Below are 72089 nucleotides of genomic sequence, written 5' to 3'. Positions count from 1 at the left end.
GGGATGCCACACAGTTAGGCAGATCATATCCCATTGACCTCCTATTTCATCTTACATTATTTGCTGACACTTCAAGTGCTTCATCCGTATTGGCAACTTTTTCCTCTTACATGACAGCCTCACGTCAACAGGTCTTTTAGGGGTGAGGAGATTTCAGTTTATAGTAAGTGTAAAGACAGTGGAGGAGGGGGCAGGGACTAACCAGTTACTACCTGAGGAGGATACATCCTAATGCAGGAGATTCCACTATGAGATCTTAATTTCAGCACACTATCCTATTCTGGTATAGTACTAAGCTCAGCGCTCGATCTCCATCCCCAGCACACTTCATAAACGCTATAATCAAGTAGAAGACCACTACTTCCTGACAGTGCCAAGCTCATTGATTAGCTCTGCCATGCCTTTAATGGTGAAATGGGAGCTCAGGAGATGGATCATGTCATGGAGAGACAAAGACCACTACCTATATAAGCACTGATGGTGATGAATCCCCCTTTTCAAGGCAGCTATGTGCCAGACCCAACTGCTTAGCAGGCAATTACAGGAACTTGGTATACAACTATAAGACCTGGGTCTGGAGCCAATAGCAACAGCACCCCCTACACCTACTATGGCTACGTCCAAAATTAAAATAGGGGAGCCACACCAACTGCCAGTGAGTCCTGGCTTGTGATGTTTGGTAGCGTATGGGGTGAGTTGGTGTGGCTCCCCTATTTGAATTTTGGACTGCACTGCAGCCCCAACCAAGGAGCCGCCACTGGCCATTAGGCCCCACCACTTTGCGTTATATTTCCATGATTCGAGAGTGATGTTAGGGAGCGTAGCCACAACGACACCAGCTTATTACGGCATTACATGATGAGGGGGCAGGGCATTGATTATGTTGAGTCAGGGAGGGGTTCTATGTACTTAGAACCCCCACCTTCCCTTCCTGGATGCGTCACTGTACCCCCATGGGCGGCCCAGGTAAATAGTCTATGACCTGGTGGGGGAGGGGGGTTGCCCATGACCCGGCTGGGGAGGCCATTGCGTAACCCTCCTTTGCCAGCTCCCATGCACATCTATGGGTACAAGCAAAAGGATAACAGGTTGTAAGCTACCAATGTTCAAAGAAAAGATCTGTATAACTGCTGCTATCTGGCAAGCTAAGGACCTCATTCAGAGCCGGACGCAATTAGCGCTTGCTGGTCCAGAAAATAGGGGTGGCTATTCAAATCAACCGTTCGCTCTTTGCGGTCTGTTCACGCCTCTAGGTCTGATCGAGCGAACAAAACTTGCGGTTGTTTTTTGAAAAAATACGCCCCCTGGCCGCTCGCATCCTACGTCATGTCCGCTATTTATTAGATTAATCGAGTACATCGACCAGGGTATGAACTGCTCGCTATTCTTGTGGTTGGTTTTTGCTAACACAATTTTGCGAGCAGTTCTGGCTATAAAATAACCCAGTGACGTGGTCAATGACGCTGCTGTTTTAATTATGCACACCCATAAAACGCCCGCTTTGACCTTTAAGCACGCCTGCATTCGGATCTCCACTCCCCATTTTGAAGCACCTTCCCCCGTTACCACCCACATACGCCTACTCCTGTCACTCATATTATCAGGCATTCGCTATTTTGCGAGCACATGAATTTCGACCGCAATGACTGGTTCGCGCATGCGTATAACGATCCGTACGCATGCGCAGTTGGGCAAACATCGCTCGGAGCGAACGAGCGGCCGCTTACGAGCGGCTCTGAATCAGGCCCTACGTGATCTAAGTATTGCAACAAAGTCTGCTTCATCTGTAAATCCAGTTGTTACTAAGTAATACACCATGGAACAACTACTGCATTTTAGGTACAACCTCCAAGCAGACCTTTGGGAAAGGAGAGAGCTGCCTCAAACCGTAACGCCAACAACACTGAATTCAAGTGATTAATAAGAAAGTAATGGGGACACTATTGACTCTTGACTGTTCTTATATTTGACATATATATTCATATTGGAACTACAGTATATGGAACTCAGAGGGTCATTCAGACCCGTTCGCAAGCAAAGGATGCTCGCAAACGGGTTGATGTTGCCCCACTGCGCATGCGCACGACGGAGGGAGCTCCGTCGTGCGCATGCGCGAGACCCGGACTGCGACAGCCAAGCTGTCGCTCCGGGTCTCGCACCAAAGGGGGCATGCTGTCAATGTTGATTGACAGCACGCCCCCTTTGGTGGGCGTGCCGGGGGCGTGCCTGCCAGACGGAGGCGTTCCCATGGGATCGTCTACCGTCTGAAGCCGGCCCCACTGACATCACTAGTGATGTCAGTGGGAGTGATTTGGGCTCTAATAGAGCCAAAATCACTTCAGGGCTTGCGGCAGCGAGACCCTACCGCAGGGTCTCCGTCGCAAGCCCGATGGTCACGATGGTCAAGACCATCGCGACCATTATCATGGACGCTTGCTATAGCTGTGGGTGGTAACCCACAGCTATGCGAGCGTCCATGAGGACGCTCCAAAAAAAGATAGGAGGGCCCTGATTCAGAGTGAGCGCTCTGGTCAGAGCGTTCAGCTCTGAATCAGGCCCTCAGACTCTGTATAAATAATCTATGTACAGTAACTATGTATCTATCCATATACCTGGGCCGGGCTTCCATTGTCCATAGAAGCAGTCATAAAGTACATTTCCCCTAAGACATCATTAAAGAGAATAGTCATGGTCATAAATATTGTGGAGCAGGACACAGCTGCTGGCTCATTAAGGCGTCCTGCCTTTGCACGCCTTCTCAGAGTAGCTGGTTAGTGTAAGTACGGCTAATGTACTAAGGGCACGCACTTTCACCCTGGGCCAAAGGTTCCCAGTTCTTATATCGCAGACTTTTATAAATTTCATTCATTAGAGTATAGGTATTATAGGGGAAGTTTACCATTATCATAAGAATGAACACTTATGATTTAATGCGTAAGGGTTAGGTGAAAGTTGACGGACTGTTCCTGTATATTCTGATAAGAATGAGTGGAGACATCTGCTAAGAGAAGTTATATAGGATTATAGAAGGAGTGGTTGCCACTAAATCAGCAGCTGATTTACTGTGTTATTATTTTTTATTACCAGTTGTTTACAGTATATAACGCCGCCGCACACATATTCCGCAGTCCCTGGCACAGTGGAGCTTGCAGTCTATATTCCCCCCCACATGGGCACAAATACATACTAGGGTTGTTTCTTATTTTTAATTTGTCAGAATTCAATAAAGCTACCAGCATGTTTTTGGATTGTGGGAGGAAACACACAGAAACATGATAACATACAAACTCTACACAGATAACACCTTGGTGGAAATCGAAGCCTAGACCTCTGTGAGGTAGTAATGCTAACCTCTATGCCAACCATGCTGATATGCCTTTTTGTGTCGACCTTAGGAAAGCTTTGGAAAGAAAGTGAGATTCTGACATTGAAAAAAACACTTCATCCTATTGGACCCGGGTTTCCCATACAATGTATATGGATGGGAATATAATGTACATTGTTATTGTCATCATTCATTTCTAAAGCAGCAACAAGTTGTGCAATGCTGCGCAGAGCGAAGGGTACATACGGGGCATTTAACAGTTAACCAACAGGAGCCAGTAGGAAGGAGAACTCTGATAAACTAGCTTACAATCTAAAGCAACAGAGATGGAACGAGAACAAGGGGGAGTCTGTAAATTAAAGCAGACATGGCATTTACAGAATAAGTAAACGTGGTACATTTATTTATTTTTTTACAGCCTGATAGCGTCTTATTTATGTACATGTTTGTCTGAAGTTTGGTGTTCTGGGCAGGTGTAATATATATATGAAAATTTAAATGTATAATAATATAAAAAATTGGGTTCTTTCGGGCCACTAGACAGCACACACGAATAGTCAATTTGCACTGAAGATAAGAAAAAATAGGAATGTAACACAAGACAGAGAGGAGAGGTAAAGTAAACTTTGGTTACACTTGCGCTACCTATATAGAGCATTTATATATTTCCAGTTTTTCTATTGCCTAATTTAAATTATTTAATAATAATATATTTTACCAAGTTTGCAATTATGAAACTATGGCCCTCATTCAGAGCCGTACGCTCTGAGCGGAGCGCACGCTCTGAATGAGGGCCGCCCTCCATGAAAATGGAGCGTCCTCCTGGAAACTCGTATAGCTGTGGGTCGCCACCCACAGGCTATACGAGCGTGCAGTTTGATGGCCGCGATGGTCGTGACCATCGCGACCATCGAAACTGCGAGCCGGAGCCTGCGGTTGAGGTTTTCAACCTCAAGCTCCGGAGTGATTTTGGCTCTATCAGAGCCAAAATCACTCCCACTGACATCACTAGTGATGTCAGTGGGCCGGCTTCTGACGGGAGGCATTCCCGTGGGAACGCCCCCGTCAGGGAGGCACGCCCCCGGCACGCCTACCAAAGGGGGCGTGCTGTCAATCAACATCGACAGCATGCCCCCTTTGATCAGACACAACGAGCGAAGGACTTTCCTTCGCTCGTCGCGTCTGGCGCATGCGCACGACGGAGCTCCCTCCGTCGTGCGCATGCTCAGTGCACACCATCGACCCACTTGCGAGTGGACAGCCGCTTGCGAGTGGGTCTGAATCAGGCCCTATGTTTTGACTTCTAAAAAAAAATATTATTGAATGCAAAACATTTGTATGATCAGATGGCAAAAAATCTCATTATCCTCACTTTTTGAGCTAGTTTTGTACTGTTCCATGTTGGCAGCTGCAGTCAGAAATTATAAGAAGAAGAATACCCCTTTCATACATAGACTACATACCTGGGTTATTGTCAGTACATGCGCACCGACCTGGGTCTAGACTATGTGTGAAAGGGGCCGTCCCGGGCTGGAGTCCTGGGTCCGCGACGATGATTGGTAGCAGGGTTATTCCCGGGTCACCAGTAGTGTGAATGGCATAACCCGGGTCGCAATGACCTGTTGTCATGCCTAAAAGGCTCTGATTGACTGGCTCAGTGGCGCTTGGAGATGACATCATCTCCAATAGTCCACTGCCAGACGGAAGACCCGGGTCACTGGAAGATCTGGGTCTGGTGTGAAGGGTGACGACACGGGAATATCCCGGGCTGACACCCATGTGTGAACGGGAGTAAGTACAGAAAATCCCGGCTTCAAGTCGGGCTCAGTGTCCTGGATCCGAGTCACATTAAATCCGGGGTTTATGTGTGAAAGCGGTATAAGGAGAGGTAGAAATGCATTGCACCCACAGTGAATACTGAGCAATAAGCTTGTATTTTGACATTTTAAGTAAACTCAGGGGCAAGCTTTGTATTTATCAGGTTTTAGGGCCTATAATTGTCATTTCTTATTATTGCCTATTGTGGCAATAAAAAATTAGGTGTCGTCACAATGTTTTTAAAGCTACATATGCAAAGACATGGGCTCCCTCTAATATGTAAAAGTAAAGTGATCGATAATGCCTGCCCTGGGGAGCCGGCCGTGTTACTTGTGCATACAAAGGGTGGGATGTACTGTACTAAAGGAAAAATGCAGTAAAAACCTGCATTTCTATATGTTCTAAGCCCTGGCCACCTTTTTTTCTGCATGGAGGGTAACACCAGAAAAACCTGGCGTTACCCTATAGAAGCCTATGGGCTTCTTACTGCACCCCGCTCCCGACGGTTCGTCGCCGCCTCACCACCCCAACGTCGCCCAGCACTGGCCCCCACTCACCTGCACTCCAATGTCACCGGCCCACGCTCCTCCTGGGTTATCCGCCTCCTCCTCTTAATCTTCTTGGTGCAGGGAGGAGGAGGAGGAGCCCGGGGCTTCCTGCACAGGTGACCAGCAGGAAGTTCCCGGGGCTTGGAGGGGACGGGGTCCCACGGAGACCCTGTCACCCGGCATCGTCTATTTCGCAAAGGCAGCTCTTATCGCAAAAGCTGCCCTTTGCGATACTAATCGCATATGTTAGTACATACATATGCGACTAGTAAGGTTGCGGTGACTGGCGGAATGGTCACCGCAACCTTAGTACATCCCGGCCAAAGTCAGTAGCACAGCAGCCGAGAGCTGAACGGGGCCCAGGTACCTGGAGAGGGCGTGACCAATTCCGGAAGGTGTGGCCACACACCCTTCAGAAAACAAATGAGAAATTGGAATGCGTGGCGCTGTGTGCTGCAAAGGGGGTGTCGCATGTGTGAGTGTCTATTGCCGTAGAGGGATCCTAAAAATCCCTCTACCAGTAAACTGTGCGGTAAATTGCCCATAGGCTACAGTGGCTATTGCTTTGCATGGTACATCTCACATATAGCATACATATATATGTTTGGGTGATATTCAGGGGATACTTGAAATTTGTGGATATCTCTTCTTCGGAGATATCCTGCAAATTTCATTAAATAAATATGCCCCTTTCTAAATTTTCAATATTTGTGAGTCAGACCTTTAAAGTTAAACCCAATTTTAGGAAATAAAGATGTAAACTCCACTGGATCAGGGACTAATGTGACCGGCCAAAATATTCTCTGTAAAGCGCAGTGGAATATTTATTGTAATATAAATATCTGTTAATAAATTATGAATGTATTATATATTTAAATGATATGGAATGAATAACTGAACTGCAGTTGCATCCTGTCAGTGCTGAGAATAAAGGAATAGTAAATAGCAGTCTCAGGCAGCAGATTTTGCATATTACATGTTAAAGGGAGCACTAAATCCAGGAATCAGGTCTGTATTTGGACTATTTCTAAGGGTTTTTCAAAAAGAATCTGCTTTGCCCAGATTTCTCAGATTAAGCAAACCGAATTGTAATTTGGGCATCTCTTCCGGTAGTGGGCACAGTGTGGGCACTGCTGCCAACAACACAAATGAACTAAAACATTTTATCACTTTTACATACCGGTTCGTCCTTTTGATAGTGCACATGAGGTCATGAATTCAGTTTCGGTTTTGTATTCGCCGTTCGGTAATCTGCAATTCTGTGTATTTAATTCATTTTTAACAGTTGGAAGGAACACAAATATACCACAATATTATGTGGCCTATCACAATATAAAATAACTACACTCTTCACTTTTTAAGCAATAACATTTAATAAAGTGCAACATTTATATACTACTGCATAACTGTTGAAATAGAAAACAAGCAGTTCTACAGGGAGTATGAGCCATATCTTAAAATAAACTCATTAGCCATATTTGAAAATAACTGTTTCCTGTTGTTAGTTTAGTTATTACTTGACTCATGAAGCAGGTGTTGTGTTTTTCACAACAGGATACACTGTGTGACAATCATTCATGGCGCACAGATGCCGATCCTGCGCCCGTAACATCTGTGTCAAACACACTGTTCAGGAATTCTGTGCAGGGTCTTAAATTGTAATGAGATATTTCAGCTTAATGCCAGAATTTGTGAAATGCAATTAAAATCCTTCTTTTCCTCTATTTCCTTAAAGCTGTCTTGAGCAAGAACAATATACCCTCTGAGTTTCAAAGGCAAACACGCACAGACAAACACAATCTGTATCGCAACATGGCAGGGAAAATATAACAGTAACTGTCAACTACAGTACACAAACTATGTGTTAAACAGAAATCTGAACAGACAAAACATAATTGCACATATGTTACATATGCTGTGGCTCAGCTGTGTAGTTCTTCTAAAGCCACATGTCCAAATAAAGTTATCCATCTTCTGGGTAAGTATAAGTACTCATGACAGCATGAACTATGTATATTCAGGAGCACGCTCTATGGGACATCCTATAACTGGGCAAAGTCTGGCAGATTTCCCGATTGGCTCTGAATAATCACATGAAGTTAGCATCATTAGGCGGCAGGACAGCCCACACCAACAGGTGGAGGAGTGGTCTTCTACTTAGCTTCTATGAAAGACCTAGTTAATATCTGCATATAAAGCAATTCCAGCATACCTCACCAGCTGGTTAGCTTTATAGAACCCTGCTCCGGTCCATTATCAGTGTACATGTAACAGTGAGTACAGCTTTACCTGCAATCACTCAATGAACCAGCAGCACTGGTTATCTCCTTCTGAAGTCATTACTGAACTCGTATATACTGTACTGAGGTATCTAACAATTAGGGGGAGATGCATCAATCCTCAGAGAGAGACAAAGTGGAGAACCAATCAGCTTCTGAGATTTGTTTTATCTGTGCCAGATAAATTACAGTTAGAAGCTGATTGACTGCTATGGGCAACATCTCCACAACGTCTTTATCGATGGTTTGATACATCTCCTCCTGGGACTCTAGAGGGTCTGATTATATATCAGCTGTGCGCACACACCTCTCTGCCTTAATATACCATACTGAGGAGCTTGGTGAATTTGTAGACTCCTCCAAGACATTTATGTAGCAGTTTCAAAAAGAAATTGAGCCTGTTTCTAAGTGAAATGCTGCTCCGAATGTGGCTATATCAAACGGATTGTAGCAAATGTCGCAAGCACTGTAGCAAACATACGTATCTTTGCATATGCTGTATGCAGACATTTCTGACATAGGGATCTATGTCCTAAGCCTTAGAGAGAAATAAGTGGAGAGAGATAATGTACCAACCAATCATCTCCTGTCATTTTCCAAACACAGCCTGTAAAGTGACAGTTAGGAGCTGATTGGTACTTTTTCTCCATCCACTTTATCTCTCCCCAAGGCTTAAAACATAGGGGTCCATTTATCAATGAGTTTCATCATACTCAATGAAACTAATCCGAACTTGCGGTAAAGGCAGTCTCAGATGTGTATAAAAATAAAAATAAAACATCAACACTCCATGTGTATGCCAACGTTTCAGAGGATTTTAACCTCTTTTATCAAGACATCATCACCAATAAATACAAAGACAGACAAATATATAGAGTAACTAACCCGTGCAGCTCCTCCACGCTCCCTCCGTCCGGCATCCACAACGTCATCGCCTGCGTCGCGATGCCAGCCGGGGGGGGTGGACCAGAAACGTGACCCGTCACCATAGCAACCTATCTACACAAGACAGGTCAACGTAAAACCTGTGTGTAAATGAACATAAAAACACTTATGTAGAAATATGAAAAGTAGCAGGAGCATAAGAACATACAATATACAAAATCATAAAAAGCTAGAACTGAACAGAAAAAGGCACATATAATGCAGCAGAAAAGCCAACATCATACAGAGTTGGACATGAAAATACAGATAAGCATGATATATAATCTTTTGCACATAGCAAAATGGTGGGAAGGGAAACTAAACTAATTTATAAAAAACATGTAAAAGACATGGTTTCATTAAACCCATATGGATACAAGGTATTTAGCCTATGTGTGATGTACTGACTGGTTTGTACAGTGCTGCACCACTAGCACCAGGTTCAGGTGTGTTCGGATTGCTTCGGTGGCCAATTTCCCCTTGTTAAGATAGGACACACCGTGACAAGCCTGAATTCCCCTTTTGCAGACACAATGACCAGTCAGGAGGGAAGGTGCAACGCAATTTTATTATTTGTTAATAATTAACAACAAATGACAGTAGATATGGAATTAAATTAATTACACTATTCAATGACAAGGTATTTATTTATTACCTCCACGTCATCTACCGGTGACCCCAGCTGGCAAGCATGTGAAACCAACAAGAACCACAATTCCTTCAGAATTTTACTTTACCAAAAAAACAAATGAGAGACCTAAATATGAAACCTGCTGGTCTAGCTTGAATCAATGGTGCTCCGGCAGTCTATAGCTGTGAAATACAGTCTGGGTTAATGCTCCCTTTTTGCTGAGAAAAACGTGGGAAAACACATGCAGGTTGGATAGGTTCTTGTAGTGCGCCAGCTGTAACAACAAATAGTCTTTGCAAAATAATTAGCCGCAAGCAGGGTTATGCACCTGCAGGATGGAGAAGTTCTTGTAGTGCCTCAGCTGTAACAACAAATAGTCTATGCAAAATAATTAGCTGCAAGCAGGATTATGCACATGTAGGTTGGATAGATTCTTGTAGTGCACCAGCTGTAACAACAAATAGTCTATGTAAAATAATTAGCTGCAAGCAGGATTATGCACATGTAGGTTGGATAGGTTCTTGTAGTGCACCAGCTGTAACAACAAATAGTCTATGCCAAATAATTAGCTCCAAGCAGGATTATGCACAAGTAATCATCTCCTGTACTGGTGCACTATAAGAACCTATCCAACCTATCCAAGTAGGTTGGATAGGTTCTTATAGTGCACCAGCTGTAACAACAAATAGTCTATGAAAAATAATTAGCTGCAAGCAGGGTTATGCACCTGCAAGTTGGAAAGGTTCTTGTAGTGCACGAGCTGTACCAACAAGTAGTCTATGCCACAAATTACTATCACCAGAATTGCCAGCTGCGGTTACACAGGGCTAAATAAACAAGTAATATACATTACATCAGCATGAATGGTCTTTAAAATGGTTACCGGGCCAAATAGTATATAAGAAACAATTTACATCAACACCAATATGGGTAAATACTCAAACATTTCATGCAAGCAAAATTTTAAGCAGCATTGTCAATAATAACAGCAAGCAGTGAACAGCTTTACAGAGTATTATAACAGATAAAGGGCCACGGAGGGCCACTATCAACCCTTTACCTAACACACGAATCAAACAGTAAACAGAGCCAAATACATATCACATGGCATTACATTTACTTTAAAGCTAGACATAAAATTCTTTGTACATCACCCACAGTGGCATTGGACATGAGCCAACACACATAAGTCACGTCCCCTCCTGGACATGAGCCAGAGGTTCACAGGAATGAAAATGACCACCAATACAATATTTGGGGAAAAGAAGGGGTGACCTATCTTCTACTTCCCCCTATTTCAACATTCCACACACACTTTACCTAATTTAAGACACTATGACCTCTTTCTACACCCAGTTGTGTAGGATTCTAATTCCCGGTCGTAGCTTTTACACAAAACCTAGTCTCCCAGCCTAATCATGGTTAGCCACAAGGTAATGTCGAAATTAGATTATTGGCTGAGACAAGATCAGTTTAAAATTGAATCGCAGCGACACCATCTTGCGACTGGACTGGACGCAAGACGCCATTTTGCGAGATAATGTAAAGTCTAAATTCCCCTTCAAGACTGCTTTTATAAGACTGGTGCATCCCCACACCTTTCACATGATCTTCCAAGATCCGCAGTGTGCGTATAATAGTAGTTTTATGTCCCCACTCAGAGACACATTATTGATGGATTAAGAACCACCTTGTGCCATCCCATAATAACACTAAATAATATTTAAAAGTAAGCCTAAATTAAATTTTAAGATCAGATTGTGATAGCATGTTGTTCGCTATCAAAGGGTGGACTGTCGAATCTAGATTATTGGCTGAGACAAGATCAGTTTAAAATTGAATCGCAGCGACACCATCTTGCGACTGGCTGCAAAACTCGATTTTGCGAGATGGCAGCCTAAGCGCCATTTTAGATAAACTCACACTTTAGTACATGTGGCGATAATACTATTAGCAAGTTACGGCGATTCACCAGAAGCCTATTTCATGACTTTACGTATTATAAAGGATATATATTTTAGAGATGATTTTATAGTATGTTAAAATTGCATTAGAGCAAGTGGCCAGGTGACAACTGGCTTGTGTAGATAAGCTTCCTGGATAGTGTTTGCCCTCACTACAGGTGGTCTAGCTTAAATACACACACCTTACATTAGCAAGCTTCCTGCAATGAAGATTAGAGTGTCATCTTAGGTCTGTCTCTTGTACCTGGGTTATTTGCATTTCACACAAGAGTTTCTTTTGAAGCCTGGGACAGGTGGGGGGGGACTGCTCACAGAGTGGGCTTGTGGAACTACCTGGCTCAGCATGTCACACTGCTAAAATGTTCACTCAGTGAGAGTTAACTGCACCCCTTCCTCATACACACATTAATACGTCTTTATATCAAATCCTGGACACCCACACATTACATATCTACACATAAGGTTCTATAAGCTCTAAAGTGTATGATTTAAGTTGGTTCAGTTAGTTTAAATGCTGAGAAATAAAGATATTTGATAACTAAGGTATTATACATGCTAAACCAGTCGTGTTTGGAATTGTACTGATGCATACTTTTCACAATATTCTGGTGTTATCGGTGGGGAGATCGCATCGTGCATTCCCGAGTTATGGATCGCAGAACTTACAAGCAACAAAATGTATATTTTAGAAACAACTGTTTGGATGCTACGAGAGGCGTGAAAAGGAAGACCCCCAGCTGTTAGAGGCAGGGAGAGTCTGTTTGAACCAGCCTGTTAAATGTGCTGTAACAGATGCTTCACCCCTGAGAACCAATGATATCAGCAACAGACTTTCCTATTGTCCTGTTTATTCTGGGGGGGTATAAATATGAGTGCACGAATGCTGGTTCTGGGTCTTCGTGCCGAATGCTGAATGACTAGGGGTCTCTTGTTGATGCCTATCTCTGGGTCCGGAAGCGCCTGCGTATGTATACTGTACTTGGGTCTGTATAATTTCCTTTTGCGCCTAAATTGTGTCTTGATCAATTGCGTGTAACTGTCTGAACTTTTACCTGAATATCACTTGTGCTTTGGAACCACAGATTCCACGTCTAAGTCTTTATTTATGGTGTGACTGCGTACGCAAATTAGCATCATCCTTAAAAGGTATAGGCAGGACATTAGAAGGTATAGGAAGGTGTGTATAGAGGTTCATTCTAATATTAACGGATGGGGGCTCATCGAGTGAAGTCACTTACCTACTCACATGGCACATACGGCTATCGATGTCTCAGCAAAGGGTGGAGTGGCCACATGCAGGGTTTTCCTGCAACCTCTTTGTGCTGAAAAATCGCTATCCATTTTCGTGAGAGCAAAGGAAGCTGACTAGAATCCACGGACAAGAAAGGAAAAAGTTTGTTTTCCTTTGTTGATAGAACCTAACATTTAAAAGGGGTGCCGCAGTATTGAATACGTGGCTGAGTCGCAGCACAGCAAAGACGCACTTTTGCGTATACAGTTAAAAAGTCATTATACAGTTGTGTGGTAGTCGCATTATTGTGTATGCGGCTGGTCGCACAATAGTGTATACGTACTTCCGGTTCTGCTGCCATGTGTTTTGAACAAAGCCGCTGAGATTTTGTTTTGTTATTGATAGCTAGCATTGTTGTAAGTATCTCGATTGGTGTTGCCATAGTCTGGGAGAACGTTTATTTTTCTGCGCAGGAAAAGTGTGTAATAGTGAGTATTTGTTGTTTTAGGGTGTAACACGGTTCCTAAGGTTAAGGTTATTGTATGACCCTTAAGTACTAGGCGCAGGGGTCGGCCTAGTAGCTCGGTAAGCAGCTTACCGTTCTATACACATCAGCAGGTGTACATGTCATCTTTGTTGTAGGGACCGGCTCTCAGTGTGATTGCAGTGTTCAATAATTAGGTTGGGTTATTTGAGCATTGTAGTTGAGCTGCACTAGGAAACTTGTGATTGTGAACTGAGAGATAATAGGTGAGTGAAAGCATCTAGAAATAACTTTCATAGGTGAGTGAAAGCATCTAAAAATAACTTTCATAGGTGAGTGAAAGCATCTAGAAATAACTTTCATAGGTGAATGGAGACATCTAGAAATTTCTTCCATAGGTTTGCTGCTGTTGAAAGCGCCGCTCTGGTCGGCACGACATATTATGCATACTAAGTACGGTGCCAATGCAACCAGGTATTGTGATTTATGGTTTAATATAACGAGAAAGAGTGTTAGGCCGTTTCCTAGAATTGGTAGCTTTGATAAGGAGATACTGAGCAATGTCCGAGAGTACATCTGATTGATGCATTCTCGAGTGAATAAGGTAAAATATTGTGAATGTTTAAAATTGTGGCAGCATGAAGGGGATGCGTGGCTTAAAAATGTGCAAGCGATGCAAACTAGCGTTGTGAGCGCATTGCCAGAAAATACATCCGCGACGTTAAATTGCAATACGGGCGAGGCGCAAATTGGCTCGCACTTGCGGCAAGGTAGCATTGTGGAGAGTATTTCCAGCAGTTCACGCTCACCTCCCCCACTTTATGTGAATGGAGGTGCAAGTACAGTTACCAAAAACACTCATAAAAATGTAACAAGCAATTTGTACCCTCTCTTAAGCAACCATAAAGAAAATGTTTATGATATGGATGATGAGCCTATTGTAATGTCTGCCATTTCCCATGCTGTGCAAATGATAGATGCTGCATCACCACAATCACGGGTGGTGTCGCCATCTCCATCGGTAACAGCAAGGGAAGTCTTAACACACTCTGCACCAGTAGAGGAAGTTGTTAATACCATACGTAGCAGTAGCAGATTAAACCCCCAGCCAGGTAACCAGGTCAAAGGTAGCAGCGCTACCGGTCTGCATCCCATTCGGACGATAACTGTTCCGAGCGGAAATGCAGATGCGAATGTGGTAGTGCCCACGAGGGAAGTAGTAATGCATTGTCCTTGGACAAGAGCAGAACTAAATTCCATCATAAATGATTTCCCCGATCCCAAAAAGGAACTAGCCAAATGTCAAAGATTTTTGAAAAATTTGGGTAGTTCTCATGAGCCAACTAATAAAGATTGGCGTGTGGTGTTAAGGGCCTGTCTACCACGCAATACCGACGTGACAAAATTTATCACGGATTGTGTATTGGATGGTGACGTTCCCTTAACAGACCGAGTAAACCAAGGTAACATTTCCCACATTGTAACTCAATTGGGTATATATTTTCCAGTAGTAGTTAACTGGAACAAAATTTTCACCATTAAACAGAAAGAGAGTGAGACCGCAGAAGATTATTGCGATCGGGCTCTGCAGGCTATCACCCAGTACACTGGGATAGAAGATTTTAAAGATAGCACTCACCACAGGGGAATGATAGTCACGGTACTCATGGAAGGTCTGAGAGACGACATAAAGACTCGGGCTCAGACCTCACAGCCTGGCTGGAGGGGAATCACAATAGATAACCTCATAGAGTCTGCCATAGAACATGATAAAAATATCACTAAGAAGAGAGAGACCCTGGGCGAAAAACTAATGGCTGTCAGTATCCAAGCTCTGGAAGGAATGACAATAACATCACAGCCAACAGACACACCTGCACCCACACACACACCTGCACCTGAACAATTACACGTCCTCACCAATCCCACACCACAGCAAACACATCCTTACCCCACATATCATACACAACCACAGGTCCCATACTCATATCCCCCACAATATCCTTACCCTCCCTATCCTTACCCATACCCACCACCTTTCCCTCTTGCTCAAATACCACAACAATCTTTTCATCCACCCCGTTCAAAATTATGGGCCTGATTCAGAGCCGTTCGCTATTTGTGGTCGTTCGTTCAAAAACAAGGGGTGGCTATTCAAATGATCCGTTCGCAAATTGCAGTCTGTTCCCACCTCTAAGTCTGAACGAGCGAGCAAAACATACGCTCGTTTATTTGATAAAAACGCCCCCTGGCCGCTCTCACCATACGTCATGTCCGCTATTTATTAGATTAATCGAGTACATCGTACAGTGTATGAACTGCTCGCTATTCTTGTGGTTGGTGTTTTCAACCGCTATTTTGCGAGCAGTTCTGAGTTAAAAAAAAACAAGTGACGTGGTCAATGACGCTGCTGTATTAATTATGCACTCCCTTAAAACGCCCGTTTTGACCTTTAAGCACGCCTGCGTTCGGATCTCCACTCCCCGTTTTCAAGCACCTTCCCCTGTTACCACCCACATACGCCTCATTCTGTCACTCAAAATAGCAGGCCCTCGCTATATTGCGTACCAACGATTTTCGGCCGCACTGACTGGTTCGCGCATGCGTACTAAAAACCGTACGCATGCGCAGATGTGCGAACATCGCTCGGAACGAGCGTACTGCCGCTAGCGAGTGGCTCTGAATGAGGGCCTATGTTTTAACTGTCACCAAGTGGGACACGTAAGTAAGTACTGCAAAGTGAAGAACACCACACAGGAACACGAGTTTCCCATGGGTTCATAGGTAAACCCAGTATCTTCTCCCAGGCCTTATATGACTGTTTACAATCTTTTCAACCTGCCAATGTATCTGTTCTAATGTAAAATGTGGATGATTTATTGTTGTATTTTAGGTCATGTTTAAATGATATTAAACTGTTGTGCTTTATCTCCCACTCATAGGACACAAGGGTGCTAAGGATAAACAGCAGCTATGCCAGGCTGAGGTCGACTACTCGGAATATTATCCAACCCAGTGGCACAGGCATTATTTAGAGCAGTAGCTATTAATAACAAAATTTAATTGCAGGAACCTGTATGCAGATACTATATCCCTAGAATTATTAAAAATGATAGGGGGACTTATTTTACAGGTGACGTTTCCAAGAACATGTGTAAGATGATGGGTAACAACACTAAGATTATCCCAGACTGTCTTTTCCTTTATTTGCCCCCCCTTTGAATTACTGTTCAAATAGGCAGCCTCATGTGAAAATATGATAATGAGGTTACTGTGCAGGGTCTCACGAAGATGAATGAGAATAACCGAAATTGAAAGTGTTATTAACTAACATGTCTAATGCAACCTGTCATAATGTCAAATCTGGAAGATTTTGTTATGATCCAAATTTTTTTTTAGCTCAGGTTGTTTGACTGATCGGTGGAAAGGTCCGTATCTGACGATACAGCATCCTCAAAGGGTGGCCGAGGAAGGTACGTGGGTCCATTCCACTCACTATAGGGAGGTCAATCAACCAGTGGAGAAACATGTCGGAGACAAAGCTGATAGCGCGGATCTGTCGCTCGCGAGCTTGTTCCGGGAGGATTGAAAAGGTCGTAGTAAGATACCTGAACTGAGAGAAATTTGCAGGTCTTGTGACAATGGACGGGCCTGCTGTGTTCATTTTCATATTCTCTTTTAGAGTGTTCACCATCCTGGTTAGTCCGGGGATATCCAGTGTCTGTGATGGGGGACCGATTGAGGAAATGGGAGCTGATGGCAGTGCTGATGGAGTGGAATCAGGAGGAGTGCAATGCCAATCAGGGGAGTGCCTTTCCAATCTTAGTACTGTTATTGTTAAAAGAGCTGTCATTCCGGATACTCGGGGAAGGTGTGGAGGGTTATCGCCTGAAGATTCCTGTATTTGTGAGCTTTGTGGATCCCTAGTTGATGAGAACTGTATCCAACGGTGCCAACCTAAATATAATCCGTACTGGGGAGGGTATCCTCTAGAGGATTATCATAGCATGGTAGGCAAAGTGTTAAATCAAACTGATTGCTGGGTGTGTTCTCATGAGCCCCAGGGACAACATAACGTAGGGTTGGTGCCATTTCCACTGAATATCACGGAAATTTTAGAATTACAAAAAGGGAAAACATTGGATAGAAAATTCCTCTCATTCAGACCACCTCATTTCAAACTCTATCAATTCCAAGTAGATAGATCACTTTTGTGTTTAAACATAACCAACCCCAATAAACCTGGGAGTTGGGAAGTGATGGGGAATAATCAGATGATGACCTTCTCACAAAGAGCTGATAATAAGTCCATAAACTATGATCATTTGCGCTCCATAAGTCTGGTGGGAAACATTTTAGGTATCGGTATACGTTGAGTTCCACCAAAGAAATTATTGGTAAGTTGCCAAATGGTTATTGTGCTAAAATAATACAGCCAGAAACTTGCATGTACCAGATGGAAGAACCAGAAATAGGATTGTTTACAAGGGAAATGTGCTTAATGATAATGATGCATACCATTCCTTATGTTCTCCCTGATAATGTATATTTCATCTGTGGAAGAAAAGCATATAAATGGCTCTCCCCGAGTTCCGAAGGTTTGTGTTACCTGGGAAGAGTAGTCCCAGAAGTTATGACCCTCACACATGTTGAAATGCTGGGTATACATAAAAACACACCGTCACCATATCTTCACACACAATATGAACACAGAGGCAAAAGAAATATGGTACCTGGTGATATACATAAAGCCATTCAGTTAAACAGTGAGACGGCTGGCTTTCAAGTTCTGGTCGCATTGGACCCCACCAGGATCGCACGGGGTACATTAAATTTTAGATATATCCAGGAACTTGCTAAATTAATAGATAATATCACCGAGATGTATGATGACACATTCATGTATACAGGGAGAGAATTGCAAGCGTACAAGAAAGAACTGGTGCAACAAAGGCTAGTGTTGAATTATTTAACTGCTGTTACTGGAGAGTATTGCGTAACATTGGCCACCCAATTTGGAGTAAAATGTTGCACCTATGTCACCGATGATACCAGCGACCCTAAGGAGGTGATAGACCGGATGATGGATGAAATTCTGCAGCTAAAATGGGAATTTCGTAAGAACCATAATGCTTCAGTGGCTGAAGTAGGGGAAAAGATAGTAGGATGGGTTTCATGGCTGAACCCAGTGAAATGGTTCTCAGGTCTAGGGGAATGGGTCCAGGAAGCGATCGCCAGCATAGGCAAATTCTTAATCCTTATACTGATTGTCATCATAATAATTGGCATATGCGTCTGATGTGTTCCTATTGTGTTGAAGTGTGGAAAATGTAAAAACAGAGTGAAACGAAAGAATTAAACTATGATGGTGGTCAGTAATGACAATATGTATACCGAGGTAAATACAGAACTGCATTACAACCCTGAGCTAGAAAATACCATCATTTAAAGTATTATATTTAGCCATGCATAGAATGTATTATTGAAATGTTATTTTTAAAACACCTCAGATAATGTAAAGTCTAAATTCCCCTTCAAGACTGCTTTTATAAGACTGGTGCATCCCCACACCTTTCACATGATCTTCCAAGATCCGCAGTGTGCGTATAATAGTAGTTTTATGTCCCCACTCAGAGACACATTATTGATGGATTAAGAACCACCTTGTGCCATCCCATAATAACACTAAATAATATTTAAATGTAAGCCTAAATTAAATTTTAAGATCAGATTGTGATAGCATGTTGTTCGCTATCAAAGGGTGGACTGTCGAATCTAGATTATTGGCTGAGACAAGATCAGTTTAAAATTGAATCGCAGCGACACCATCTTGCGACTGGCTGCAAAACTCGATTTTGCGAGATGGCAGCCTAAGCGCCATTTTAGATAAATTCACACTTTAGTACATGTGGCGATACTATTAGCAAGTTACGGCAATTCACCAGAAGCCTATTTCATGACTTTACGTATTATAAAGGATATATATTTTAGAGATGATTTTCTAGTATGTTAAAATTGCATTAGAGCAAGTGTCCAGGTGACAACTGGCTTGTGTAGATAAGCTTCCTGGATAGTGTTTGCCCTCACTACAGGTGGTCTGGCTTGAATACACACACCTTACATTAGCCAGCTTCCTGCAATGAAGATTAGAGTGTCATCTTAGGTCTGTCTCTTGTAGCTAGGTTATTTGCATTTCACACAAGAGTTTCTTTTGAAGCCTGGGACAGGTGGGGGGGGGACTGCTCACAGAGTGGGCTTGTGGAACTACCTGGCTCAGCATGTCACACTGCTAAAATGTTCACTCAGTGAGAGTTAACTGCACCTCTTCCTCATACACACATTAATACCTTTTTATATCAAACCCTGGATACCCACACATTACATATCTACACATAAGGTTCTATAAGCTCTAAAGTGTATGATTTAAGTTGGTTCAGTTAGTTTAAATGCTGAGAAATAAAGATATTTGATAACTAAGGTATTATACATGCTAAACCAGTCGTGTTTGGAATTGTACTGATGCGTACTCTTTTCACAGTATTCCGGTGTTATCGGTGGGGAGATCGCATCGTGCATTCCCGAGTTATGGATCGCAGAACTTACAAGCAACAAAATGTATATTTTAGAAACAACTGTTAGGATGCTACGAGAGGCGTGAAGAGGAAGACCCCCAGCTGTTAGAGGCAGGGAGAGTCTGTTTGAACCAGCCTGTTAAATGTGCTGTAACAGATGCTTCATCCCTGAGAACCAATGATATCAGCAACAGACTTTCCTATTGTCCTGTTTATTCTGGGGGGGTATAAATATGAGTGCATGAACGCTGGTTCTGGGTCTTTGTGCCGATTGCTGAATGACTAGGGGTCTCTTGTTGATGCCTATCTCTGGGTCCAGAAGCGCCTGCGTATGTATACTGTACTTGGGTCTGTATAATTTCCTGTTGTGCCTAAATTGTGTCTTGATCAATTGCGTGTAACTGTCTGAACTTTTACCTGAATATCACTTGTGCTTTGGAACCACAGATTCCACGTCTAAGTCTTTATTTATGGTGTGACTGCGTACGCAAATTAGCGTCATCCTTAGAAGGTATAGGCATGACATTAGAAGGTATAGGAAGGTGTATTAGAAGGTATAGAGGTTCATTCTAATATTAACAGTAAAGGATAATGCAATAGACCCAGGGGACCAAGATAGGATAGGTGTACATAGGATTAGGGCCTTAATGGAGGGAAGATAGGAGCTGTGGAGGGACTGAGTATAGGGAGGTTCTGGTATGATCTCACCCCTGGCAGTGGCTGTTCAGCCTCCCACAAAGTCCAGGGAAACTCCCGGATGCTAGGCACCGCACCAGAGTTCCCAGCTGCAGACCTCCAGCAGGTATTTTACAAGGAGCAACAGGTGCAAAATTCCTTTCCACAGGGGCTCTGTCCAGCAAACAAACAGCAGCAGGAGGGGTCCTGAAGCACTCTTTCTCTGGGGCTGTCTTTTCTTCTGCCCATGTGGGTGACAGCAGGGTTTTCGTCACTGGCGGAACCTTTTCCTCAGCTGGGGCTTCATCTGCGACTATGGAGTGATGAGACCTCCTTCCCAGGCAGTTCCTCTTCTCTCCCAGCATGCAACAACTACCAAATGTGGCTCCTCCTGATAACAGGCACTTAGGAAGGCAGTCCTTTATTCAGAGGTGGCTTCTTCCAAAGCAGGGTGCTCTATGCACATCCCCAGGCAAGCTTCCTCCAGGGACTCACATCCAGCATCAGAGCAACACTCCTGGCAGATTGGATAGGTAGCTTTCCAGGCTAATGTGAAGTCTGGTAATTGTAATCCAGGGCAAACATAAAAGTTATAGCATCCTTATTTTTACAGCTCCAAGGGCACTCCACAGCAACTCATTACAGACAGCACCAGGTGCAGTATTTGTAATCCAGGGTAAATGAGAGGGGTTACTGCTCCCCTATTTGTACAGATCCAGGGACACTCCACAGAAGCACCTCACAGACAATCCTTTTTTCAAAAATTCCTCCCACACTCTTTCTACAGAAATTTCTCCCAGACTCAGAACTGACAGCCCTGAGGAAGGTATTTTATTAGCTCTCCCTCACTCTCCTCCCTGTCGGTCCGGCATCTATGAGTGGACAGAGGGGACCCAGCAACAGGCCGCCTACAGGGATTTCTGCCTGGACACCTAGGCTACCAATCAATGGGGCAGGATTTTCCCTCCAAAAATGGGTTGCTGACCAAGGGGCACTTTCTACCTCCCTGTTTGCACATGCTCCGTGGGGTTCAGGGAGAGCAAGGTCACTCAAAGTTCACTATACCTGTCTATTATATGGAGTGGGGCTGCAGTCTATCTATGTGTACATACATAAAAAAAAATATTGGGGGACCCCTATTTGGGAACAAACTTGGGGGTACCACATATGTATCCACTTGCATTCCTTTTGCAGCAATAGATGTCCCCTATCTCCACCTCTAGCATGGGGGGAACACAATTGATCATCTTGTATCAAAATGTGCTGAGATCATGTTTATGGTCCCTGAAATGCCTGGCAACCGGCTGTTCGGACATTTTACCCTCAATGGCTGCTCTGATGTGAGATCTGCGCAGAGCAATGCATTCTTTAAATTGCCTCATAGTTTTCCCAATAGAAAGTAGGCCACAAGGGCACATGATGTAATATACTACAAACCTACTGGAGCAGGTTAAGGGAAATTTAATAAGAATTTTGTTGCCCAAATGGGGATGCACAAATTAATCCCCTATTTCTAAGAAGCTGCAGGTTGTACACCCAATGCAGCAGTAATTTCCTGCTTTATGGGACAAAAAATGACTTTTCTTGGGGTCTGTAAATGATATAACATCATTGTGGACCACAAGATCTTTAATGTTTTTACCCCGTCTAAATGATGGCAAAATGGCTGTATTTTTCAGAGCAGGCAATGATGTATCATCTGAAATTATGGGCCATAGTCCTCTTGCTACTTTTACTAGCTGATGACTAATAGGAGAAAAATCTTGATTCCACACTATCTTGTTTTTATCCTTCTGTTTTGGTGTGGTAATTTTCAATACATCAGTTCTGGAAAGAAGCAATGCTTTGGTTTTTGCAGCCTTTAATGCTTTAGGATGATAGCCTCTTGCCAAAAATGTATCCATCATAGCGTCCACTTGTAGAATGGCATCTTGTCTATCACTGCAAATTCTTAAAATTCTTAAAAATTGCGAATAAGGCAGGCCTTTAGTGGTTGTTGGAGGATGACAGCTATCAGCACACAGGAACGTATTGCGATCTGTTTTTTTAGTGTAAACAGTTGTTTCCATCTCCAAATTTTCATTGATTTTGACTGCCACATCTAAGTAGAGAAAAACTACATTCAAAAGTGAATTTGACAGCAGAATCTTTGGTATTGATCTGTTCCATGCATGTTTTAAAGGTCTGTTCTTCACCAGACCAAAATAAAAACACATCGTCAATGTAGCGACAGTAAAAAACAATATACTGTGCCATTTCTGGATCTGTAAAGAATAAATCTCTTTCCACCTGTACCATGAATAGGTTAGGAAATGATGGTGCTACGCAGGATCCCATCGCGCAAACTGAGCATTGATTGTAGAAGGCTCCATCAAACAGGAAAAAATTACGAGATAAAGTCAACCCCAATAAAGTAAGGAAAAATTCAATATCAGGAGCTGTATAAGATAAATTGTTGGTCAAAATTCTTCTGATAGATTCCAAACCTCTATCATGCGGGATGCAGGTGTATAGGCTCACAAAGTTGACCGTATACATTAAATATTTTTTAGGCAAACACGTTGGCATACACTTGGAGTGTTGATGTTTTATTTTGTACACGTCTGAGAGTGCCTTTCTTACCTCTGCCACGGATATTGTTACAGTCTCAGGACTGTTGGAAGGAGCACCCAGCATCTATCTATAAAATAGGAGTGCCGGGCAAAAGACTGTACATATATATATATACACCAAAATAAATGGCACTCAGAGACAACGTATAACAACAAGCCAATATAATGGTCAACGGTCAAACGTTTTCAGGGTAAAGACCCCGTCATCAGGACCACACACAAAATTACATACAGTGCTACAAGTGAACAATTCCCCTATAAATTAGGGATGTGCACCGGCCACTTTTCGTGTTTTGGTTTTGGATCTGGATCTTACTTTGTGTTTTGGATCTGGATTGGTTTTGCCAAAACCACCCTTCCGTGTTTTGGGTTCTGGGTTTTGTGTTTTGGATCTTTATTTTTTTGGGAAAAAAGCATAAAGACAGCTAAAATCACAGAATTTGTGGGTTTTTCTGCTAGTATGCTATTATTAACCTCAATAACATTAATTTCCACTCATTTCCAGTCAGTTCTGAACACCTCACAATATTGTTTTTAGGCCAAAAGGTTGCACCGAGGTAGCTGGATGACTATGCTAAGCGACACAAGTGGGCGGCACAAACACGTGGCCCATCCAGGAGTGACACTGCAGTGGCAGACAGGATGGCAGTCTGAAAAACTAGGCCACAAAGAGTACATAATGCAAAGAAAAAAAAGAGGTGCAAGATGGAATTGTCCTTGGGCCCTCCGACCCACCCTTATGTTGTATAAACAGGACATGCACACTTTAACAAACCAATCATTTCAGTACCAGGGTCTGCCACACAACTGTGGCTGAAATGATTGGTTCGTTTTGGCCCCCAACAAAACAAGCTGGCAATTAATATGTCCCTGCACAAACTGGCTCTACGGAGGCAAGATGTCATTCCTATTCCTCCTCATCCACCAATACCTCACCCTCTTCAGTGTTGTGTACATCCTCGTCCTCACAGAGTATTAATTCGTCCCCGCTGGAATCCACCACCGCAGGTCCCTCTGTTCGTTCTGGAGGCTGGTCTCCCTGGAAGAATTGATAATTCAGTTTGATGAACATCATCTTCTCCACATTTTGTGGAAGCAACCTCCTACGCCTTTCGCAGACAAGGTTCCCGGCTGCACTAAACACTCTTTCGGAGTACACTCTGGAGAGGGGGCAACGAAGGTAAAATAGAGCCAGTTTGTACAGGGGCCTCCAAATTGCCTCTTTTTCCTGCCAGTACAGGTACAGACTGTCTGACATGCCTACTGGGATGCTGTCACCGATGTAATCCTTCACCATTCTGTCAATGGTAACAGTATCATATGCAGTGACAGTAGACATGTCAGAAATTGTTGCCAGGTCATTCAGTCCGGACCAGATGTCCAAACATGGTCCTGCCTGCACTGCATCACCGCCAGCGGGTTGCTTAGGATACCTGAATTGTTTCCTGGCAGCCCTAGTTGCGGGAGAAAATGAAGAAGGAGCTGTTGACGTGTCATGCCCCGCTTCAGCTGACAGTGTTTTCACCAGCAGGTCTTTGCACCTCTGCAGGCTTGTGTCGGCCGGAAAGAGAGACACCACATAGGCTTTAAACCTAGGTTCGAGCACCAAAATGTAGTGGTCTGATTTCAACAAACTGACCACCCTGGAATCCTGGCAAAGTGAATGAAGGACTTCATCCACAAGTCCCACATGCCGAGCAGAAATGCTCCATCTTAGCTCCTCCTTCACTTTCTCCAGCTGCTTCTGCAAAAGCCTGATGAGGGGAATGACCGACTCAAGCTGGCAGTGTCTGAACTGACTTCACGTGTGGCAAGTTCGAAGGGCTGGAGAACCTTGCACAACACAGAAATCATTCTCCACTGTGCTTGAGTCAGGTGCATACTCCCTCCTTTGCCTATGTCATAGGTGGATGTATAGGCTTGAATGGCCTTTTGCTGCTCCTCCATCCTCTGAAGCATATAGAGGGTTGAGTTCCACTGCATCACAACCTCTTGCTTTAGGTGATGGTGGGGCAGGTTCAAGAGTGTTTGCTGGTGCTCCAGTCTTCGGCACGCAGTCGCTGAATGGAGAAAGTGGCCAGAAATTGTTCGGACCACCCAAAGCGTCTCCTGCACGGCACTGTAGTTTTTCAGAAAATTGTGCACTACCAAATTTATTGTGTGAGCAAATCATGGGACATGCTGGAATTTGCCCAGATGTAATGCCCGCACAATATTGGTGGCGTTGTCAGATATCACAAATCCCCAGGAGAGTCTAAGTGGGGTAAACCACTGGGCGATGATTTCCCTCAGTTTCTCTAAGAGGTTCTCGGCGGTGTGCCTCTTACTGAAACTGGTGATACACAGCGTAGCCTGCCTTGGAACAAGCTGGCGTTTCTGAGCTGCTGCTACTGGTGACGCTGCTGTTGTTGCTGTGTAAGGTGATACATCTACCCAGTGGGCTGTCACAGTCATATAGCCCTTAGTCTACCCTGTTCCACTTGTCCACATGTCCGTGGTTAATTGGACATTGGGTACAACCACATTTTTTAGGACACTGAGAACACTTTTTCTGACGTCTCTGTACAGCCTCGGTATCGCCTGCCTAGTGGAGTGGAATCTAGAAGAGATTTGGTCCTGGGGATACACTACCTCCATTAATTGTCTAAATCCCACTGCACTAATGGCGGATACCGGACGCACTTCTAATACCAACATAGCAGTCAAGGACTCAGTTATCCATTTTGCTTCAGGATGACTGCTGTCGTACTTCATCCTCCTCGCTAAGGACTGTTGGAGGGTCAATTGTTTAGTAAAAGTAGTGGTGTTCCTACTTCCTCTCTGAGCTGATGATTGACTCCCAGCAGCAACAGCAGCAGTGGCAGCAGTAGGCATAGCAATGCAGGATCCTCCGGAGGAATCCCGGATAGGAGAGTCAGTCATGCCAGTGACATGGCCTGCAGGACTACTTCCGATCCTGACTAAGGAGGAAATTGATGAGGAGGGAGTTGATGGTGTGGTTTGCAGGCACTTGGATACAACAGGACAAAGAGATTTTGGTGTCCCTGGACTGCTTACGGTCTTAGCCATAGTTTCTGAACTTGACAGTAACTTTTTATGAACGCGCTGCATCTGCCATATAAGGGAGGATGTTCCTAGGTGGTTAACGTCCCTACCCCTACTTATTTCACCTTTACATATGGTACATATGGCAAGACAGTTGTTGTCCGGATTTGGATAGAAATATTGCCAGACCAAAGAGTTGGGCTGTTTGGTCTTCTGCCCAGGCATGACCATGATGGGCTTTTTCATCCCACGGACATCAACTGTCTCCCCCAGAGCCTGATTTAAACAAACCACATCACCATCAGAATCCTCCTCATCAACTTCCTCCTCAGCGCCAGCTACACCCGTATCCTCATCCTGTTGTACTTCAACAGTGACATCTTCAATTTGCATATCAGCAAGTGGACTGTGGGTGCTCCTTCCAGCACTTGCAGAGGGCATGCAGATGGTGGAAAGAGCCACCTCTTCCTGTCCAGTGTTGGGAAGGACAGACATCACAACTGCCACCACACTTGGACTCTCCTTGGGGATTTGTGATATCTTCTTAGAATACACAGTTCTTCGCTGTGCTTTTGCCAGCTTAACTTGTTTGATTTTTGCAGTGGGAGGAGGGCTTCCATCGTCATGTGAAGCTGAACCACTAGTCATGAACATAGGAAAAGACCTTAGCCGTTCCTTGCCACTCCGTGTCGTAAATGGCATATTGGCAAGTTTACGTTTCTCCTCAGATGATTTAAATGTTTTTTTAAAGGTCATTTTCCAGAACTTTGTCATTTGGGATTTTATATGCCCTCTACTATGACATTGGGCATCGACCTTGGCAGACGACGTTGATGGCATTTTATCGTCTATGTCATGACTAGTGGCAGCAGCTTCAGCACTAGGAGGAAGTGTTTCTTGATCTCTCCCTATTTTATTTTTATCGGACAAAGTTTTGTCCTCCATTTATGCTATATTGATATATACGTGCGGCTAAGGCGCACCCAAGCACAGAAAAGAAGAATTTTTTATTTTTTTGGGAGTGCACTTTGGGGGTTACACCACCCTTTAACAGACTTACGACACAAGCGCATGCTTGGCGCTGCTCCTTTGTTGATGCACGTGCGGCTACATTTCACACACAAACACAGAAAAAAAGAATTGTTTATTTTTTGTGGAGCTCACTTTGGGGGTTACACCACCCTTTAACAAACTTATGACACAGGCGCACACTTGGCGCTGCTCCTTTATTGATGCACATGCAGCTACAGCACATACAATTCACAACACAGAAAAGAAGAATTTTTTATTTTTTTTAGAGTGCACTTAACCCCTTAACAGACGAGCCAGCCGGCCCCTGATTTATGACACAGGCGCAAGCTTGGCGCTGCTCCTTTGTTGATGCACGTGCAGCTACTGCACATACATTTCACACACAAACACAGAAAAAAAGAATTGTTTATTTTTTTTGGAGCACACTTTGGGAATTACACCACGCTTTAACAGACTTATGACACAGGTGCATGCTTGGCGCTGCTCCTTTGTTGATGCACGTGCAGCCACAGTGCACACAATTCACAACACAGAAAATAAGAATTTTTTTTTGGAGCGCACTTTGGGGGTTACACCATCCTTTAACAGACAATCCAGCCGGCCCTTTACTTATGACACAAGTGCACGCTTGGCGCTGCTCCTTTGTTGATGCACATGCGGCTACAGCGCACACAATTCACAACACAGAAAAGAAGAATTTAAAAAAGAATTTGGAGTGCACTTTGGGGGTTACACCACCCTTTAACAGACTTATGACACAGGCGCATGCTTGGCGCTGCTCCTTTGTTGATGCATGTGCAGCTACAGTGCATACAATTCACAACACAGAAAAGAAGAAATTTTTTTTTGGAGTGCACTTTGGGTGTTACACCACCTTTTAACAGATGAGCCAGCCGGCCCTTTACTTATGACACAGGCTCAGGCTTGGCGCTGCTCCTTTGTTGATGCACATGCGGCTACAGCGCACACAATTCACAAACACAGAAATAAATGTTTTCTTTGCACTTTGGGGGAGCACCCCTGATGGACAGATCACCCCCTGGACAACACTACTGCACCCCTTTAGGACTACAGCCTTTATGGAACACTGCACAACACAGCCCAGCCAGCCCCTATGGACTTTTGGAGTTGCACACAGCCTCTATGGACAACTGACTGCACAACACAGCCCAGCCAGCCCCTATGGACAATAGCAGCACAACACAGTCCAGCCAGCCCCTATGGACAACAGCAGCACAACACAGCCCAGCCAGCCCCTATGGACTTTGGAGGAGTGGACACAGCCCCTATGGACAACAGCAGCACAGCACAACATAACACAACACAGCCCAGCCAGCCCCAACTCCCACCCTCCACTCCAGCCGGAGTGAGAAATGGCGCCGACGCTTCGACCTTTTATAGAATCCAAACCCCAAGAGATCCGGAAGACGGTATGATGACGTTTTGCCTCGATTTCAGTTCAGAGTCAGGCGGGGAAACCCGATCCGGACTCTGTTCCTGGCTCGGATCGGAGGGGCTTGGGGGGGCGGGGGTTCGGTTTTCAGAAGCCCGAACCTGCTCATCCCTACTATAAATACCTCCTTTACCTGCCACCATTTCCTGCTCTATTCACTACTGTTCCTGGACACCACCCACTGCAGCTACTCCCTGTCGCACTTCCGGGTCCACATGGTCAATAGACACTAACCAAACATTCTACAAATATATGCACTAGTTTGTAGAATGTTTGGTTAGTGTCTATTGACCATGTATAGTTTTTTTGTATTTTATGTACTGTTTTAATGTGGGTAACAGATATACAGTATGTCCAGCGGCATGTCTAATGATTTGCTGCATAGATTTGAGTTTGCTATTCAGTTCCATTTGTTCCTCTACAGGTTCCATAAGTGCCCCCTGGTGGCTGTTCCCTGTCAGACCGCTGGTGGAACGCAGGAAGCCAGCCGGTGGAACGCATTACAGCAGTGCCTATGGTGACGGCGGCCGTGGACCCAGAAGTGCGACGGGGAGTAGCTGCAGTGGGTGGTGTCCATGAACTGTGGTGAGTAGAGCCGGAACTGGTGGCAGGTAAAAGGGAGTATTTATAGGGGAATTGTTCACTTGTAGCACTGTATGTAATTTTGTGTGTGGTCCTGATGATGGGGTCTTTACCCTGAAAACATTTGACCATTGACCATTATGTTGGCTTGTTGTTATATGTTGTCTCCAAGTGCCATTTATTTTAGAAGATATGCTTATGTGAATTTGTGCACCGAACCAAGCTCTTTGTGAATGGAGTGCCAGCAGAGGTAGAAATGTTTTATATATATATATATATATATATATATATATATATATATATATATGTAAGATTATGGAGGGCCGTAGGCGAGGCTGTTACTCATAACCCAAAATATCCCTGCTAAAATTAGCCAACACCTCCTTGACAACTGAATTCCTTTAAATTTATTATATGAAAGGTAAGATCATTTACAAAGTAGATTCGAAACAAGCAACTAACGATACATTGGAGTTTAGCTGGATACTGCATTAACTGTCCTTTAGATAAAGGCCTAAATTTTTCTGCTGATTACAAATAGATTTAAGAGGTCGTATAGGAAATAGACCTCTTGCCACCTTTATACTGTAGATGCGGAATTGCTCGCACAAGCCAACTCGCAGTTAATTGGATTTCCCCCTATACAGCCCAAAAAGAATGTTACTGTACATGCCGAGCAGTGGTGCCGAGCAGTGGTCTATGCAATGATAAACTTTCTTTTACATGGGTGAGGAAGCACTGTAAGTCTAATCATATTGTTTTCAAGTCCATCCATGTATATGTAAAACAATTAACACAACATCACAAGGGTGTGTGTTTTGCATTTGTGTTTACCAAGGAAGGAAGTAATCACTTACAGAAAGGTGGGTGGCTGAAGTACAGTCCTCAAGGACCAGTAATGTGCCAGATTTAAAAAAAAATATTTAACAAGCAATAAAACAATTACCATAAATAATGTTATCAAGAAAATAAGCCACTTACGTATATGTTACACAGAGGTTTTGGCTTCTTGCTAGCCCCGAGGGACCAGGTCTTAACAATCCTTTCAGAAAATTAAAAACATCTAGACGTCATGTTACACTGAACAGTGGCACAGCATAGAATCTGGGCTTGTGTATAACACAGTAATCCCATTATGTGAGTATTAATACATTATGTGAGTGTTCTAAAGCTGTGTGTGAGGTATGTACAGTGATCTGATTTTATATGCTAACAAGAAATTGAAAATGTTATAATAAGGCTTATATGGTAGGAAAAAGCAAGTACTGTAATCCATAGCAGCCATTCAGTTATTATTAGATTTAATTAGTCTACCTGTACTAAGACCCGTTATCATTGACAAGTTCTGGATTGGCAAAGCTAGTTATTACTGAAAGACCAGATTATCCCTATTGATGCAGTCTGCGTACTGTCAGTGCTAAAATTGCAGTCTGGAGATCTGCTGAGCTCTGTGCTCTAAACATTGTCTAGATAGTCTAATGTCTACTGTATCTTGAATCGGTCTTGAATCATTCTTTGAAAGGAGCGTTAATATTTACAGTATTGCATTTAGTAAATAGATCAACAATATTATACAGCAGGGGCCTCAAGTTCAACTCTCAAGTTTTGTCATGTTTTACTGTTGAGGATTTCTGTCTGTGGAAGCAGGTGGGATAATTACTGACCAGGCAAAATGGATTAATTCAACCTGTGCTTGAGTAAAGAAATCCACAAAACATGAGCTGTTGGTGGTACTTGGGGACTGGAGTTGAAACCCTCTGATATTTACAAGTAATTGTCAGATATTTGAAATAATCGGATAACATCAAGTTAGTATTTGCAACAATAGATATAATAACACTTTATAATATAATTACTTTTTATAAATTTTAAACTAGTTTTATAGAGATTACAAATGCCACAATGTCTGTGTCAATAAACCTTACAATAAAGTACAATCAAATATAATACTACTAATGTATAGAAAGTCACAAGTGTCCATATATCCAAGAATGTCTATTACAAAATGATAGCCACTCCAAAAGTATAATGCTGGGTACACACTACACCAGTGTTGGCTAACCTTGACACTCCAGCTGTTGTGGAACAATATATCCCAGCATGCCCTGCCACAGTTTTAGCATGCCCTAATAGCAAAACTGTAGCAGTGCATGCTGGGTTATGTAGTTCCATAACAGCTGGAGTGTCAAGGTTAGCCAACACTGCACTACACCGATGGATCGGCCGGCCAGCCGACTGAACGTATTGACCGATTTGCCACACAGCAAACAAACTTACCAACCACCAACCGATATGTATGGCTACAGGAACCAGTGGTGATGTCATTGTTGCTAACTCCTGCAGCCAGCATATGGGTCGATGGACCGAACACACAGGCATATGCGCACAATATATCTAAAAGATATATCGCATCTGCTGTGCTGCACAGCCGACTCAAAATATCTGTAAACGATGTTCACAATAGGGGCGTTCTAAAGGAGGAGGGGGCCTATGTTCAGACTCAGTGTGGCCGCGGGAGCAGTAGATTCTGGTTACGTGCCAGAATCTACTGCGCATGCATGAGTCTCCGGGAAGATGGCGCCTGTCCCGAGGACAGCAGTACTGTGCATGCGCGAGACACCGGGAAAATGTCCGCCGAAATTTTCCCAGCTCTGCAGCGCCGACCTGACGCTGCTGAGAAGCAGCACTCTGGAGACAACAGACAGGTAAGTATAAAGACTAGAATGGGTGCAGGGTGTGCGGTGTGGGCCCCCTTGGACCCAGGGGCCCTTGTGATACGCCCCTGTTCACAGATAAATTGGGTGGGTGTACACTCTGGATGATGTATTGTTTGTCGGCTTTGCAAACGATATATCGTCCATTGTGTACCCCACATACAGTAAGAGATCAATCTTTTGTAAGAAGTGATTGATAGTAATTAGCTCTTTATCCAGATAGTACCAGAGAGGCATCACATGTTCCACATTGTACAGAATGAGAAATTGGTAAACAGGTATTAGAAACTGCTGTACAGGCTTCTTAAGGGCCCCATACACAGTGCGATTTGCACCTAGCGATGCGATCCACGATCCGACGGCCGACACATCGGACGGTCCCCACACATGGAGCGACCTGGTGCCCGATATGCCGTCCCACCCCCCCAATAGACCTGCATAGGATCGTTCATCGCTTCTCTAGATCAATTGAACAAGCAGAAAGATGTGGAGGAGCGACAGATGACCTCACGTGAGTGAGCAGTGGGCCTGATTCAGAGCCGGACGCTCTGACCAGAGCGCTCGCTCTGAATCAGGGCCCTCCTACCTAAACTTGGAGCGGCCTCTTGGATGCTCACACAGCTGTGGGTTACCACCCACAGCTTATGCGAGCGTCCATGATGATGGTCGCGATGGTCAAGACCATCGCGACCATCGGGCTTGCGACGAGACCCTACGGTAGGGTCTCGGTGACCGCAAGCCCTGGAGTGATTTTGGCTCTATCAGAGCCAAAATCATTCCCACTGACATCACTAGTGATGTCAGTGGGGCCGGACCCAGACGGTAGGGGTTCCCATGGGAACGTCTCCGTCTGGCAGCCATGCCCCCGGCACGACCACCAAAGGGGGCGTGCTGTCAATCAACATCGACAGCACGCCCCCTTTGGTGCGAGACCTGGAGCGACGGCTTCCCCGTCGCTCCCGCGTCTCGCGCATGCGCACGACAGAGCTCCTTCCGTCGTGCGCATGCGCACTAGGGCACCATCGATCCACTTGCGAGCGTTCAGCGCTCGCGAGCGGGTCTGAATCAGGCCCTGTGTCGGATATCATGCCCACACACAGAACGACATAGCAGCGATATGACATATCGCTCCGTGTGTGGGGGCCTTTTATTTTGTTTTGTTGTGTGTTTAGGGATAGAATGAGCCCATGTTGCAGGTATAACAAGCTGTAGCAAGTGTTGCATGCTCAGGAATCAAACTGCATCCAGCAATGCCATTCAGTGTATTCTATCAGCTAAGTAATACGAACTAAAATCCACAAGTGCATAAGTGTCACATGTTCCTTCGCATTCAATTGTGGTTTCATCAGAGGTATATGTGCAGTGTTCATTTATGGAGATTATTGAAATTAAACCATTACCAATTAATGTACATACAGTATATAATATATTTATGTATATATATATATATATATATATTTATATATATATATATGTGTGTGTGTACAAACTAGGGGTGAGCGGGTTCGGATTTCTGAAATCCGAACCCCCACGAGCCCGCCCGATCCGAGTCCGATCCGAGTCAGGCTCGACTTTTCCCGCCTGACTCGGATCTGAAATCGAGGCAAAACGTCATCATCCCGCCTTCCGAGTCTCGCGGGTTTTGGATCCTATATAAGGTACCCGCGTCGGCGCCATTTTCTCACTCGGGTGTGGACAGTGAAGAGGGAGGGTGGGAGTTAGGGCTGTGTAGTGTAGTGTAGTGTAGTGCTGCTGTTGTCCACTACTTCAAAGTCCATAGGGGCTGGCTGTGTTGTGCTGTGCTGCTGTTGTTAATAGGGGCTGTGTCCACTACTTCAAAGTCCATAGGGGCTGGCTGGACTGTGTTGTGCAGTCAGTTCTCCATAGGGGCTGTGTCCACTCCAAAGTCCTGTGCAGTGTCCCAGTCCTAAAGGAGTGCTGTAGTGTTGTCCAGGGGGTGCTCTGTCCATCAGGGGTGCTCCCCCCAAGTGCTAAAAAAATAATATATTTTCTGTGTTTGTGAATTGTGTGCGCAGTAGCCGCACGTGCATCAACAAAGTAGTGCCAAGCGTGCGCCTGTGTCATAAGTAAAGGGCCGGCTGGCTTGACCGTTAAAGGGTGCTGTAACCCCCGAAAGTACACTCCAGTCCAAACCAAAAAAAAATTATTTTCTGTGTTTGTGAATTGTGTGCGCAGTAGCCGCACGTGCATCAACAAAGTAGTGCCAAGCGTGCGCCTGTGTCATAAGTAAAGGGCCGGCTGGCTTGACCGTTAAGGGTGCTGTAACCCCCGAAAGTACACTCCAGTCCAAACCAAAAAAAAAATTATTTTCTGTGTTTGTGAATTGTGTGCGCAGTAGCCGCACGTGCATCAACAAAGTAGTGCCAAGCGTGCGCCTGTGTCATAAGTAAAGGGCCGGCTGGCTTGACCGTTAAGGGTGCTGTAACCCCCGAAAGTACACTCCAGTCCAAACCAAAAAAAAAATTATTTTCTGTGTTTGTGAATTGTGTGCGCAGTAGCCGCACGTGCATCAACAAAGTAGTGCCAAGCGTGCGCCTGTGTCATAAGTAAAGGGCCGGCTGGCTTGACCGTTAAGGGTGCTGTAACCCCCGAAAGTACACTCCAGTCCAAACCAAAAAAAAAATTATTTTCTGTGTTTGTGAATTGTGTGCGCAGTAGCCGCACGTGCATCAACAAAGTAGTGCCAAGCGTGCGCCTGTGTCATAAGTAAAGGGCCGGCTGGCTTGACCGTTAAAGGGTGCTGTAACCCCCAAAGTACACTCCAGTCCAAACCAAAAAAAAAATTATTTTCTGTGTTTGTGAATTGTGTGCGCAGTAGCCGCACGTGCATCAACAAAGTAGTGCCAAACGTGCGCCTGTGTCATAAGTAAAGGGCCGGCTGGCTTGACCGTTAAGGGTGCTGTAACCCCCGAAAGTACACTCCAGTCCAAACCAAAAAAAAAATTATTTTCTGTGTTTGTGAATTGTGTGCGCAGTAGCCGCACGTGCATCAACAAAGTAGTGCCAAGAGTGCGCCTGTGTCATAAGTAAAGGGCCGGCTGGCTTGACCATTAAAGGGTGCTGTAACCCACAAAGTACACTCCAGTCCAAACCAAAAAAAAAATTATTTTCTGTGTTTAGCCGCACGTATATATCAAATCGATATAACATAAATGGAGGACCAAACTTTCTCCGATAAAAATAAAATAGAGAAAGATCAAGAACCACTTCCTCCTAGTGCTGAAGCTGCTGCCACTAGTCATGACATAGACAATAACATGCCATCAACGTCGTCTGCCAAGGCCGATGCCCAATGTCATAGTAGGGGGCACATACAATCCCAAATGGCAAAGTTCAGGAAAATGACCTTGAAAAAGACATTTAAGTCAGCTGAAGAGAAACGTAAACTTGCCAATATGCCATTTACGACACGGAGTGGCAAGGAACGGCTAAGGTCGATCCCTAGTATGTTCATGACTAGTGGTTCAGCTTCACATGACGATGGAAGCACTCCTCCCACTAAAAAAATCAAAAGAGTTAAGCTGGCAAAAGCACAGCGAAGAACTGTGCTTTCTAAGAAGATATCACAAATCCCCAAGGAGAGTCCAAGTGTGGTGGTGGTTGCGATGCCTGACCTTCCCAGCACTGGACGGGAAGAGGTGGCTCTTTCCACCATTTGCACGCCCCCTGCAAGTGCTGAAAGGAGCACCCACAGTCCACTTGCTGATATGCAAATTGAAGATGTCACTGTTGAAGTACAACAGGATGAGGATACTGGTGTAGCTGGCGCTGAGGAGGAAGTTGGCGAGGAGGATTCTGATGGTGATGTGGTTTGTTTAAATCAGGCTCCGGGGGAGACAGTTGTTGTCCGTGGGATGAAAAAGCCCATCACGGTCATGCCTGGGCAGAAGACCAAACATTCCACCTCTTTGGTCTGGCAATATTTCTATCCAAATCCGGACAACAACTGTCTTGCCATATGTACCATATGTAAAGGTGAAATAAGTAGGGGTAGGGACGTCAACCACCTAGGAACATCCTCCCTTATACGGCACCTGCAGCGCGTTCATAAAAAGTTACTGTCAAGTTCAGAAACTTTGGCTCAGACCGTAAGCAGTCCAGGGACACCTAAATTCCGTTGTCCTGTTGTATCCAAGCGCCTGCAAACCACACCGTCAACTCCCTCCTCGTCAATTTCCTCCTTAGTCAGGATCGGAAGTAGTCCTGCAGGCCATATCACTGGCATGACTGACTCTCCTATCCGGGATTCCTCCGGAGGATCCTGCATTGCTACGCCTACTGCTGCCGCTGCTGCTGTTGCTGCTGCTGGGAGTCGTTCATCATCCCAGAGAGGAAGTAGGAACACCACTACTTTTACTAAACAATTGACCCTCCAACAGTCCTTAGCGAGGAGGATGAAGTACGACAGCAGTCATCCTGAAGCAAAACGTATAACTGAGGCCTTGACTGCTATGTTGGTATTAGACGTGCGTCCGGTATCCGCCATTAGTGCAGTGGGATTTAGACAATTGATGGAGGTAGTGTGTCCCCGGTTCCAAATCCCGTCTAGATTCCACTTCACTAGGCAGGCGATACCGAGACTGTACAGAAACGTCAGAAAAAGTGTCCTCAGTGTCCTGAAAAATGCCGTTGTACACAATGTCCACTTAACCACGGACATGTGGACAAGTGGAACAGGGCAGACTAAGGACTATATGACTGTGACAGCCCACTGGGTAGATGTATCACCTTACGCAGCAACAGCAGCAGCGTCACCAGTAGCAGCATCTCAGAAACGCCAGCTCGTTACAAGGCAGGCTACGCTGTGTATCACCGGTTTCAGTAAGAGGCACACCGCCGAGAACCTCTTAGAGAAACTGAGGGAAATCATCGCCCAGTGGTTTACCCCACTTAGACTCTCCTGGGGATTTGTGATATCTGACAACGCCACCAATATTGTGCGGGCATTACATCTGGGCAAATTCCAGCACGTCCCATGTTTTGCTCACACAATAAACTTGGTGGTGCAGAATTTTCTGAAAAGCGACAGGGGCGTGCAGGAGACGCTTTGGGTGGCCCGAAAAATTTCTGGCCACTTTCGCCATTCAGCGACTGCGTGCCGAAGACTGGAGCACCAGCAAACACTCTTGAACCTGCCCCGCCATCACCTGAAGCAAGAGGTTGTGACGCGGTGGAACTCAACCCTCTATATGCTTCAGAGGATGGAGGAGCAGCAAAAGGCCATACAAGCCTATACATCCACCTATGACATAGGCAAAGGAGGGGGTATGCACCTGACTCAAGCGCAGTGGAGAATGATTTCCGTGTTGTGCAAGGTTCTTCAGCCCTTCGAACTTGCCACACGTGAAGTCAGTTCAGACACTGCCAGCTTGAGTCAGGTCATTCCCCTCATCAGGCTTTTGCAGAAGCAGCTGGAGAAAGTGAAGGAGGAGCTAAGACGGAGCGATTCCGCTCAGCATGTGGGACTTGTGGATGAAGCCCTTCATTCGCTTTGCCAGGATTCCAGGGTGGTCAATCTGTTGAAATCAGACCACTACATTTTGGCCACCGTGCCCGATCCTAGGTTTAAAGCCTATGTGGTGTCTCTCTTTCCGGCCGACACAAGCCTGCAGAGGTGCAAAGACCTGCTGGTGAACACACTGTCAGCTGAAGCGGAACGTGACACGTCAACGGCTCCTTCTTCATTTTCTCCCGCAACTGGGGCTGCCAGGAAAAAACTTAGGTATCCTAAGCAACCCGCTGGCGGTGATGCAGGGCAGGCAGGACCAAGTTTGGACATCTGGTCCGGACTGAAGGACCTGGCAACAATTTCTGACATGTCTACTGTCACTGCATATGATACTGTCACCATTGACAGAATGGTGGAGGATTACATCGGTGACAGCATCCAAGTAGGCATGTCAGACAGTCCATACCTGTACTGGCAGGAAAAAGAGGCAATTTGGAGGCCCCTGTACAAACTGGCTCTATTTTACCTGAGTTGCCCCCCCTCCAGTGTGTACTCCGAAAGAGTGTTTAGTGCAGCCGGGAACCTTGTCAGCGAAAGGCGTAGGAGGTTGCTTCCACAGAATGTGGAGAAGATGATGTTCATCAAAATGAATTATCAGCTCTTCCAGGGAGACCAGCCTCCAGAAGGTACAGAGGGACCTGTGGTGGTGGATTCAAGTGGGGACGAGTTAATACTTTGTGAGGATGAGGATGTACACACTGAAGAGGGTGAGGAATCGGTGGATGAGGAGGATGAGGATGACATCTTGCCTCCGTAGAGCCAGTTTGTGCAGGGACACATTAATTGCCAGCTTGTTTTGTGGGGGCCCAAACGAACCAATCATTTCAGCCACAGTTGTGTGGCAGACCCTGGCGCTGAAATGATTGATTTGTTAAAGTGTGCATGTCCTGTTTATACAACCTAAGGGTGGGTGGGAGGGCCCAAGGACAATTCCATCTTGCACCTCTTTTTTTCTTTGCATTATGTACAGTTTGGGGCCTAGTTTTTCTAACTGCCATCCTGTCTGCCACTGCAGTGTCACTCCTAGATGGGTCACGTGTTTGTGCCGCCCACTCGTGTCGCTTAGCATAGTCATCCAGCTACCTCGGTGCAACCTTTTGGACATAAAAACACTATTGTGAGGTGTGAGGTGTTCAGAATAGACTGGAAATTAGTGGAAATTAAGGTTATTGAGGTTAATAATAGCATAGGAGCAGAAAAACCTACAAATTCTGTGATTTTAGCTGTTTTTATGCTTTTTTTCAAAAAAATACAGATCCAAAACACAAAACCCAGAACCCAAAACACGGAAGGGTGGTTTTGGCAAAACCAATCCAGATACAAAACACGAAGAAAGATCCAGATCCAAAACCAAAACACAAAACACGAAAAGTGGCCGGTGCACACCCCTAGTACAAACATAGGTACACGTATGTATGTATGTATACTGTATATGCATTTATGTTTGTATTTTTTTATTATTTGATGAATTTTATACTTTAATTAATTTCATTTTCATGGAGATTTTATTTTCCAATCACTTTGACATTTCCATGGAAATCAGGCACCCCACTGAGAAGTAACTAGAAGTTATAGGCACATTGCAGGTTAGTAAATGCCCTTCATCATCCCCAGATGTTATCTTCAGTTGGTGCAGTGGAATGTGATAGCTAACTACACTCAAATAAATCACAGGTTTGTAAGAAAGTCCTTTGTATTTGGGGCTGAAAATGGTCTTAAATTACTTTAAATGAAAAAGCCATGTACAACAGCGCATATACAGAACTGCACACAACTCAAGATGTGTTCAGCTGTGTATCAGCAGCCTATTCACCTGCCTTCCTGTATGCCAAGTCATCTTCCTCAGCCAGAGCCGTAACTAGACATTTTATTGCCCTGTGCCAGAGAGAGCATTGGCGACCCCCCCCCCCCCCTCATTTTTTAAATAGGGACATAAGATAGTGCACCTGAAAAAGGGCCATGGCTTCATGGGAAAATGCCAGGAGGTCAGGAGATGCTGGGGATAAAAGAAGAGGAAGCTACAAGTGAGTATGATAATAAACAGGAAAATTGACAGACCCAAACAGCGCCCCCTGTCCTGCGGTGCCCTCTGCCATGGCACTGGTCGCACTACCCTAGTAACGGCCCTGGTATGTGCAGAAGATTCACCTCCTACCAGGTGCACATGGGTGTGCCTGGGCCGCACAATTGCACATTTTTACTGTACTGTAAATGCCTGCATTGGAGCACAGACATCCGCTCTCTTCATGGGCAGTGCCAGTGCGAACTGGCACATTTTATGCTACATAAAAGGACATAAATTTAATTTAGCATCAGGTCCACAGGGTTAAAATGACACTTTTTTTTAAGAAAAATGCTTATTTTTGTACTCTGCAAATACTTATCAAGATTAGACTTTAGTGGCCTCTGAATGTTAGGGTTATAGCAAATGGAGTATTTGTTTCCAAGAAATTTAGATCACCAGAAGGAGGCTGTAAAGCATTTATAAAGCTGCACTGACAGCTGCTAAAACAAAGATATCAGAATAAGATAGCAATTTTCCAATTTAAACTCCTATACATCATGTTACGGCTATCTTTTAACACTGGTATGGGCTCTTACTATATTTTACTCACGTCATTTGCAGTACAAAAATAAAAGACAATATACAGGGGGAAGCAATCGGGAAGCCGACTGCCTATATACCAGCAGCCGGCTTCCCAACTGTCTCATCCCGGCAAGGGTGAAATGCCGGGCGTCTAGATGTAGACTTTAGGACTCCCGGGGGGGACTTAGGGTTAGGCACCCCCCCGGGAGGGTTAGGCTAGGGGGAGGGAGGGTTAGGGTTAGGCACCCCCGGGGGGGACTTAGGGTTAGGCACCCCCCCGGGGGACTTTGGTTTAGGTAGCGGGGAAGGGGGTGGTTAGGGTTAGGCACTTAGAGGGGGGATTAGGGTTAGGCACTTGGGGGGGGAAGTTAGGATTAGGCACCCCTAAGGAGGGTTAGGGGGGTTAGGTTAGGTTAGTGGATACTTACCTATCCACGATCGGGATTTCCAGCACTGTCGGGCTTCCGCTGCGTCGCACTCTGCTCCTGTCGGGCTTCCGCTGCGTCGCACTCTGCTCCTGTCGGGCTGCCACTGACGGGAATCGAACCCATTCATACCCATTCCTATACAGGACGCCAAGTGGAACAATCAAAGATTGCATTACCAATCCCCACTTGTAAGATATAGTGGTGGTAATTCCCGAAGGCCTTGCGTGAAATCACCTTATGGTGACATAACTATGGTTTCACAATGGATAACAGAGAAACAAAATGGAAAAAGAAATGAAAAGAATATTTCAGTGAAAAAAATGACCAGTCTATTCCTGCACAAAAATTAGAATATGTAGGGATCAGTTAGGAGCACCCCAATTTCCAGGGCTAATAATATGTATTAGCATAACAAATTCTCGTCTGCTGCAGGTCCAAAAGACTGGTTACTGGTTGCTATCCCAGTATTGCCTTAAGCTGGGTACACACCTGAAATACATATCTGCTGATCAAGTGATCTGCAGATATGTCTTTAGATGATGGTCGTTCATACACACTGAACGGCCATCATTTATCCGGCATCCACGGGTCCCGCTGGCAGAGAGGCGGGTCAGGGGTGCCCCCTTCCCCGTGGCTGCTGGATCAATTGATTGGCCAATATATCGGCCAGTGTGTACCCAGCATTACAAATGAGGAAAGAGATTATGTTGGACTGTGCTGATGTGAAGTAATAAAAATGAATTATATCTGCTTGTCAATCAGAATTGAATGGCTTCTCTCAGTAGTATAAACATTGTAGACACAAGCCTCTCAATTCTAAATCTCTTTGCACATTTTAAAATCTGTCCCATCTGCAATCCCACATGGTTTTAGCAAGGTGCACCATTACTGTACTGGCTTATTTCTGCTTTGCTGTTAACTCAGAATGAGCCACTTAATGTAATATCTGTTAACGTATGCAATGATGGTTTAAGAGAGGAGAGGGTCCGTGTGCAGCCCCCCGTGTGGGCGCCCTCCTCTCTGGCAGCACAGTAGTCTCTGATTTAGTGCCAGAGTCTACTGTGCTTGTGCAGGTCTCCGAGAAAATGGTGCCCGCGCTTTATTCCCAGGTACATCGCTAGCGCACATGCACAAATCACCAGGAAAATGGCCGCCATACCATTTTCCCTGTGATTTTTGCTGCTCTGCAGGACACCTGCAGACAGAGGGATGCAGAGATTGCAGAGAGGTAAGTATAACTATGGTGTGGGCCCCCCTTGGACACAGGGTCCCGTATACACTGAACACCCATTATTCATATATGCCTACCCTTCCCAGAAGTCGCTTCTCCCGCATTCCACTCACTTCCTAGTGAAGTGGGCAGGATAAGGAGAATTTTCTTGCGGACCTGCAGGTCCATGAGTAGGGGGTGTGACCTAATAGAATTGTGTCATTTGGCACCACCCCCTTATTTAAATATGCATCAGTCACGGCAAATTGCCATAAGGGGGCAGGGCTTAATGGCAAAATCCATCCAGCCCCACCCCCAACACCTCCCATTTGCTCCTGCTCCCGGGAAGATGTCAAATGTCGGAAAGTACTGTATGCCATTATTAATAAGCCATTGAACCTATGGCACAATTTCATTAAATTACAAGGAAGTAGTTAATTCATTAGAGTTACTGTCTTTTATATAAACAATAAGAAAACATTTGCAATAAAAGAAAACATTTTTATAGTAAGTTTGTTAAGTTTGTTATAGACTTTTGTTAAATTAATTCACTGTGGGATTTCTCTTCCCATACTGGGAGATCATATAAGACAAGCATTATGCACAATTTTGGCCCCAACCTCGTTATCTGTGCCAGAACTCCCAGAGAGAACTCACTCCAGTCCTTACAGATAAAAGTCAGCAATGATTCTCCTTGTGTCTCCAGAGAGGCTCCTGTTATAAGTTCTGTGTAATAATTTGTGTCAATTTATTCCAAACAGCTGCAAAATTATGGAATAAATGTATAAACAGATAAGATTCGTATAGAGCAGACTCACATTTTCTCGCATTAAGCAAAGCACAAGTAAAAATCTGTACGAGTACAACAAGGAGAAAAGAATACTCTCGTTTGCCAAGCAGACAGGAAAATTTATTTCCACCATATATGCAAATGACACTGAAACTATCTTGATGGACAGCAGCGCAGTAGAGAGGCTGGTCTGGCCCGTGGTAATGCCTGGCCTAGTGTAAAGAGATGTGGCCACGCCCCCTGCAAATAATTGGTTCAAAAGTTTTATCTGCGCTGTTGCATAGCAACGCTGCATGCTCCACTGGGGGCGCCAGGGTCAGATCCAGGAGGGGGGCGCGATTAGTGCCATCGCTCTCCCCTCTTCTATCTGAAGCTGCAGCAGCAGTCTCTCTCTACTCAGTGCAGCCCAGCGTTGCTGCCTCTGACAGGAGAGGGCAGAGTGGGAGCGGTATATCCGGGGCCCCTTTAACAAGCCCGGATAAACTGTACCTGCTCCCCCCCCCTTCTCGGCATCCCTGATGGACAGTAACGTGACTAATGTGAAAGAAGTTTGCTGCAAAACAACAAAACACAACATATCCAACAGCAATACAATCTACAGTGTATAAATATTATACAATAATTGCAAATAAGTGCAAATAGAGGTCACATAGGGGTCTATGTACTAAGCCATGGAGAGAGATAAAGTGGATTTAGATAAACTACAAACCAATCAGCTCCTGTCACTGTAAAGTGACAGTTAGGAGCTGATTGGTTGGTACTTTATCTCCATCCACTTTATCTCTCATCAAGGCTTAGTACATGGAAGTGACAGTGACTTGCGTCCCTTTATGCCTGGATAGATGGAAGGGGGTGAACAAGCATAGGCTGAAGGGAGTGTGCTTGAAGATGCGACCTGATGAGACCTGTGCCCATCCCCAACAGTGACAAGAACTATTGGTCCATTAAGGTTGATAACCTTAAGGTTGGAAAGCCAGACCCATATTTCTGGTTACTATTGCTATAACACCTACAATTTTTTAAGGATGTGGTCACCAGATATTACAGAGAGCTGTATATTAACATCAGAGTAGAGGAGTGAATATCAGGGGATCACTCACCACAACTAGAACGGCTACAGGAAGTCTAAATGCCAGATTTCACATATTGTTTCCTGCAGTAAAGTCAAGTGGCCAGCAAATGACTGGAAAGATGTGCTTTTATCTGTATACCATTGCATGCCATCTCCCTTACGCACAGAGGGCCTAATACAGACCCGTTCGCGAGCGCTGAGCGCTTGCAAAGCAGGTCGATGTTGGCCAAGTGCGCATGCGCATGACGGAGGCGGGTCCGTCGTGCACATTCGCGAGACCCAAATAACGACAGCCAAGCCATTGTTATAGGTCTCGCACCAAAGGGGGCATGCTGTCGATGGTGATTGACAGCACGCCCCCTTTGGTGGGCATGCCGGGGGCGTGGCTGCCCAGACGGAGGCATTCCCATGGGAACGCCTACCATCTGGGGCCGGCCCCACTGACATGTCCAGCCCACTGGCACTGACGTCAGTGGGAGTGCTTTTGGCTCTGATAGAGCCAAAAGCACTCCAGGGCTTGCGGCAACGAGACCCTACCGCAAGGGTCTCGTCGCAAGCCCGATGGTCGTGATGGTCTTGACCATCGCGACCATCATTTTGGCCGCTTGCTATAGCTGTGGGTGGTCACCCACAGCAATGCGAGCGGCCAGGAGGCCACTCTTAAATTCAGAGGGACGGCCCTGATTCAGAGTGAGCGCTCTGTCAGAGTGTCTGGCTCTGAATCATGGCCAGACTTTCCTATTTATTAAGAAAATTAATTAGCCTTCCATTAACTGAATTAGTGACTGCTGATATTAGTTATTTATTTATTTTTTATTACCAGTTATTTATATAGTGCACACCTATTCCGCAGCGCTTAACAGAGAATATTTTTCCATTCACATCATTTTGTGCCCCAGTGGAGTTTACAATCTATATTCCCATACTTACACATGAGGGTTATGTTTTGTGCTGTGAGGCAGTAATGCTAACCATTACACTGTCTAATATCTATTTTTTATATGATTTTCAGCCCATAAAAAATTTATTTGCACATCATAAGGATACATATATACATTATGTGAGGAATATCCATGATTATTCAGATATATATTTTATTATTTCATTTTATATCTTTTGTTGGAACACTTATGCTTTTAACTAATGTGACTAATGTAACTCTATTTCTTTCAACCTAAATTAATGTACTGTTATAACAAATGTCGTACAGATGATTTTTTATTTCGTTATTTAGTTTGTTAGTTAGTTATTATTGTTTTTCATTGTGGGCTTTGCGATATCCTAGGTAAAGAACTAGCAACTGTATATGTTATATATATATATATATATATATATATATATATACATTTTTTTTTTTTTTTCTGGAAAACACTTTTTATTGAATTAAAAAAAAAGTGTTCATTTATTTCAGTTATCATAAAGGAATTACAAACAACATATAATAGCCAACAACAAAAAAGAATAAATGGAAGATAGACATATAAAAATATAATCTGAAACGCAGAATCTGTATCACATAATATTGTAGTATGAAACATACAGTATAAATGTAATAAAACTTCAGAAATTAGCTGAATTAGTACGTTTCAGATATTCATTCAGAAACTGTGTATTTTAGTTATCTCTTAAGAATTAAATTTTTATTTTAATTAGAAGATAATAAACTCAAGTTAAAAAGAGGATTTGATCAAGAAAACAATGAAGAAAATAAAATAAAAGTTTAATATTTTTACTGCACTTGTTAGCAATGTTTTGGATTTGCTTTTGAATACTTGATATTCTAGCATGGCTCAGCTTAACTATTTGGGAAAGCTATTTTATCTCACGTTAATTTTCCTTACAGTGGCTATGGTCACCAGGGTCTCAGAAGGGGATTAGGTACGGAATCCTGGAGGTTAGGATGCCGGCGGTCAGAATACCAACATCGGCATCCCCGTAGTAAGAGCCCCAACGCCTGCAGGTAAGTACCCTAACCCGCCCCCTAACCCTAACAGTCCTGCAGTCTAACCCTCCCCTAGTGCCTGACCCTAACCGGTGATGTGCAGTCAGGTGAGAGGTGAGGCAAAGCCTTTCCTGTCATACTTCAGTATACTCCCGAGTATTATCGATAAAAATTATATGAAAAATGTAAAGATAATATGATAAATATCTTCTTTGTATTTTTCTAATAATTTTTATAGTCAAAACTCTGGAGTAAAAAGTGCATGATAGGTGAGGCACTGCCTCCCCTGTCTACCTTTCCCACACATCCCTGATTAAAATACCAGAATTTCCAGCACTATATACTGCTGCACCTTTGTATAATGCCCACATTAACCCTCGGGTACATATATGTATCTGTAAATCTGGCTCTGATACTAGCCATTCCCCCCCCAGCCATTTACCTCACTGCATGTCATTGACCCTAACCCCAAGCCTATTACTTACCATGGAGTTGTCAGTGGTCAGGATCCTGGAGCCAGTAGTACGACTGCTGTTGGGATTTTGGTGCAGGGATTGTAACTGCTGGCATCCTGACCACCGATTACATCCCCTCGGAAGGTACATTGATTTTAGTGGCTGGTGCAAAATCATTGCCTTATTTATGCAAATATTCTTTTTCGATTAATCTTCCTTGAATCTCTGAACATTGCCTTCAGAGTTGGACAAGGGTTTAAAAAAACCATTTGCATCCAGTCCAATGTCTGCTTGGTGGTAACTTGGTGAGTTCCCAGGACTGGTTATGAGGTTTCATTGCTTCATCATTAGCTGTAATCCACTGCTGCTGTTTCTCATGGATAATCTAAGATGTTTTGATCAGCATCTGTGATTAGAGAAAGTGTACTGTGGATTTTTTTGATCTTTCTCATGTAGGGGTGGAATAGACCTGGCCTATTGTGTATAGTTATATGCATCTTCTCTAATCAGCATCAAATTCACTTTAAACTTTCACATCTGGTTGTTCTGGTTTGTCAGAATTACTACTGAGAAAGTCCTTTTATTGCATTTTTCTAAAGTTTTTGACATCATTGTTGTCATGGGCTCATAACCTATTAGCAGCAGATTATATTCATGGCATTGTCCAGGTATGTCATAATAATCCTATTAATAAACATTATTGTAACGTTTATAAAGCTCTCAAGCATAGCCTAGAAACCCTGCTTCCCTGCACCTGGCATAAAAAGAAAATCAAGTATCTCTGTGTTTTCTTAGCTCACCACTATCATCAGCTGTTTCAGGCAACTTCCCTCGCCTTTTAGACCATATCAAGTCTGATTTGCATGAGTGGTCTAATTACTTTATCTCATGGATAGATAGAATACAATCTGTTAAAATGAGCGTTCTTTCTTGGCTCTTATATTTACAGTATTTCAAACCCTTCCGATTTATATGTCTCGTTATGTTTTTAAATTCCTCCAGCATCAACTTCTCGCTTCATATGGAATGAAAAATGCCCATGGTTAGACTTAAATTGTTTCAGCGTCCCTCTAGGTGGGAGGCCTAGATATCCCTGACTTTAGCAAATATTATTATGTCGCGCAGCACTCTCATTGTGCTCAGTGATGTAACTCTGGTGCGAGGAAGGTCTGGGGGACCGAGGAACTGAGCCTGGCTATGGTATCTTCTCTGTTATGGCTTCCCAGGATTCATCTCCCCCGGACAGTTACTTCTCATCCTGTAATTTCCTGTTAATTAGCTGTTTGGGATTTAGTTAATAGACGTTTTAAGCTTGCCCCAGGTCTGTCCCCTTTGATACCACTATTTCATAATCCTGCCTCCCCCACAGGTTCATGTAAATCCTCCTTTTCTGCTTGGTTATCAGGAAATATTTATTATTTAAATGGTATTACCATCGATACTACTTTTCCCCAATTTTATAAAATCAAGAAATGGGCGGTTATTCCATCCAAAGATTTCTTTTGTTTTCGGAAAATTAAGCACTTCCATTCCAAAATTAGCTCAACTCTGACTGGCAGACCCTTAACCTCTTTTGAGTCTATATGTTGGAAACGCCCCTCTACCAGGGATCTAATCTCTATCTATTCTTTATTGAGTGGGGAAGTAAGTCCTAACCGGGATTCTAATGAATTGGCATGGGAACTGGATTTGGGACACTTCATAGATGGTGTGGATTGGACAGAAATATGGGACAATGCTACCTCAAGCTCTATTTGTGTCCAAATCAAGGAAAATATTTATAATTATTATATCAAAGGTATTATGTACCCTCTCGGTTAAAATGAATGTTTCCCGATTTGTGGATAAGTGCTGGAGAGGATGACAGGACGAGGGTACCTTTTTGCATATACTGTACGGTGGTCTTGTCCAAAACTGGCTGGAATATGGCAGGAGGTCATCAATCTCCTCTCGCACCTACTGTATTTGAGACATCTATCCCTTTTGATCCTAAACATTTCCTTCTTCCTTTGAATCTTCCCACCCTCTCCTAGGCATCAAAATAAGTTGTTTCGACACATCGTATGACATGCCAAATAGCAGCCGACTGGAAAAATCCTACTAATTCTCCAAATCAAGCAATTTTAACATGTATCTGGTATGTCTATAAAATGGAATATATGACTGCTATACTACATCACACCTCGAAGTCCTTCAACAAGATATGGTCCCTTTGGCTGAAGTAGCAAAATGTTTCCTCCCCAGTCAATATTTACCGGTAATTATTTAATTATTTTGTTTGTGAGCTTTTTGAATAGAGTTCACCCCCCCCCCCATATTTACTTTCCTTCCCCCTCTTCTTTTGTCTTTTTTTCTGTTCTTTCTTTTTTCTTCTCTCTCCATTTCTCCTTTATATTTTTGCTGCAAAGATAATTTTCTGGCTATTATATTATCTTTAAAAATTAATCACTATATTTTTGTTTGAATTATCTCAGACCTTATATCATAAGTATATTACATGCTTCTTTGTATTTCAGAATTTTGTCTGTATTATTTTATTGTGATTCGCTCAATAAAATGTGTTTAAAACAAAAAAAACAAATTACATTTATTGTGCTCCTTAATTCTCTCCCAGGTGAGTGTAACTCTTATAGCCACTCTGGTGTTTAAGATTTTTCAGGTACCAAAATATCACTACTGTATATTAAAGTAACCACATACTTAATCTAATAAGAGGGTAGTGTATGTAAGCTCCTGTATTATTTTTATGTAGACAGGATGTTTTCACAGGATTTAGGGGTGAATGGTTGCATTCATGCATGCAGGGGGGCTTTCTGAGTACCCAGAATCCCCTCCTGACCGCTGATCAATAAGTGTAGTGCGGACGGTAGGGCGTGTGGTCTGCACTACACAGTAACAAGCACGCCGCTGCCGACGATGGGTAGTACATTCGTACTACTGAGGGGCACTGCATAAGGGGCACTACTGGGGGCACTGTATAAGAGGCACTACTGGGGGTACTGCATAAGGTGCACCACTATTGGGGCACTGTATAAGGGGCACTACTTGGGGGAGGGGTCTTTAATAAATTATGCTGGATTTATTTAATTGCCTGCTACATTCATGTTTTTTAGTGATATAGGTGTGTGTGTGTCTGTGTAAGTAAGTGTGTGGGTACCCTGTCATAGGCTGAGTGGTATATTTTACTGTAGTGGTCCTAAATCCTGTGTAAACTGTTTCTATCTATCTATCTATCTATCTATCTATATTTGTTTGTGGCTAGATGTTGTTTCATTGGTTCGGCATCCAAGGATTTGGAAACCCCCCTTTCAAAATCCTGTGTTTGGCATTGGGTTGTTTATTTAGTGATCGTTATATGAATTATGGCCCTCATTCAGAGCCGTTCGCTATTTGCGGTCGTTCGTTTAAAAACAAGGGGTGGCTATTCAAATGATCCGTACGCACATTGCAGTCTGTTCACACCTCTAAGTCTGAACGAACGAGCAAAACATACGCTCGTTTATTTGTTAAAAACGCCCCCTGGCCGCTCGCACCATACGTCATGTCCGCTATTTATTAGATTAATCGAGTACATCGACCAGCGTATGAACTGCTCGCTATTCTTGTGGTTGGTGTTTGCTACCACAAATTTGCGAGCAGTTCTGGCTCTAAAATAACCCAGTGACGTGGTCATTGACGCTGCTGTTTTAAATATACACACCCATAAAACGCCCGTTTTGACCTTTAAGCACGCCTGCGTTCGGATCTCCACTCCCCATTTTCAAGCACCTTCCCCTGTTACCACCCACATACGCCTCATTCTGTCACTCAAAATAGCAGGCACTCGCTATATAGCGTACAAACGATTTTCGGCTGCACTGACTGGTTCGTGCATGCGTACTAAAAAGCGTACGCATGCGCAGATGTGCAAACATTGCTCGGAACGAGCGTACTGCCGCTAACGAGCGGCTCTGAATGAGGGCCTATGTCAGTTACCCAGTAGGATATTGTGGGATAACTTTGGGGATTATAAATTAGCAGGAGGAGGATTGGTCTTTCACTTTTCCAGGTTTGATCTCCGACCCACCCACCTGACTTTTGGCATCAACTTTAGGCACAAGGGTGGATGGTAGAGATTCTTCAACCATATAGTTTCTACCCCACATGAGGAACTGATCGCTATCTTATGGTGGGACCAGTACTAAGCCAATTAAGGGGGATGGGGTGATTCTTCCAGATGTTGTGCCAAGGATGGGTGCCACCCCAGTTATTTAATAGATCTTATAAGGTTTTGGTCAAGGGTATGCTTTGCTTTCATGCCACCCTTCCTGATTTGATACATTTTAATTAAATAAGGCCATGACCCCTTTTCTTGCCATGCAATGTGTCTGTGTGGCTGTTTGTTAAGTATTTTATGGTTTAAGGGTTTTAGATTAAGTAATAAAGCCAAAGGGCTTAAAGAATCTCAAAGTCCTGTGTAGACCCTGTAAAAGAAGAGTCACTCAATATTTTCTAATTTCTACAGAGTGTTTAATGCAAAGACTGTGTATATAGTAGAGATGTGCGCCAACCCCCGTGTTTTGGTTTTGGATCTGTATCTCTTCTGGTTTTGAATCTGGATTGTTTTTGCCAAAACCGCCCTTCCGTGTTTTGTGTTTTGGTTTTGGATGTGTATTTTTTTTTTAAAAAGCATAAAATTACATACTTTGGGCCTGTTTTTGTTCCTACAGTATTATTAGCCTCAATAACATTTAAGTCCACTCGTTTCCAGTCAATTTTGACCACCTCACAGCTCACAATATTGTTTTCATCCAGTTTAGGCCCAGAATTTGCACCAATCTAGCTGGCTGACTAAGCTAAGTGGCAGCAGTGGACGGCACAAACACGTGGCAGTTCAACTTCCAACATGGCACATCAGAAAACAAATGTTTTTATTATTCAAGAGGCCTGAGGGAGTTTGAGTATGTATGTAGATGAAGGCAGGGGCAGGAAGGGTTGATTGGTAGCAAATTTAATGTAATTTTTTGATTCCGAAGTAAATTTATGAGGGAGAAGGGGAGAGGAGGCATTTACAAAAAATATTTTTCTCATTCACATCAGTTCTTGCCTTAGAAGAATCCTTGAGTGCCATGCCTGCTGCTGGGAGTGGATTTTCATCCCAGAAGGGGACCAGGGAGACTTCTAGTAGTGCATTCTAAAACAATTGACTGTTAAATAATCCTTTGCAAAGATTACACTTGAAAAGCATTTCCCAACCTGTACAGGGACAATAATAAAAACATAGTTAGCTAATGGCCTCCAAACTGCCGTTGTACACGCTGTCCACCAGCACAGATATTTGGACAAGCGGAACAGAGCAAATGCAAAATTTCAGATTTACGTTGTGTCTTTCTTTAGAATCCGGCGCCTGCTTCTGCTGCTAAGAGTGGATTTTCATCTCAGAAGGGGACCAGGAAGAGTGCTTTCCAAAACAATTGACTGTTAAATAATCATTTCAAAGATTCCACTTGAAACTTTTTCTAAACCTTTACAGGGACATAAAAAAAAACATAGTTACTTATTGGCCTTCAAACTGCCGTTGTACCCACTGTCCACTTAACCAGCACAGCTAGGTGAACAAGCTCAACATAGCAAATGCAAGATTTCAGATTTAAGGTTTAAGTCTTAAACAGTGTCTTTCTTGAGAATCCTTGAGCACAATGCCTGCTGCTGGGAGTGGATTTTCATCCCAAAAGGAATGAAGCCGTTGTTTCTTCTTCCCAATGGACATAGATCTAAATAGCTCAAGTGGCACGTGATGCTGCGATGGCTTCTCCTTCAGTTTCTCCAGCAAGTGCATCTGTTGAGAAAAAAACAAAACTTTCAAAACACCCACTGTGATGGAGTCAACACAACCAAGTTTTGACATCTGGTCAGGTCAGACTCAGAATTGGCTACAATTAATGAGACCTCTACAGTGACTCCATCTGATACGGTCACCATTCATAGAATGGTTGAGGACTATTTCAAAATTTTAATGATAGCATCCAAATAAGCATGTCAGAAAGTCCGTTTGACTACTGGCAGGAAAAAAAGATAATTTGGAGTTCCTTGCACAAACTAGCTTTGCTTTACTTGAGCTGCCCACCCTCCAGTGTGTACTCAGAAAGAGTTTTCAGCACAGCTGGGAACCTTGTCAGTGATTAGCCTGAGACTACTTTTCCAAAATGTGGAAAAGATGATGCCCATCAAAATGATCTACAAATTCAATGAGAAAGACCTTTACCGTCAATTACGTGCAAAAATTACAGAGGCACCTGTAATGTTGGATTCCAGACAAATTATTATTGTTTGAAGAAGATGATGTATACATCACCCCAGACTCTACCAGCACCCAAGCCTATATTGTCATCCCATCCTGTGTTGTGTATAAATTACAGCTGTTAGATTGAGGATTCATTGTCCACTTTAGTGGATGTGAGCTCCATTTTAGTCCATATCACCACACCCCCTACACATCTTCTCATCTGGGCTACAGGAGGAGCAGCTGCACTCTGGAATATGGTTGCATGGAGTTGCCCCTCTGACTCGCTGAAATTCAGGTAGAGGGTCCATGGGTAGGGAGTAGGGACACTATAATCAGAGAACGCAGTTTTAGCTGCCTTATTCCATTTTTTAAACCATATCCTCTATTTTCACCTTTTGAAAATATGTTTATGTGAATCTCAGCTGAGGCGTTTGTGATGTCATTATGTTTAATATATAATGCACGTTATTTAGCACTTTGTTGTGGATGGCGTGTAGACTAATCATTTATTCATGATTGAGGAAAGAAGTGAAAAGTTAAATTTTTTATTGCTAACTTTGAATTATTAAATTGTAAAAATGTGAAGTTTCCACTTACAGTGTCACAAGACTTTTTTATGAATAAGAAAAGAATAACACACTGCGCTACCACTTACAGTGTGACAATTTTTTTACGAATACACTGCGTTTTCCACTAACAGTGTGACAATATTTTTTATGAATACACTGCGTTTTGCACTTACAGCGTGACAATAATTTTACGAATACACTGCGTTTCCACTAACAGTGTCAATATTTTTATGAATACACTCCTGCAGCCCCTGCCCCTTAATGGACACAGCAGTCCCTGCTCTGGATACACAAAGCAACCCCTGGATGGACACAGCAGACCCTGGATAGGCACAGAAGCCCCTGCCCTTGATGGACACAACAACCCCTGGATGGACACAGCAGCCCCTTAATTCACAACACAGGCAGCACGCTTGGCACAGCTACTTTGTTGATAAGTGCTGCTAACTCACACACACACACAAAAAAAAACACCTATAATATTAATATTTATTTTTTTGCACTTGAGGGGGGGGGAGAGCACCCCTGAAGAAGGCAGCAGCCCCTTGATTAACAACACAGGCAGGACGCTTGGTGCAGCTACATTGTTGATAAGTACGGCTAACGCACACACACAGAAAAAAACACTTGTAATATTAATAATTTTTTTTTGTACTTGAGGGGGGGAGAGCACCCCTGAACAAGGCAGCAGCCCCTTGATTAACAACACAGGCAGCACGCTTGGTGCAGCTACGTTGTTGATAAGTGCGGTTAACGTGTACACACACTCAGAAAAAAAACACTTATAATATTTTTATTTTTTTTTGCATTTGGGGGGAGAGCACACCTGAACAGGCAGTAGCCCTTTGACTAACAACACAGGCAGCACGCTTGGCGTAGCTATGTTGTAGATAAGTGCGGCTGATGCGCGCAAACACACACAGAAAAAACCCACTTTTATAAAAAAATTTAAACTGGGGGGAGAGCACCCCTGAACGAGGCAGCAGTCCCTTGATAAACAACACAGGCAGCACCCCTACGCAGCTACATTGCTGATAACTGTGGCTAACGTGCACACACACACACAGAAAAAAACATAATATTAATATATCTTTTTTTTGCACTTGGGAGGGGAAGCACCATTGAACAAGGCAGCAGCCCCTTGATTAATGACACAGGAAGCACGCTTGGTGCAGCTACGCTGTTGGTAAGTGCGGCTATTTTTTTTACACTTGGGGGGAGAGTACCCCTGAACAAGGCAGCTGCCCCTTGATTAACGACACACGGGGCATGCTTGGTGCAGCTATGTTGTTGATAAGTGAGGCTAACGTGCACACACACACAGAAAAAAAACACTTTTTTTTTCACACTGAGAGAGCACCCCCTGGACAACACAGCAGCACCCCTTTATGGACTGCAGTGACACAGGAGCCACTGAAGCCCCCCTCTTCTGTCTGCAGCACAGCTCTTATAGACAACAACACAGCCCTTATGGACAACAGCACAGCCCAGCCAGCCCCTATGGACAACAGCAGCCAGCTTCTATGGACAACAGCCTGCCCCTATAGACAACAGCCAGCCCCTATGCACAGCAACAGCACGGCCGCTATGGATAACAACAGCACAGCACCTCCCTAGCTTCCTCTTCACTCTCCACAGCCGGAATGAAAATGGCAGCGAGCGCAGGAACCTTTATAGGATCCAAAACCCAGCGAGAATCCGACAGCGGAAGGATGACTTTTTGCCTCGCTTTGAGATACGAGTCAGGCGGGAAAATCCGAGCCAGGCTCGGATCTCTCCTCGGATCTGCAAGTTCGGATGGGCTCGGTTCTCTGAGAACCGCACCCGCTCATCTCTAGTATATAGATAGACTCCCAATTTGACAGAGGCCCCTATTGTAGACTCAACCATTAGAACCTTAATACACACCTTCCGACTTGCTGTTCTCAGGCTTGTCTACCCTCCCGATTTGTCCGGGAGCCTCCAGATTTTTGGGTGCTGCTCCCTGTCCCCCAGAAAGGCAGGCAAGCCTCCCGGAAGCTGGCATCCCTCCCTACCCTCCGCAGAGTTGATATAAAAAACCCTGCAGTGGAGGGAGCCCGGTGCCGCGATTCGCGCTGAATCGCGTCATCGTGGCCCACCCCCTGCTTCACAACGCCGAAAATAACGGCATTGTGGAGAGGGGGCGGGGCCACGATGACACGATCATGCGGCTCTTCCCCCAAATGTGATGTCAAGGCCAGGCACGCCCCCCGCTGTTAGCCGACAATCAGCTCTCTCCCGGAAGGAGGGTACTGCTTGTCGGCAAGTATGGCTGTTCTTCAATAATTTTTTATTGGGACAATGGATAAATTTTATATCCCTGCACAGTTTATAGTATCAGTTATTTATAAAAAAAAAGAATGAGACATTGTGCAACACCTAACCTACCTCTGTGTACAGTATGCAGCAAGTTATGGTAATAAAGATATATTATCAGTAGCAAAACATATGACCTCAATCCATCTCAATCCCTCTATCTTCTTGTTTTGTAGCATGGATATTGATGTTTTCTTACAATCTATGTTATTTCAATTATCCATTGCTTAACTCCAGACTGTCCTTATAAAGTCACGTATTCTAATGCAGTAAAATTGAACAAACACATCCTTCTACAATTTTGCCAACTGAGCATATTCAGCAAAATGTTATTTTCATCAGTGCGAAGGGCATCTAAACTCTGAAAATTAGACGCTGAAATCAATAATTGCAGTTAGTCAGAAATGCACAGAGTTTTCCTATTTAACTCTTGCTAACTCAATTGTTACCTGGTTGGGGGGACTGAAATGCAGATGCTTTCAGCCTCAGGGCCAGTGACACACACAGGAATAACAAATACGCCTGACACACACACACAGGAATAACATATATGCCTGACACACACACACGAAAAACATATACGCCTGACACACACACAGGAATAACATATACGACTGACACACACACACACACGAATAACATATACGACTGAGACACATACACACACAGGAATAACATATACGACTGAGACACATACACACACAGGAATAACATATACGACTGACACACACACACACACACACACAGGAATAACATATACGACTGACACACACAGATACACACAAACAGGAATAACGTATACGACTGACACACACACACACACACAGAGGAATAACATATAAGACTGACACACACACACAGGAATAACATATATGACTGACACACACACACACAGGAATAACATATACGACTGACACACACACACACACACAGGAATACATACATACACCTGACACACACACACACAGGAATGATATATACATATGCATGACACACACACACACAGGAATAACACACACACAGGAATAACACACACACACATACAGGAATAACATACATACACCTGAGACACACACACAGGAATAAATGTACATATGCATGACACACATACACATAAATAACATACACAATATTTATACTGTAAGTAGGTTACTAAATATATCATATTGTCAAATGTAAGTTATGCAATGCACAGTGTTTTAGCACAAGCTCTTATCAATTTATATTTATTGGTTTGTTGTTTTTGTACAGGAAGTCGTTGGAATGCTGACAATAACGAGCAGCTAACAGCAGATTTGCGTAAATTGATCCAGCAGCGGAAACGTAAGCCGTCCTTAGTACTGTACGTGTGTTTGCTGTTTTACAATCAACATGTCAGCAATGCCTTAACATAAACATGGCTCTTCCCATAAGCAAAAAAGAAAAATAGACATGGGAGGAAAAATTACTAAAACCAATGGCCCAATTAGTGTCCTGACCAGTCGTTGTTAATGGCTTAGGCAAATGGGACTGAAAACAATTTCTCTCTACAACAGATGACACAAAACCATATAAAACAAGAGTATGGAGCATGGGCAGTGGCTGCACGGGCATCCAATGTCATACAATGGCGGCTACGGTGGCTGGTGTAAAATCAATGAGCAGGGCTGTTTTCCACATGCAGACACACAAGGTGGTAATCAGGCTTACACAACTACAGCCACTTTACGTGTAACTATAGGCTTTACGCTAGCAAACAGTACATTGCAGCATAAATATAAAGTACTCATTGGCTTTCCTGCCTAAGGGCTCTATTTAGTAACATTATTTTTACTAACATAAAGTGAAAAAGGGTGTTTTGTGTTTTCACACCCTTTTCACATTATTTTAGTATCACCTAAAGTTACTAAAGGGCAATTGGAGTAGAAGTCGTAAAATTCTACTCCAAGCCCTAATTATCACTTATTTTTAGTAATCAGATCGCATTTCCCATCATTGTAATTAATGGGAAGTGTAATCTGGCCAAAGTTACTAAAAATAAATTGTGAAAAAATACCGGGGAAAGCCCTGTGATAATAACGCCAACCTCAAGGTGGCGTTATCCAGGGTCTCCCCCGGTTACCGGACTCCTGCTCTGCTCTAAAAGGCAGAGCAGAGCCCGGAGCCAGCCCCAGTGATTAGCTGTGCGGTGTAAACATTGCAAAACACTGTGATACACTGTTAAAAAAAAAAAATGTGAAAAAAAAAAAAGTCCAGGGACCGGTGATCGGGGCTCCCGTGATATCCTCCCTGTGGTCAGCTGGTCTCCCATCCTGCACGGGGGCCCAGTCATCACCTGACCGGGTCCCAGTGCAAGATGGGATGTCAGCTGCCCGGAGCCACGAGGGGTTCGGCATGATTTACCGCCGGCCGCATGGCAGGGGTGAAAATCCCGATTGACTAAGGTAAGCATTTCCTAACCCTATTCTACCTTCTTACCCTCCTTTTGGGGTGCCGTACCCTAACCTCCCCCCCCCAAGTGCCTAACCCTAATCCCCCCTCTAAGTGCCTAAACCTAAACCCCCTTCACCACCGCCTAAACCTAAGACCCCAGAGGGTGCCTAACCCTAGCCTCCCCCCAGGCGTGCCTAACCGTAACCCCCCTTCCCCTAGCCTGACCCTAACCTCCCAGGGGGGGTGCCTAACCCTAAGTCCCCCCGGGAGCCCTAAACCTAACCCTCCCCTCCCCGTGGCTGTCCCATCGTAGGTAAAATGACAGGCGACAGGATTTCTACGCCTGTCATTTAACCCTTTCCCGGGATTAGACAGTCGGGATTCCGTCCATCGGCTTCCCGACTGCTTCCCCCATGGAGGACATCACTGGAGCACCGATCACTGCAGGTAAGTGCAATTAAGGGATGCGGGGGTCGCGATCATGGGGGGCAGGGCTTAGCGTCAGAGGGCGGGGCTTAGCAAAGGCCGGTCGGCGTATGCGCAGGCACTTGTCACTGTATTTTTTGTGAAAATACTGTGATAAGTGTGCAGAGGGGATTCGCAGGGGCAGAGCTTTTTCGCAAGCTCTGTCCCTGTAAGGGATTTTTAGTAAATTCCTGTGATATTAGCTGAATTCCCAATGCGGATTGTAGTAAATAGAGCCCTAAGTGTGCAGGGTCCACTATCTGCTTTGCTGATTACTGTAAGGTACTTCTTACCATGTATGATTGCAATCACTTGGTTCTTATTAGCTGCTGAATATGAGATCCCTTCCCCCTTTACAATAAAATCGTGACCCTAAACTTTGCTGTCACAGCAGCTCTTTTCTGTTTACTAATTAAAATACTTTAAATTTTTTTGTAGTCCATGTGATTCATCCAACTGAAGAGCCCCACAAGGACCTGGCAGGTAAAATATGAGATCATGTCTGTTATATAGTATGCATACTCTATAATGAATAATGTGAACACAGCTAAAATAGACATGAAATGTCCCTAAGAACAGGTTTAGTGAATGTACACTTATTATAACAAGTGTTGCTGTTTTCAGAGTTACCTCCAGCTGCATCAAATGATGACAGATCAATAGTTATAATACCGACTGTCGGGATGCAGGCGCTTAGAATGCCGGTGGCAGAATACCGACACTAGTCAGAGTCCCAACCACCCGCAATCCAACCGTCGGCATCCCGACTGTAAGCAGTGGGGTTAGTGGGAGGGTTAGGGTTAGGCACAAGGGGGAGGGTTAGGTTTAGGCACTAGGGGGGATTAGGGGGTTTAGGCACTAGGTGGGACTAGGGGCCGGATTTTAAGGAGTGTGACAGGGGTGGTCGTCCCTGGGCCCCCCACACATACATATGGGGTCCCCACACACTGCCCCCCGCCCCAATCCCCAAGATGAACTGTTTTTTTTTTTTCCTTCATCGGAGCCGCCTGCTGCGGCCTGCGATTAAGCCCCGCCCCCAGAGGTGTATCCGCCCCCTTCTGCTGCTGGCCAATATGCCTTTCCCTGCCTCTGAAACAGTAAGTTATGTACAGTATATGTGTACTGTGTCTATGTCTATGTGTGTGTGTATATACTGTATATATATATATATATATATATATATATATATTATATGTATATATGTGTGTGCGTGTCTATATATATATATGCATATATGTGTGTGTCTATATATATATATATATATATATATAGTGATAAGGTCGGGAAAGGGATCCCTCTCCTGGGGTAGACGGACTCCCTCTCTACACACACAGCAGCCAGGAAAACAGTACACAAGTCCGGGGTTCTCGTGTGAGCTGGTTGGAGCTAGTCTTTATTGTGCCAGATAAATATAACAAAACATAAACCAAAATCCTAGCCCGTCTGGGCACTAACTAAACAGAACGTACCCTCACTACCAGAACGGTAGGGCCTACTGCCCTCACCATCAATAACAGCACATGCACAGTACTTACAGGGTTATCATACAGTGTCTCTGGACATGCTAGCCTGCATACCTACTTCCCCAGGTGTGAGACACTCAGCCACAAACAAACCCAGCTTATATTAGCCATTTCCAGGTGCAAGCCCTTAGGAGCCTGCTGTCAGGCTGAAAGACCCAACACCTGGAGTGGCCTGTGGATGGAGCCCTCCCTCTCATCACATCCACACCCCCAGGACCCAATCCGGCTTTTATCAAAAGCCGACACTCTGGACTGTTAGCAAAATAGACTTCTCCTGAGGGTTTTAGAACACATAGGCCAAAAATCTAGGACAAACGTATCTGCCATTGAACACTTTAGCTGTGCTTCTATCACTATATATATATATATATATATATATATATATTTATAGGTGCCCCCACATGTTTGTTGCCTAGGGGCCCTCACAGACCTTGATCTGGCCCTGAGGGTTAGGGTTAGCATATGGGGGGTTAGGTTTAGGCACTAGAGGGAAGGATTAGATTTAGGCAGCCAGGAGGAAGGGTAAAGGGTAGGAGGAGGGGGAAGGTCAGGGGTGACTGGTGTCAGTATCCTAACCCTGTGAGGATGCCGGCGTCAGGATTTTGACCACCGGGATCCCAAGCGGCCGCATACGGAACCCAACCACAATGAAGAATGAAGCAACCGATGAATGATAGCTACTCAGATGCCCACACTCACACTGCTTACTACAACACTTTTGTCTGCCCATTCCTGAAATAGGTCCATTTCAAATTTGCAGACTTCAGGGACATAAAAAAATGTAAATAGGAGAAAACTATTAAACAAAGCAAAATTATACCAAATTCCCTTTGAGGACGAAAGTGCTTTTAATATGAGTAACATATTGTATGGGATGCATCAAGCATCACATTTTGGATACTATGCATCCCACTAATCATTGCATGCATATTGGCATTTAGCGTGCCGTATGCACGATCATCTAAGCAATAACAGCTGTCTTTCATGGTGTAAGCACTTTCGGGTTTATGGCCCGGGAGTCCCTCTGCGCATGCGCAGCCATTGGCCAGTGCAAGGGAAGTATCCGAAAAGGAGCCCATTGGCTTCTATTAGGCAACGCCATCTATAGAAAAGCTCAGGAAAGCTCAGCTTTTCCATGCTTGGTGCATATGGGAAATGCGGTCAAACCTCTGAAACAGGCAATTTTGGGGGCTTGACTGTAGTTTTCATCATAGTGCATCCTGCCCATGATCTTCTGAATGTAACATGCATTGGGACTAAGGGATATCTTCACTATGTATCGGCTTTGAAATCCTGGCGGTGTAGCTATGGTTTACCAGTGAGAATACATCCTGCAGATTTACTAAGCTCCAACCCACCGCCAAACTGCCCAGAAACCACACGTTACAACAGAATAGAACATTAATTAACCATCAGATCCGAACTTGCGATAATTTGGCTTGGAAAGATCCGAGTCAAAACCGAACCGTTCATCTCCAATATTTACTAAGCGGCGTATAGACCTGGTGACAAACCTGCCAAAAAAAAATAAATTAGATGGTTGTGACCGGTGAGATACTGTAATTCAAACTGCGTGATGTTTAAACTATCCGGCCAATCAGAAGGAGAGGGATCACAATACACTTATAATGAGATAAATTATCATATATTGAATAAGAAGGCAGATTCTGTAATATTGATAATTCCTCCTATGAAGGAACTACTGTTATTAATATATAGGGGGGAGAAATATTGTTTAAATTTATTAAAAGAGCAATATTATTTATTCATGATATTCAAGGGACTATATGAATTATATGTTTATTGGTGTTTATTTTATTTATTTTTTTATGATGGGGAAGCATTTATTATTTTATGATGTAGGCACTATTTATATAGCTATAATTAAATATAATAGCTATAATATTAAATGCTTCCCCCATCAAGACATTTTTAAACAATAATAAACAATTAATTACTCTTCTGGTTTCACACTTTTTATGTATCTTTTTAGGTTATATAATGTATACGCCAGTCATTCTGTTTAAATAGTTTATTTACAGAACAAAGCACTAACAGCTACATGTTGTTAAACTCCACTCAGATACGCAGCTAAGAAGTTATCATTAAACACGGCCGCGGACCATGGGAAGGGGGTGTGGCCTAAATATGAGAGGCGTGGCCATGCTCTCTCAGCCTGGCACAAATCCAGGGGGGGGTGCAATCATTGTGATCGCTGCCCCCCCCCAAACGCAGAGGAGACTGCTGCTGCGAGCAATCTCCTACCACAGCCCAGCATACAGCTTCATGTACTGGGCTGCTGATTGGTAAGAGGGGGGGGGCGGTGTTTGACTCTGGACCCGGCTGGGCCCCTCCAGTAAGCCCGGGTAATTACTGCGTACAAAGAGACATGTTGTATTTGGTAGGGAGTTTTAAACCAAATCATGCCTTTCCCATTTGCTAGCAGGATGTCTGGTGAGGATGTTCCATTATGATGCAGATGCCATTCTCTTTGTGATAGAACGGAAAAATGATGTCTGTACCACACTTTGGATCATTGAGTTTAGATGGTCTGAAAAGTGGCGCGTGGTTTCCCGGAATGTTTTGCATGACTCATCTAGTACAAATATGAACCGTTCCATTCCGTAGCTTTTTCTAAATGTAATTCATGTGCAGTAAAGGGCTTACAATGTCCTGCTCCTTCCTATTGCCATTCTGGGGACACTTGCTGCTGTTCTAATGTTTATGGATGTGATGTGATTTACTGTATAAGCAAGGAAAGAGTCACTTGTAATTTTTTTCTTTGGTGTGTCAGGCTTTGGGTCTGGGCACATTAGCGATTTTGTTGTCTGTTTTTGAAGCACACTCTATGCTATAATATTTGCATATTTTTTTTATTGCCTTTTCAGTAGCTGAATGTTCTATTTTTTGTGTGTTTTCTTTTTTTGTTCAATTTAATTTGAATATGAATGGGTATTTTTTATTTTACGGCATTCAGAGAATGCTTAGATATATAATAAATACATTTTGAATGTGGTAAAAAAAAAAAAAAATGTTTTGCTTCTGTGCTCCAAATATAAAGTTTCACTTGTAAATCTCCTCAAGTTGTCAAGGGAAACAAATCATTTTAGAACACGGTTAATAGTTTCTATAGTTATAACTGAAATCATGAAACGAAAGCCTTTATAGTGACAATTAGATGAGGGCGGGGCATCTCTTCAGATGTTGATGAAACTGAATATAAAATAGTCGGGCAAAGCCTGCTGGAAGTGTAGTTGTTAACTTCAGATCTCAAAACATTTCCCCTCTTCCTGACATTAATCCCTGAGGTATCCCCAAGGTATATGTAATATATAGGTTTACATACACAATGCATATTTAAAGGTATTGATAATATTTGTATCTGTCATTAGGGAATCTGTATTAATTACCACCGGACCTATGTCCAGCAGTTCAAATCCAGACGCCGGAAGACCGGCAGCAGTGAAGATCCCGACTGGTGAGTAAATAGACTATCGCTAACCCTGCCTCCTCCCCTAACCCTCCCCTAGGAGTGCCTAACCCTAACCTCCCCTCTTGTACCTAACCCTAACCTCCCCCCATGGGTACCTGTACCTAACACCCCTTCCCGCACCCTAAACCTAACCCTCCCGGGGAGGGTGCCTAACCAGGGGCAGAACTATGGGAGACAATGGAGACGCCTGCCGCCGGGCTCCAGCTCTGAAGGGGCACCTCCTCCATTGTCCACAACATATTCACCCCACTTAGGGCTGTAACTATGTACCCGGAGTGTACCGTCACGGCCACCCAATACATGGCACCCCTTCCCATCACCTGAGAAGCCGCCATACACTACTGGAGAGCTCTGTGTCAGACCATCAGCTGCTGCCTTTGTCTATTTATAGCCTGTCTGCATGCAAATTGCTACAATACAGTGTCAACGGCTGTGACGGGGGGGCACCAAATTATAACTTGCCTCCGGGCGTCTGGGAGGAACTTACGCCACTGTGCCTAACCCTAACCTCCCCCCGGGGGTGCCTAACCCTAACCCCCCCTTCCCCTAGCCTAAGCCTAAGTACCCCCGGTTTGCCCTAAACCTAACCCTCCCCCCTGCGGCTATCCGCTCTCGGCTCCCGGCTTACCTTCATTTGGTATGCCGGGTGTCGGGCTCCCGATGTAGGGATAATGATAGGCATCAGGATTTCGACACCTATCGTTGGTCCTTTGCCAGGATATGACAGTCGGGAAACCGGTGGTGGGCATTTCGACTGCCGGCTACCTGACCGCATACCATCCTTATATGGAGTGTGCTATCCCTATATGCCTTTTTGTGACAAATCTTATATTTCTGTCTCTACAGTAGCCATTTTCATAACCTGCTAGCGTCGTTATCATCCTGACCTTAGGACTATATTTTTTACATTGTACATAAATGTGTGTTTGGCTGCAGGGTAGCTAAAAGTTCAACTGGAATGTGCACGATGCGTCACATAAATGTACATTCATGTATTTTGGATAATATTATTCATTTACAACACAAGCAATGATGTGTAGGTGGTATTAGAGATATTTATCCAGAGTCTCTCTTTCATAGGCATTGACAGAACAGTGTATCATCAGGCCCCATATTATATTTTGTGTCACACCCTCTTTTGCCCCCATAGCCCTGATACCAAGAGCCATTATACCTTGTCTTCTTCCCAGGGCTCCCCACTCTGCTCACAGAGTAGCTAGGGGGCTTTATCTGAGCATGTGCATCTGGGAATATGAGTTCAGTGTTAATGCACCACTCAACAGAGGACTGTGCTCAACTAACTTGGAGGAAGATGTACTAAGCCTTGAAGAGAGATAAAGTGGATGGAGATAAAGAAGTATACAGTATGTACTAAGCCTTACCTCCTGCGTGATATTTTCCTGCATGATATTTTCCTCCATCAGTCATAGTAATATAGGTGAATTTTTCCCTCATCTCCTGACTCCAACCTTGTTTCCTACCTATATCCAGTAGCTCTGGTCACTGCACTCTGCAGGAGTATAGTTACTGACAGAGGAAGATAAATATCGACCCTTACTCCTTTCATAGTGTCTGTTACTATCTTCTGGGAATCAGCTGAGGTTCAATTTGCTATATTAGGTTGGCATTAGAGATGCATTGTATCTGGCAACTCAGAATTTCCCATACAAGTGTATGCACCAGATTCAAAAGATAAACAATTTGGGGAAATTGACCCAAAATATGAGACACCTTCTCAAAAGGAACAGCTGTGAGATATGCCCAAGAATAGGACTGAAGAGCCATTTATATTTATATGATAGATACTATGGGAAAACATGAACAGGCCATCATTACTGTATCAGAAGGACCTTGTTCTGCTACTTCTTCACACTCCCAGGTGTATTACCATCTGTGCCACCACTGAAAAGCTGGAAAAACACAGAGTCACCAGTTTTTGTTCCACTCAGTCAGTTTGACCCACTAATCAGTCTTTAATGTTGCTTAAGCTGGGTACACACCTAGCAGATATATCTGCAGACTGAGTGATTTGCAGATATATCTGTAGATGATGGTCGTTCATATACACTTTACGACCATCATCTTCCTGGCAGCCGCGGGTCCCGTCCGTATACACTTGATGATGGACAGGTATGTCTGCAAATATATCTGTCCATCGGCTGTGCAGCCTACACAATATGTCTGTGAACGATGTCATTCACAGACATATCGCTGGCACACACTGGCAAACGGGCGCCAGATATATTGGCCGATAAATTGATCGGCCAATATATCTGTCAGTGTGCACCCAACTAAAGATATTCTCAAATAGTGCCAGAGCCTCATCTGCCCACACTGTACACTGTGGAAATGCATCAAACATTCTAAAGAGTGGAGAAGTCATCTATAGCAACCTATCAGTTTGTAGCTAACATTTATCAAGAACATTGTATAAAATGACAGGTTGAAGCCAATTGGTTGCTCTGGCCAAATTCTCCACTTGTTCACGTTCACATTCTTCAGAAGATTTGATACATTACTCAGACTAATCAGCCGGGGGATGCCAAGGGATGTCCAGGCATGGATACATTGTACCCACACTCAGTTAAGTTGTAGCAAATAAACATTTGCCAACAGGTAAGTAATACGATATATGAAACGGGATGTAGTCAGTTTAACTACGATCACAATGCCAGGGAGCTAAATCCTGGCATTGGAATCCCAACCTCCAGCCACAACACCAGTGCCGGAATCCCGATATCAGGTGAGATGCCGACACCAGAATCCCGACTGCCGGTATCTCAATCATACAGTAAGTATAGTGGCCCAGGTTAGCTGTTAGCTGAGGGGGGGGGTGAGGGTTAGATTTAGCCACCAAAGGGAGGTTAGGGTTAGACTGTGGGGGTGGGAGTTAAGGGTTAGGCACCTCCGGGGGTGGATTAGGGTTAGGCACCAACAGGGAAGGGTTAGGGTTGGGCACCATCAAGGGGAGGTTAAGGACTAACTGGGAGGGTTAGGGAGTGGGTTGAAGGGTTAGGCTGCAAGGGGTGAGAGGGTTAGGATGCAGGAAGGGAGGGTTAGGGTTAGAGTGTGAAAGATACTTACCTAGCCCCTGTTGGAATTCTGAGCATCGGCATGCCGCTGTCTGTCTTTTGACAGTCAGCATCCCGACTGCTGGTTCCCATACCCAACCCATATGAAACTAGGGATGTGCGCCGACCCCCGTGTTATGGTTTTTGGTTTTGGATCTGTATCTCCTTAGTGTTTTGGATCTGAAATTAGTTTTGGCAAAACCGCCCTTACGTGTTTTGGTTTTGGTTATGGATCTGTATTTTTTCTAAAAAAAAATCATAAAAACAACGAGAACACATAATTTGGGCCTGTTTTTGTTCCTACAGTATTATTAACCTCAATAACATTAATGTTCACTTGTTTCCAGTCAATTTTGACCACCTCACAGCTCACAATATTGTTTCCATCAAGTTTATTCCCATAATTTGCACCAAGCTAGCTGGCTGACTAAGCTAAGTGGCAGCAGTGGGCAGCACTAACACGTGGCAGTTCAACTTCAAACATGGCACATAAGGAAACATATGTTTTCATTAATCAAGAGGTCTGAAGGAGATGGAGTATGTATGTAGTTGAAGGCAGGGATAGGAAGTGTTGATTCATAGTAAACTTAATTTAAGTTTTGGATTCGAAAGCAAATTTATGAGGGAGGGAGGTGGGGAGTCATTTTCAAAGAATATTTGACTCATTCACATCAGTCCTTGCCCCAGTTGAGCTCTTGTGGTGGTCTGATTTTTTTTTTTTAAAAAGTAAAGGGGCATGCATGAGATGCTCTCTGTGGCAACACACAAAACAGAAGCTCTGAACAGGAAGGGGGCAGAGGCATTGTTAAAGTCATCTGTTATCATTGTGCTTCTGGGATTATGGATGGGAAATCTGGGAGGGTAGGAGAGAGAACATCTCCAGATACCATCACAAAATTGGCTTTCCATTCGGTGTTTGAGTTGCATCTGACCAAACATGGCTGTTATGATCAAGGAAAACCAAGCCCACCAGGTTGGTATCTACAAATAAAGGTTGAAAAATGCAAGTATACCTATTTGTGATTTTAGTTTAAATAAATACAGTATGAAACTATAAAAAAAGTAAGTATCAGAGCAGCGGCACAAAAGCACGGCAGTTTAAAAAAATATAGGACATATTTTAAACTTTTGCAACACAGCAGTTGCAGTAAGGATGGCAGTTTCATAAACTATAAAATTAAAAATATCAGGCAGCAATGCCCCAAACAGAGGTGCAAGATGAAATTGTCCTTGGGCCCTTTCACCCACCCTTATGTTGTATATAGGACATGCACAGTTTAACAAACCAATCACTTTAGCGACAGGGACTGCCAATTGTGGCTGAAGCAATTGGTTTGTTTGGAACCCCACAAAACAAGCTACCAACTGGGGGCTGACATTGCTGCCAATGATCTCTTCGTGCACAAACAGGCTTTACAGAGGCAAGATGTTGTTGCCATCTACATCATCCGATTCCTCACCCTCATCAGTGTGTACATCATGAAATTTGTAGTTTATTTTGATGAACATCATCTTTTCCACATTTTGTAGAAGTAGCCGCGTAACTGATCGCTGACAAGGTTCACGGTTGTGCTGAAAACTCTTTGGGAGTACACACTGGAGGATGGGCAGCTCAAGTAAAGCAAAGCAAAGTTTGTGCAAGGGCCTTCAAATTGCCTTTTTTTTCCTGCCAGTAGTGAAACGGACTGTCTGACATGCCTATTTGGACACTATCATTAAAATAGTTCTCAACTATTCTTTGGATGGTGACTTTATCAGATGGAGTCAAGGTAGAGGTTTCATTAATTGTAGGCAATTCTTTTAGACCCTACCAGATGTTAAAACTTGGTTTTGGTGTCCTCAACCATTCTTTGAATGGTGACCATATCAGATGGAGTCATGGCAGAGGTCTCATTAGTCACGGTAGAAGTCTCATTAATTGCAGGCAATTCTTTTAGATCTGACCAGATGTCAACTTGGTTTTGTTGACTCATCTGCATCACTAGTGGGTCTTTTTTTGGGAAAGCTTAGTTTTTTTCCTGGCAGCTGCACTTGCTGGTGAAACTGAAGGAGGAACCATCGCTGCATCATGTGCCACTTGAGCTGACAATTTGCTTACCAACAGCTCTTTGCATCTCTTCAGATCTGTGTCCATTGGGAAGAAAGACACAATGTATGACCTAAACCTATGATCGAGCATGGTCGCCAGAATGTATTGCTCTGATTGAAAGATCCTGACAACCATTGGATCCTGGCGAAGTGAATAAAGCACTTGATCTACAAGTCCAACATACTTAGCAGAATCACTTCCTTTCAGCTCCTCCTTCAGTTTCTCAAGCTGCTTTTCCAACAGTCTAATGTGCTTGAGTAAGGTACTGTCCCCCTCCTCTTCCTATGTCATACTAGCTTTGGATGACTTTTTGCTGTTCCTACATCCACTCAAGTATATAAACGGTGAAGTTCCACCTCATAACTACCTCTTGCTTCATCTGGTAACAGGGCAAATTCAACATTTCCTGCAAGTGTTGCAAATTTCTACATGCACCTGCTTAATGGTGATAATGCCCAGATATTTTGCAGGCCACAGAGAGCATCTCTTGCACGGCCCTGTCATTTTTTAAAAAAATTTGCACCACCAAGTTGATTGTGTGAGCAAACCATGGGATGTGTTGCAATTCACCCTGCTGTAATGCTCTCACAATATTGGTGACATTGTCAGAAATCACAAATCCCGAGGAGAGTCCAAGCAAGCAGGGTAAGCCATTTTGCAATGACTTCCCTGAGTTTTTCTAAGAGGTTGTCAGCAGTATGCCTCTTAGTGAAACCAGTTATACACAGAGTATCCTGCCTCTGAAAAAACTTCTTTTCTTAGATGCTGCTGCTGTTGGTGCCACTGAAGGAAATACACCCACCCAGTGGGCTGTTACAGTCATGTAATCTTGTGTTTGCCCTGTTCCACTGTCCACATATCTGTGGTTTAGTGAACAGTGGGTACAATGGCATTTTGGAGGACACTAATTACATTTTTTTGAACGTCCCTGTACAGGCTGGGAATTGCTTTTTCAGTGAAGTGGAACCTAGATGGGATTTGGTAGCGGGGACAGAGAACCTCAATTAACTGTCTAAAACCCACTGCAGTAATGGTGGATATCAGATGCACATCTAATACCAGCATAGATGTTATGGCATCAGTGATCCGCTGTGCAACTGGATGATTTCTGTCATGCTTGCTCCCCCATGCAAAGGATATTTTTAACAGTCAATTGTTTTTTAGAACTACTACTAGTAGCCTTCCTGGTCCCCTTCTGGGATGAAGATCCACTCCCAGCAGCAGCAGGATTCTTCTGAGGAATCCAGGATAGGGGATGACTGAGTTAGCCTTTTCAAATTAGATTCAGGACTACTTCTGAGCATGATTGAGGATATTGTTGATGAAGGTGTTGGTGGTTTAGATGCCAGGTGCTTGGATCTAGCAGAGAGAAGGGAGCTAGCTGATTCTGGACTGCTTGTTGTTACTTTTTTAACCAAAGTTTCTGAATTTTGCAAACACTTTTGATGGATGCGCTGTAGATGATGTAAGAGGGAGGAGGTTCCTAGATGGTAAGTGTCCCTACCTCTACTACTCTGGCATGACAACAGGTACAGATGGCTTGACAATTGTTGTCTGGATTTGGGTAGAAATTATTCCACATAAAAAGTAAATTTATTTGTTTTATGCCCAGGCATGACAATGGGCTTTATCTTATTATGAGCAACAACTGTTTCCACTGGGGCCTGATTTACAAAAACAATATCCTCATCAGCATCCTCATCATCAACATCCTTATTAGCTTCAGCTACACAAATATCCTCATCCTGGTGCAATTCCACAGAAGCATCCTCGATTTCTATGTCAATATGTTGACTTGTGCTGCTCATCCCCACATTTGTAAAGGATGCACAAGTGGCAGAAGGAGGCTCCTCTTCCAGTACAGTTTTGGAATAGTCAGGCTCACACATGGCACCCGTCCAAAACACGTAGACTCTCCTCAGGGATTTGTGACATTTCTGAGCGCACAGTTGGTTCCTGTGCCTTAATGATTTTCAATTTTTTTAAACACCTACTGTGACCGGACGCCTTTTGCCTAGGCTGTCCCTAGTCATGGGTTAGCGCTTTTGGACCGTTGGCGTGTAACGATGCTGCCTCCACCAAACTCTACCATCGACATTTGGAACCACTTTTTAGGTACACTCAGGCTCCTGCCTCAGCACCTGGAACCGCTTCTGCTGCGTATGCGTTTGACTAGCTGCGGCCACACCCCCTGATTGGTGTCGGCTGATTCCTCCTGATCCCTTGCAATGGACCAGGTCTGCATGTTAGCTTGGCAGAGGGCTTGAAGCAGGCATGAAATGGAGCTCTTACCCAGAACAGTCGGAGAACGGAATAGCGTTTGGCGCAATTCTTTTGGTTGCAGGATTGAGTCAATTGAAGTAAAGGTAAACAGTGTTTATTTGCTCAATGTCTTAAAGAAGACCCTCCCTTCCGTCTGAAGGGGAATATCACACAGAAATCAAACAGCAATTCTCCACAAAGGATTTTCAAAGATGTACCACATACAGGAATCTTATCAGCAGCTCTTCTCCTCAAAGAAGTTACAGGGTTGTACACATACAGGGCTCACAGGCCCTCTTTTATGTCATTCTTACACACAACATCACAGGGGGCAAATTCACCCTGTGTTCCTTCTAGCCAATCAGGCTATCTCAGAAAATATAAATAACAACATATTACATTTCAAATGAGCCACTCAATATCCTCCTTCCTAATCCACCACCCAAACTTTAAACACAAACTGATTTATCATACATTACACTGTCTCCTAAAATGTTGATATAACATTTCACAGGAAATGGTAAATGACATTCATCCTTATCAATCAGTTAGGCATTTCCAACCTTAACACATTCAGTGAAATCCAAAAGGTTCTTAAAAACAGATAGTCTTTTCAAAGGAAGTTCTGTACATGAAGGGTTTGGCTATATGACACTATTCACACATTTACACAGATAACTTCCAGTCAAGCCTCTTCATCAGACCTCCTGCTAAGGGAATGACAATTAGCATCTTGTTTCTGCAGACATGAGGCTGGTCATGTCATATTCAGGCATATATTCAAGAAGTGCATTTTCTCTACAAAACATACATTTAAACCATATAGTGCATAGCCTATTAAATATACGTTGCTTCATGCACTAATGCATTGCAGATCAGCTACAGTGCATTACAGCAATACATATATACTTTAATACAGTTTATTATAAATCATGTGCAGTGTGCTTTTACACTGTCCTTTTAAAAATGGCGCAATGGAATGAGGGTTAATCCCCTCAATGCCTTGGCTCCAATTTTAATCATGTGTGGTCGGCCTCCAGGCCACACTTACAGAGAGAAGGACTTACATCATCATAAGAGGCAGAACCACTAGTCATAAATAAAGGCCAAGGCCTTAGCCTTTCCTTGCCACTTTGTGTGGTGAAAGGCATATTGCCAATTTTATGTCTTTGTGCAGCTAACTTTCCCTTTGATGTTTTTTTTCTTTACCACTGTAAAAGATTGCTTCTTTGTTTTTAGATGCCCTGACTTAAGCCCTGTATACCCTTGGGCATGGCTTTAGTAGATGATGTAGATGGACTAGTATCATCAAGACTGGTGGAACTGGCAGCAGCTCCAGCACTAGTATGTGGTTCCAGCTCTGCTCTCAACTGATCATTCTCCATATCAACAAAAAGGAATTAAGTGGGGTACAGCACACACATCAATTTGTACCAATTTAAAATATTACACTGCAGTATCAATGACCTGCAGAGTCACAATATTTTTATGAACAAGAATATGACACTGTGCTACCACTTACAGTGTCACAATATTTTTATGAGTAAAACACTGCGATACCACTTACAGTGTCACAATATTTATTATGAATAAGAAAAGAATAACACACTGCACTGCCACTTACAGTGCCACAAGATTTTTTATGAATAAGATAAGAATAACACAATGCTCTACCACTTACAGTGTCACAAGATTTTTTA

This window comes from Taudactylus pleione, unplaced genomic scaffold (genome assembly GCF_031769625.1).
Source record: "Taudactylus pleione unplaced genomic scaffold, aTauple2 ptg000276l, whole genome shotgun sequence".
Lineage (NCBI taxonomy): Eukaryota > Metazoa > Chordata > Amphibia > Anura > Myobatrachidae > Taudactylus > Taudactylus pleione.
Note: the sequence above shows the minus strand (reverse complement) of the source record.